Consider the following 72,089-nt stretch of genomic DNA (forward strand, 5'->3'; position numbering starts at 1 on the left):
TAACAACATTCCGGATAATGGATTTTTTCTCTATTATTTTTTTTTCAAAATTTGAGCAAAATAAATTTATATCCATGTCCACCAAACTTACTCGTATATGTAATGGTTAATTAGGAAATTTAAGTTGAATATTCTTTTTTGCCTTGTTTTAATTTACTCATTTGCTCGTGTTGCTCTTTGAAGCAGCATACCACCAGATTGATGTTGAGGTTAATGAAAAAATGTATCAAAATAAAATAATGCCAAGTGAACAAAGACATTGCCAATGGCACTTCAAATCTACGAAATTTACAATGAAATAGATTAGAATATGCACATATATAGCACCTACAACATTAGTCACGAAGAAGAAATATATATGATGAAAATACTGTATATTTATAAATTCAAACGTTTTCTATTTCAATATTTTGAATGTTGATTTCTGTCCAGTGAAAGTAAGTTTATTTATACTCGGCGTCGGAATAACCATATGTCCGAGATTATAGCATCCTTGCCGGTCCACTATGGTAGTCACATCGGGGACGTCTTTTTCAAGCAGAATCTTCCTGGTAGCCCATTCTTCGTTCGTTGGTGGTAAAGGAGACATCAATACTGTCAAGGCATCATGTTCCTGACTGACAGAAACGGTATTCGTTAGCGCCAACCCTCCAGAGTTAGTCACGACAGGTCAACCAATCACCTCTGGTACTTAAGATGATTTGACCTTTACCTGCCGTGTGCCTTTTCCACGACGTGCACGCCTCTGGAAGGATTTGGAGAAGATTATGTCAAGCCGGTGCTACATGTCATTTAAACTAAAGGTTTAACTAAGTAGTCACTTGTATTAAGAATAGTGTTGAATGTTATTTTGAGAGGCTCAGTCAGTATCTCAACTCTTTAAATGAGATATTAATCTAATAAAATGTCAAGTCCAGTGGCTTTATTTCTTTTTAACTTTTTGATAGCACTATGTATTTCCGTGTCTGATATAGGGACGTCTAATTCCTCATATATTGATTCAGTTTGAATACCTTGTGCATCAAATTGATTAAATAAAATTCCAACTCCTCATTAAAGCTATATTCATTAACTTAGTTCAAGTCACAAGAATGATCGTAGAAATTTGAATTGTTTATGCTTTCGCTATTTACACATGTATTTCTCTTAAACCTCCTAAAAATTTCTCTCGGTTCCTTCTTCCTCAATGCATGCATCTCTTTGCCTCTTTTTGCTTTATAGTTTATTTTAGTTTGTCGCACACACAATTTTTAGTCTTTTCTGCACCGTTTTCATATATTCAAAATTTTAATCATATTCATCACATTCGAATCGTTGAATTGATTGTTTAAATAAACTTTTTTCATCGCATTCAGCGTTAAAACATTGTTTATTTTCAGTTTTATCATTGTGGAAATTGATGAAAATTGATTTTGTATAATGTTTTATACTTTTCTTGAAATATATATTTGCTCTTTTTGTAGTGTAATCTGATAGTAACGTAACAGATTTATCTACACTGTTATTTTGCATGGCGTTCAACGTGAATGTATCCTTTAATGTATCTATATTGTTTTTCAAGTCATTATGAAAACTCAATTTAGCAGTATCATTCCACTTAAAGTAGTCTCTTGTTGGAAGATTGTTTACTGAATTACACGTTTCAATTTCAATATGAAACGATAATGGGGAATGGTTCGAAAACTCGTAACATTGGTGTACTTTATATCTTTAAATAGGTCAAAATTGCTATAAGAAGTCACTACATAGTCAATTAAGCTTTTGCCATTGTGTGTAAAACACGTAAAATTACCTTTATCATTAACACAATACCTGCCATTTAAGATACACATGTTTTTTGATTTTCATATATCAAGCAGGTAATCATCAAATCGATTACTGGTATAATCCATAGATAACCGTCTAGACAGTACGTCATTTAAAACGTCAAGAAAATCAATCTTGTCTAATTTTCATACATTTAACGCCATTCCGTATAGTATCTTTAATATGAATGATAATGCCGCCACTGGATCTTTTAGCAGGGCGACGCTTTACCTTCCGGCAACAGTGTATTGGGTAACTATATCCTTTTAAGTCAGTTTTTGATTTCAGATTTGTCCAAGTCTCATAGATATAAACGTAGGTGCTGATCCAGTTTATAAAATCACTGCAAGAGCGTTTTGCTTTTGCAAGTCCTTCAATGTCCCACGACAGTAGTTAAATACTGCTCCCATATAATCCCTATGCTTGCCCATGTGTTGATGGAGAGATATATTCTATACAATCAATGAAAATCTTGTTGTATTTGAAGAATGCCTTCTTTTTTGTTCTTTGCATCTTTGCAAGCTTTCATAAGCGATTTCCTTTTGTCCGCAAAGTCTTTTTCGGAAACTGTTGGCTGACACCTACCTGTTTATTCTTTTAGATTCGGATACGCCTTTCGGACAATCACATGATTTATAAATGTGTCGAATTTTACCAGTTCTTGTCTAGTTTTGCGACTGTGGAATTTTCTAAAAGGTCAAGCACTGTCTATCTTGATTTCTGTTGTCGCGCTTTCTACTTTCATCTTGTTTTGTATTATATTCAATATTGAGTCTTTGCACGTTTTCGGCGATTCTTACACGGAATCTGATACTTCAAAAAACAACAGATTGTTCTTTAACTAATCACATTAGTTTAGTCACAAATTCATTACATGTACATGTATCATGTGAAATCGGTGTACAACCAGCATGGATCCAGACCAGCCTCACCGACTATTTGACAAGTCTACGAATGAGCAGGCTGGTCTGGATCCGTGCTGGTCGCAAACGCGCTATGTTGCTTTTGTCATGATGCGGTTATATTGTTACTTAGTACTTATATATATAATATATCCAGCCACTTAAATATGCAAAATAAAATAATTCAATGTCCAATTTGCACTAGAAATATCCAAAATTCAAGTGGCGTGAGGGATATTGCACTTTTTATAATCCCTCATGTACAGACCCAATCAAACCGAGTCTTCAATCTTCGTGTTTTTTCGTTATGATTAATGCTTCCGGGGCATCATCCTGTTCCCAGATATTTTGTAACAGCAAGATAAAAAAGCTGCAACCTAGAGAGCTTTTACATTTAACATTCATCAGAAAACATCCGTGAAAAGCTACCAGGTGCAAGCTCTTATACCAATATGTCTTCCTTGTTGTATCACTATAGTGTCTTACTGTTTTTTCTTGAAACGTAACAAACCACAATGCTTTTGCATACTGATAAATTTATAAAAAGGGAACCGTTTCAAATTTTGACAAAATACGATATTTTTTAATGCAAATACCTGCCCGCATTATACAATTTTCGTTTTCTATGTTTTCAAAACCAAACTTGATTTTCCTGTAAGTAGAGAATACGTGCACATGTCTGTTAGATAATAGTAACTTTTGGCAAGGAGTAATGTTGATATGACTTGTTAATTGATACTAAGTGCCATATTTCCAAACTTATCAAGTAAAAAAATCTTAGATCAGGGACCAAGAAGGGGTATTTTTAAGGGAATTCTTACGAACTAATCCCAAACAGTGCCTCTTTTCTTTACCCGCGATAGCAAAATAATTCTGGAAAAATGTGATCCCTCGGATGAATTTATTTTGTATTCTGCACCTTCATAAATATCATCTGACACTTTTAAAGTTGGATTTTAGCGGATGAGGATCAATATTAAAGGTCAGTCTTGAAATGCAAACATCCATTTTCTTCAATGTACGTCTTTGCTTTCTTTACCACACTTTACTTCAAAATTAATCATTTTAGGCACATGATGCCTCAAGAATCAATATATTCTTTAAGTTTTCAGAAATGTCAAACATGTATTTAATTATGATCTATTAAAAGAACTTAGAGCATCTTAGAAGTTTAACAACTTAAGAAAGTAGCTCTGAATGTGCAGGAATTATTCATGTAAACAAAGTAGTATTTTGTCTTCACTTCACTAAATTAAACCAATTGCATGCAGAGCAAAATAAGCGCAGGGTAGTTCATCTATTTAGCAAATTAGTCATTTATTGGAAACTGTAACATGATACCAAAACAAAAGGTTAAATTTGTGTAATAAATATCATGCCTTATTAAATATCCTATATCTTATGTGTAATTCAAAATTTAAAATATTTTAAACTGAACATATCAAAAGTATGCGCTAAAAGAGAGCAAATGGTTAAAAGACACACGATAATGTTTATTGTATGTATTTAATCAGATATTTAAATGTTGTTTATATCCATAACCGAAACAAAGGTTTATTCTACTCTATGCATATCAGTACGTTTTGTAAAATAAAATCAGATAATGTATAGTTATTCATACCGTTTGGACCAAGAAAAATCGTATATTTTTGTTTTACAATAGCCAACAATTCACGATGCTACGACTCTAAATCGCGACAAACGATGCCAAAAGATACGATGAGACGATGATGAAATCGCGGTAAAACGATGGTGAAAACGCGATTAAATTGCATCTATATCATCGTATGATAGTGCTTTAACTATCGCAAAACACTGCTCATGGTTATCGAAAAACGATGGTGGGACGATGTAAACGCGTTTGTACGATGGTAAAAATGTGATGATACGGTCGTATGATGTTTAAGGTGCAATGGAACGGTGATATAAATGCGTCATTTTATCGCGTTTTCAATACCCTACCATCTTATCATCGCGATTTAATCATCGTGTCATCGAATTTCCGTCCTTGTTTCATTGCGTTTTTACAGTCGATGCATCATGCATCGCGTGCAAGAGTTAAATAAAAAGTCTCGATTGTCCAAACAGAAAGCTGTACATTTTCGATTAAACGAGAAGGATGTTTTAATGATCCTATCAGACGAGCATCTGACTTAAAAGACAACTATCACATTAATTCAATCCAGTTCAGGAAAGGAAATGTCTATTCGGTGACTTTTAAGTGTATACTTCCGGTTAATTACGCTAAGTTGAATTTAGCTATATAATTATAGTAATTGATAAAACAGATGCGCGGTGTATGCAATTTTTTATTGTTTACTGAATTAATTCAGTAATGTGATTTATTTAATTCATTGATAAGAAAAATGTTTCATTATATTAGATACGTAAGCATGGTGAATTGTTGTTTTATCAGTCGATGAACATTTCAAGTTCATATATGTGCTAGTAAATGAGCATACTTTAAAGTCGTGTAGTTTTAAACGATTTGTTTATTGTGGTTCCATTCCATGATTATAGACGCATGTATGAAATGGATTTAATATCAGGATGACAAATATGTGACACTCACACGCATAATGTGTTTCATGACAAAAAATGTGACGCATGCGCAGTATCAATTTTAACTGAACTGGAAAATGCATCACAAAAGTTATGGCCAGTGAGCGTAAGTAGCGCATGCGCAAAATCAATTTAAATGTTTGGTACTTGCGAATGTGAAATGTGAAATTCTTTCTTTTTGACGTATGCAAAGAGATGAAAACATGACAAAAGATGTTATCCTTTAACTGTTTATCTTCACAGGACATTTAATATGCGACCTTTAACGTTAACGCATGCGCAGAAATAATCTTAACTTCGCCAGAACACTGAGAAAGTAATTCACGTAAAGTGCCTTTTGTTCTTGTCGAGAAAGCTAAATTTATCATATGAATTAAATAATTTTTATTCAAACAGTGAAACATAGCCAAGGTTATTGCTTTCGCAGTTGTAAAATGTTTACATTATAATTTCTGGAGCACTAATGAGAACGACGCATGTGCAGCGTTAATCTTTAGGGCATACAGTCACATTGATATTTCCATAGACTTACATTATAAGAAATGGTCCATAATCCTATCTTAAAATTCAGTTTTCATGCTCAAGAAGTAATTTTTTTAGCAGAATGAAATGCCTGACACAAAGAGATGTTCCTGTTATAAAGGGGTAGCCAACCAAATTTTTTGCTAAAGGATTTCCAAGATGATTAACCGCCATTTCATTGATTTTTTTTGCTGATGACAGGACTGCCATGCACTTTTTATAAATGCAAATATCCAAGTCAAAATTATCACAGAGACTCATGAAATATTCATTTCATTCAGAAAACAATGTAGTTTTACTTTTCAAATTAGTTTTATGCTTAAAAATACCCCCACTTTCATCCAATCACCTCATGTATAAATTGATTCATACGGTTTTCCCTGCACTTTTTTCAGCCAATCGCTGGCCATGTTACACTGCGATACCTTGACCTTAAGCGCTTTGGAACGCCAGACAAAACAAGAGCGGTCATTTACCTTTTACCTTTTTTGCAACAATCATTAGAAGAAACAATTTAACAAATGCACTTCTGTATCAATAAAGATGCACTGACAAAGACATGCCATTAACGTTACAAACACCATGTATTGTATTTTGTTTCGTTGCCAAAAACTTCGTTTCATTCTCTTTGCACTTAAAAGTGCATATGTACAATGTATGTGTCTACTGCATATGGACATAACATATCTATTTATCTATATGCATGTATTCCGGCAAGACAGTGTTCTTTATCTGTGGAGAGATTTAAAAGGACTTTAATCAATTTATCAAAATGGACGTTACATATTGAGGTTGGTATAATATATGTATATGTATTTCTGGATTTCTGTGTTTATTCCATTGAGATTTTATTTTTGACATGACAGGACTGGAAATAATTTATCGAGATAAACGTTCCAGATTTGATGTAGGTTTATAGCATTGTTTGTGCAAAACTTCAGATCATTAACTCACTTTTTCAAGAATAATCATTCAAGTTGTTAAAAATGGCCTGCAATTGAATAGTGTTGCACTAATTTTTACTTAAATCGGACTAAGAATAACACACAAAATTATAGATATACTATGCTCAAGTTTGATGTTTGAAAATATTGATAACTACTACACAGCGTCATTGTAAATACAAATAAATATGATCCGGTTTCATTAAAGTAGATTTTTAGATATGTTATGTTTTTAACTCTATACACTTTAAGTGGTCACAATATGAATATATAGTGACATTAAAAAACCATAAAAGACCAACTTCACTTAACCTTTAATAGGGAATGCAGCTTTCAATACAAAATTTGAACATTTTTTTACTTTTACTCAAATTAAAATGTTCAGTAAGGATTTCAGTGATTTCAATAAATTTCTGTGATAAGAATATTTTACTAAAAGATGAGCATAGTATATATTTAATATAATTTTCAATTTATTTCAGAGTATATTTGTCAATATCTTTGAATATCTTTCTGTTTTGAGTGCTGCATCTGATGTATGTACATGATGTAAGAACTTCAAATTTTATGTGTTTGGACTTCGATGGAGTTCCTTTCAAGAAGTTATAAGTTATTATTACTTAACATAATAGCCTCTTGGTCGGTATTGTATTCTATAAAAATATTAACGGCGTATTTCCTTTAATACAATTTATAAACGGAAGTGAAACGTCAATTAGTGAAACGTCAATACGTGCGATCTATTTAAGGCCTAAAGGGGTCTTAGCTTCCATTTTAACTCTTCGATCATTTAATAATAATAATAAATATACTTAGCCAATTCCGTTGTTCATTTTTCTTCGTTTATACAAGCGATTAATAAATGATGTATATATATAAGAGAGTAAAAAAAACTAATGAAAAACGCTCTTTTTCAATTGCTCAGTCTGTTTGATAAAGTCTTTCTGCTGCTTTTTAGTAAATGTTAAAGAATATATGACGCAGAAATTCATCCTCCAGCCCCAATGCCAATGCCGATTATCTGGTGCTAGAGGGTATGTGAGATTTACACCTTTTCCATTATATCTCCTGAACAAACTCCATCAAACCAAGTCTGTGCAATTTTCATTTAATTTCGTTATTTTTATTACTACTGAGGGACTACTTTTCAAGATATTTATACTTCACAACAGCCATGTGTCATGTAGTGGCTGATAAAAAACCTGATCCGTACTTCAATCCAGTGTTCTTTTATTTCTCTGGACCTTCAGGATCATTGATTCCAGCACATTTTCGGCCGAAAATTTTATACAGTGTTATGAGTTGTTAAGGATGTTGTGCATTTCAATTGTATCATAGTTTGGAGAACTTTCTGTTGAAAATTTGTTAAATCTTATGTTAAGTCGTATACATATACATTCACAGTGCGATAACTGGAGTGCAGGTAAATTAGTTACCCGCACTCTAGAGCATGCCAATTGATTGGCTAATTTTTTCTTTGGGTTTACTTATTGTGACGGCAGTGAAAGGGAAAGCGCAGTCTGATCAGGATCCATGGTGTTCGCTATCAGTTTCTCTAATTGTAATAGGGTTGGTCAGCAAACCCATTATGTTGGTTTTGTCGTGACACGACTCATATGTAATACTGGCAGCATTATTAAAAGAATCACATATGAAATGTTAGTACGGAAGAGCATTAGTACCAGGTGTGTGTTTTTTACTTATTCGAAATTTCGAGTTACAAACTCGAAATTTCAAGTAACTTATCTCGAAATTTCTTTAATTCAAAATAACGACTAATTAACTCTAGATTTCGACTTACCTACTCGAAATTTCGACTTATTAATTCGAAATTCCGACTTAATAACCAACTATTTTTACTTGTTAATTCAAAATTTCGACTAAGTTACTCGATATTTCGGCTAAGTAAATCGAAATTTCGGCTTACATTGCACGACGTACATTAGTTGCCCTTGAAAGCAAGGATCGAATTCAAGATACTTTCTTTCATGGGTAGCTGTTACACATTGAAAGAGCACCTATAGTAGGTATCGAACAGAGATAAGATCACGCTTTAAACATTTCCGTGTTAACAGGATGTTTCTTGTGTCTATAGCACACATACAACCATCATGTGGAGACACGTACAAATCCAAAACCCACCCTTATGTAAACTGTGTAGTATTCATGTGTAAGCTAACTTTTTAGTGGCGTGTATACGCCAATTAGTCCGTCACATTTATTTATACTTATATTATTTTTGTAACATTTTTAAAAGATGTTTGTCAATATTCTATTTTCTTCTGCTTACTCAGACTTTGATTCATATTGTGTTGATAAAAAGTAGAACTCGTTGGTTGATACTTGTTGCCCATAATATAAAATCATCCGATTTTACAATAAACTGAAAATTTCTCCTATAGTCAGCCCAACAAATTTGACAAAGGCTTCAGCACTCCCTATCTTTTTTGGCCACTTCGCTGTACTTTCCTGAAATGTCCCACACGTGAAGTATATGATCGTTTTATTAACAGGGATATAAAAAATATGATGAGTGAAAAGATATGTTCGAACATGCGGGTTACAATACAACGCCTGAAGAACGCCTGAACGTACAAATTAAAAGAGTTCTTGTGTTTTCGATGTCGTTGATGTACACGCGATTGCCAAAGTTGACCACAGAAATAACTTTAAGGTTAACTTAAATAGTTTGTCCCGTCACTCCGTCGTGCACTAATATTGACTAAACTCTTGGTAACTCATAACTTATTTGGCCATTCTACTAATGTAACCTAGTCGAAACTTCGAGTAAATAAGTCGAAATCTCGGGTGAGTAAATCAAAATTTTGAGTTACGGAAGTCGAAATTTCAAGTAAGAAAGTCGAAATATCGGGATAAGTTAATAAAAACAAATATCTGGTGCAAATGCTCTTCCGTGACCATGTCATTTATAAACGTGCCATGGTGAAAAGGAAATATAAAAAGCAATGAAAAAACTTTGTTAACCGGACTTAACTGGTTAAACATTAACTTAACTAGGAAGTTTAAGCACTAGTATATCTTTCCTATTTTAGAACTACTCGTTTCATTTCGAATGTCAAGTGGGATTCCCTGATTTCAGTGTTGTCATTTTACAATGGCCAATGATAATTCTTTTAATATTCAGTTCTTCCTTGTAAATTTTACTAAAAGTTAAGCTGAGTTTAAATGTCTTTAAGCCAAAAATTAAGCCAAGTACAGAATTACATTTAAGTGTATCAACAATAGCTAAATATATATATATTTATACATTCGATATATTTAAGCACAAAGCTATAATTGTAAAAAATTGACCACACATTTATTGGCCAATAAATAGAACGTGATAATCTTAACATCCATAAACCTAATTTTTATTATAACTTTATCACTTTGATGCTCTTCAAAAATGAAAATTTTAAAAGCTTTTTCAAATTATTTTCGGAAGTGATTGGGATTCTTAATATGAAGTATTTGTTATAAAACCTAAAAAGGACTTTATGAACGCCGTATTAGTACTGAGGTATTAGGACTTAAACCTTATAATTAGAACTGAAAGTTGCTAATAACAACTAAGTGACTCTTTATTTGTAGTAAATGACTCCTAATTACGCTTTTTAAATGTCTAATCTGTAGGTTAAAAACTACCAAATATGAATGAGAAACTCCAAGGCTAATATACATCTAGATTTAGATACACACCTAATAAGGAATAAGACCTCATAAAATCCTAATTAGGACTTTATAAAATCATAATGTTAAGTTATTAAAGCCTTACTAGGACATTCATTTTACAAGCAACTCATAATTAGAACTAAATTTAATGTAGTTATTTAAAAACTATAGTTTACAAAATATAAGCCTAGTTAGGACTATATATATACTATTTCTTTCACATTTTTATGTCTATATTCTATTATTAAGGTCGTTTCGATTAGGAAAACTGCAAATTGCTAACTTTTTTGTACATGTAAAGGAGCAAGTTTATAGTGAAAATGTTATGTATATTTAACTCAAAATGCATATAATTGTTACCATTTTACATACTGTTTGAGATAGTGATTACGGAAAGAGTTTCTAAAAAAGCTTTCAAGCTTCCTACTCAATTCATACTGTTTATTATTTGTAAATTATCATGTAAATGTAATACTTATAAATAAAATATTGTTGAAACTAATTTAAAGTCTGACGATTCATTACATACTTATTTGTTCTGGGGAAAAATGCAGAATTAGACTAGCCCATAAAATATCACATTTTTGAACTCCAATGTGTAAGTTATTGTAAGAACGTAAGTAAACAGTAACCTGTGTTTCAGTGAGTGTTCTTTTTTGTTGTTTTGTTGTTGTTTTTGTAGTTGCTGGCTGCTGCTGCTGCTACTTTTGTTGTTGTTGTTGTTGTTGTTGTTGTTGTTGTTGATGGTACAAAATAATCATTACATTTAATTAATGTTATTATCATGATGATTATGTCGGTGATAACCTAATATTTATTAGTTCGTTTTTTATAAAAGATCATTTTTTTACAATCTGACATTTATTTTGCAATTACAGGTGATCCATGGCAGTAAATGACATCTTGGCAATCATTAATAAGTCTTGGCATGAGTAAGCAGAATACTGGCAATCTAAAACTGCCCTCATAACTGTGCCAACGGTCATGCATATATTGCAAATCGTTTTACAAACATAGGCATTTCTTACTGTATGTAGGCAAATTATTACACATTGGCAATACTGGAAATCAAATTCCCCGGAAAAGCCTGGTATCTGCCTCACCAATGAAGGGCTTTCAACGGACATTTTCAGATATACTGTTACTCGTGGTTTTTCTTATACTTAGTGCTTTACTGTTTACAATCTACACTAGTACTAAATCAGTTACAGTACGTCCCGTTCCGTATGACTTTGAAGACAGTTACACGGTCGAACCAGTGTTTAACAAAGTGTTTGTCAACAAGAGCCAGTTCGATCTTCGCATTATTGTAATCACTTACAACAGGGCAGCTTCACTGTTAAGGTTATTAAACTCGATAAATAATGCCGAATACTACTCAGATAAAATTAAATTAGAGGTCTGGATTGATATTTCCAAGGAAGGTAAAAAAGACAATGCGACAATAAACACCGCGTATGAATTTGAATTTAAACATGGGTCATATGACGTTCACGTGAGAGAAAAGCATGCCGGTATATATGGACAATGGCTGACTTCCTGGAAACCGGTGAAACAATCTGCAGAGATCAGCGTTATTCTTGAAGACGATTTAACAGTATCACAGTATTTCTATAAATATCTTAAACTTGTGCATAGGAAATATGACAGTCACCCAGAGATCAACGGGTACGCTTTACAAGGTGTTTCTATTAAACACCACGTACATGACATGTCCACCCTTGAGGGTCCTCCCGGAAGTTTAGTTTTTCTATATCCGGTTCTCGGCACGTGGGGATTTTCTCCAGTGACGGATAAATGGATTGGATTTTTAGACTGGTTCTATTCATTACGTAACATGAGTGACGTAAACCCGGATATACCAAACAATATTGCGTCAGAGTGGTATAATATGTTTCTCAAAGAGGGAAAGGCAGACACCATGTGGGAAATTTGGCACATATACCACGCTTGGCAAAACAATTTATACACTCTTTATTCAAACTTTCCTGGTAGGTGCTACATTTAAATTATTCTCTCATCGTAATGTAATTTTAGCTTTCTTCAGTCATTTTACACGCAAGAAGATCTTATTTCACTTTCAAATTTCATTCATTCAACTCTTTTTATGTATCTATATTATTCTTCTCTAGTTATGTTCGTTGAAGCCAATTCAATAAGCAAATTACATGTAAACTTTGATAATTTCACTAACTGATTAGTTATATGATGGAAGTGGTTTTTCTGTTTATTATTATCATTATAATTATTATTATTATTATTATTATTATTATCATTATTATTATTATTATTATTATTATTATTATTCAATAAACTATTTAAAATTATGATGATTCTGTTTGATCATAGAAAGTTTTGAAAAAATCTCTGCACTAGTTTCAATGTTCCCTTTTTGCCTAGGTAAAAATTTTAAAATTTTACTGCTCCCGTAAATGTCTATAAGTTATTTGACCAGTTGTGAAGATGGTGCAATAAATACCTATTTGAATTTGATAGTTTGCATTGAGGCATTTTCATTATTTTTTTTTTCAAATTAAACACAGAAAGGAGGTCGTTTATCGCGAGCCTTTTGTCGTGACTGAAAAACAAGGCTTTAAGTGTTTAAGTACTGATTAGAATAGAACAATCGTGAATTCATTATTGATAGCGAATCCTCAAGGTTTATTGGTGATTTTTTTACTTGACTTTATCATGAATTGTGGCAATCAAACTTCAGGAGTGAAATATTATAAGTTAGGAATATGAAAATGAAAAATGACCTTATACATTGTTTTCAAATAGCTGAAAGTCGGTCTTCTTGCATGACGCCCAGAAGTATATAATATCACCTATTAGGGCATATAACGTTACACTGCCTCTTTAAGCAGAAGAATCTCTGTAAAGGTAAAATGAATGAGTGGTTTGACTTTAAACATATTATTTATTATTTAAGCTCGATTGCCAAACAACTTCTGGAAACTCATATTTATCACTTTCGAGTCAGCTTCCTGGAACCAACCAGTACATGGTCATGGCCCAATAAGGGCTCGAACCCATGATCACTGGGTTGACAGGCAGACACCTCAACCACTAGGCCATTGCTCCCAAATGAATGGGTTTATCTGCAGGGATCTCATCACTATTATAAAATGTACCATTTTACTAACGAGTTGACGATAGACTCTATTGAATAAAAACATCTTTTTTTGTATTGGCTACAAATTTTATCTAATCAAACGCATTTTTTTTTTAGAAAAAATGCCATTTTTTGTTTTTTATTCTAGGACATGCGGGGCTTAGCAATACAGTTACAGAGAAGCGGGCCTACAGCTACGGTTCTAGCGCGGGAGCATCAAACAAACTTCTTCGAAGAGTGGAAGCGAGAATATGATTATCTACCAGACTGGCCTAAATCATTTGGACATATCTGGAAAAATTGTCATGAAAAACTCAGATGGTAGTTAGTACGTATCGTCACCTTAATGCAATAACTGATTAACTCTTTATTTAATTTAGAAGGACTTAACCTGTTACTGCACTAAGGCGACGGATGTTAAGTAAGCACAACTACCATTGTCTAGAACTGGATTTACAAATTATTACGTCTTTTTCAAGAATTTTGTTCGGTTTTCATTGACGTACGTGTATATTTTAGTTCTTAATTATTTTCGCTATTTTTTAAAAAATTTCTATCTATTATATTCGGGAAGCGTTTGTTGGATAAGATTTGTGTTGATCCTTGTCATATAGAGGATTATTATCTACCCGAGGCACGGATAGAGTTGACATGCATCTCATTTTTAGGAGTTTTAAGATAAATGATCGTAAGATAAATGCAAAGAAATAGATACCGAACATCATAACAGCAAAGCATACAGCATAAGTTTTCTTATCAATTCGGCATATTACGTTACTTTCCGTTTATTTTAAAGGAGGTAAATGTGAAGCGTATCAATTCACTTTTGTCTATACATTATCATCTTTTTTAGCATATAAGATGGTCTCAAAAAGATTCTGTCACGAATAAATTATGAATACCGAAAATAATAAAAAATGCACTGGCATTTAACACTCTTTTTAATTACGATCAACTTTCAAAAAATGGATAGATCTACAATCAAAATCCAACGCTTGGACATTCTAATTGTAAACCAGTCTAAGCCGGCAAGACGGTTATCCGTAATGAACTAGTCTAAGCTGTGATGGCGAATTTTTCGAACGGAACCAGTCTTAACTCAGAAGGTGGAATATTCGTATGGAACAGTTGAAAGTTTTGAAGCAAGCATTGAGGTATCAATGTAAAAGACATACAAATGCTACATAGTTTGGACGAAAGTCACTGTGTTATCAATAACGAGATAGTATTAATTCTCTAAAATGTAAAATGTCAATTTTTACCATATGGAACGAGGCATGCGTGACTTACATATAGATTGTTTTCGTTCATTTGTGGTGTCTGTTCCTTTTCTTTTTTTCTTCTTTTTTTTTGTTGTTGTTAACTTCTTGATTGTATATTTTTGTTTGGTATATGTATGTATTGTTTTTAATTTCTAAAAGATAAACGCATATTGACAAAACTTTCATGACAATCCTTTTGAATAATAAAAATAAATAGAATTCACACCGAGACCGTTAAGCCATTTCGTCTTAACATATTTATGAATTTAAGAGCCCTACATATGTAAATACGAAGTATCTGATTGTATGCCTTGTAGTAGTAGTTAGAAATATGCTTTTTACTATTTAGCAATCATTTAATTGTTAATAATATTTCTATAATTAATCATATGACAAAACTGTTTATGACGATATCACCGAAACTAGTCGATACTAAACCGATTCATAAGGATATATATTATCTTCTACATACGATTAACATCTGCAGCGGAATTTACTAATTAAATGCAGGGCTTTAATTTTTTGTACAATTTTCAAACGAGTTTTACAATTAAAAAAAAAACATATCAAACTTAATATAATGTTGTAGTGTAATTATGGATGTGTTTGAATATTATATTACTTATCAAAAGGCACATAACTCCCCAATGTAGGTTAGCTATTCCTTATTTATCGATATTTTTTATTTCATTTGAGTAATTAAATGAAGAGAACACAATTAATTAATGAAATTCCGTGTTTATTTCTACAGAGGATACAATAAAAATATTAATCAATTGTAAAAAAGGTTCGACAAATTAAATGTTAAATGCTGTTAGAATTGTGTATAAGTTATCTGCGCTTTAAAAGAAAATTCAAGGGCTGATAACTCGTAAATGAGGTAGGTGACCCCAAATTTTTTATTTGCCTAAATGTATTGCTGCTATAACATTCTAAGAACAATGCAAAGTTTAAATAACTTCTATAAATGTAGCTTTCAATGTGCTTATTCATTATATGTAACCCCTGCAGCTGCCTGACTCCAGATGAGCAAAAATATATCAATTAAATTAGCCTTGGAAAATGAACATGCCTTAACTTTTTAATAAAAGTTACAAAAATCCACAATCCACATTCAAGAATAATTTTGTATGTTATATGCAATGAAATAGCTGATTTTTGAAGTATTTTACATATGTATTTCCCATATTGCATAAATTACTTTTGTTGTTCAGTTGACAGTGTTTGACTTTTAAATGCATCTTTAAAAATTGATGGAAATTATCATGAATACTTTAATTATTGATAATTTGTGACTGAATTTACACTTCTTATCACCGTTACAACTATCATAAAGCTTGGCGTTGTACTTTTTATTTCGACATAATTATATATTAATTTTGTAAAAGTGTTAGTGCCTTATCTATTTTAATTACTGTACATTTTATAAATGTTTTTTTGGGAAAAAATAATTTCTAAATGTTTCATTAAAAAACAAATCTTAATAAATATTCAGAATACTGCATTTGTTTGGTTCGTCTGTTATCCACATTCTTGTAGGGAAAAAAATAAATTCATATTTACAATTTGTCTGTATGTCCCAATTTTTATGTTTTTATTTGTTTGGGTCGTCAGACCAAACAAATAATGGTAGCGAAATTTTAGACTCTGACATGCGTATTTGCAAAAACCGAAAGTAGTCCGAACTCCTCGAAGCGGTTACTTCCCTTTATAAGTACACTAACGCCGAAAAATTAAGGGGAGATCACTGCGTAAAGATTGCCAAATGACAGGCGCATTAATTTTTTAAGCCTTCTCTGGGAAAAAAATAGTTCCCGATTGGTCAAAGATTTCTCATATTGAGTAAGTCTTTACAGATATGCATGCTTATATTAAGTTCCATGATTATTTACATCAGTGTTTCACAACAGGTTTACCGTGAACAAAATATCTCGAAATTAATAAGGGTTGCAAACCCTAATTTAGAAAAATGTTGTTTTCTTCAGGCTGTTATCTTATAACTTCCCCGTGGTCCGGGGATGCATGCTCGTTAAGGAAGCAAGAGGAATGGAGTTCAAATCCCAGTTAAGGCAATCATGTGTTTTATTTTTTTTTTTTTTTTAAATTGTGTAAGCCAAATAAACATTGAATTGAATATCAGTATTGCAATTAGCCTTATAGCCAATTTACTACAGTTGTAACACTGGAAACAGCATTGATGACATTATACAAAAATAAATCGGTTTATAATCTCACAACCTTCATCTTTCTGACATTCTGAGAACCAAACAAATTCAGCGCCTTCCGTGCTTTGATTTTGTATTGTTGTGGTTGCTAATGATTTTTATTGTTGTGTTTTGTTTTTGTTTTTTTGTTTGTTTTTTTTAAGAGCCTGGTTCTTTTTTTTTTCTTTTTTTTTATTTATTTTTTATTTTTATTTTTTGGTAAATAGATCTATGTGTGATTTCATTTGTTGTTTTTGTTTTCCAGCCTTAAAAATAAATTATTTTTAAAGTTAATAAGTAAATGGATAACTATAACAGACTGATGTTTTGTTATGCTATTGTTTTTTTATGTACATAACAAAGTATTGTTTTGTTTTGTTATAAAAGAGCTACAACGTCAGTGATGAGATTATTTCAACAGAAGAAAAGATCAAAATTGAATATCTATAATACATTGTAGTAGGAAGTTGCATTTAAAGTGTTGGCTTGATTTTTAAAACAGAGACAGTTCCGAAAACAGTAATTTCGAGTAATAGTTAGGTACATTGTTGCACACGCAATGCCTCGTGTTTTTAACTGCAAAATATATTGACATATCTGGGTTTTAAATGTCCAGTGCATCGTAATACGCTCGTATTGCTTGTCTAGACTCTCTGTTCATTTGTAGCTTAAACAACACTGGGTAATTACGGACGCCAGTGATGACAGATTGCTGCAGTGTTGATAGAAATCTAAAATTTACTTATTTCTACGCCACGGATAGGTTATCAACTTGAATAATATATTTACATTACGTAAATAAGAATAATATCATTGCTTTAGACTTGTTGTACATTGACTGGAGAATCTATCAGATAGTTTTGACTGTTTCCTCCTTTTCATTTAATATTTTGAACGGCTTCGGAATCAGTGAAAATAGTTGTTTTCGTCCTACATATCTAAAGTTTGGAATACGAGTAAATAGAAGAATGCGTGTAATACACATGAACAATCATCACTTAAAGTCACATGAGGTGTGCATTTTCTTGAGAATGTTACAGGCGTCTAACTAGCCCGGTCAACGAGAAAACGCTGCTGTTATAGGCGGAAATGTATTTCCGAGGCTGCCGATGATGACAGAAACGTTCTAAAGGTGGCTAACATACTCAGCGAAAATCAAGATAACTCGCGGGTAACAGTTAATAGTGATAAAGATCATCATAAAATGATAGTAGCATTTACACAACACTGTCATATACCAATTAGCATGGCTATTTTTTATTTATTTTTTAGTTATGTGAACAAGCTAACCCCCCGTTCACACATAGACGACGCTTCCACTACGATCAAAGCGTGGCCGATCGTGGCAAATCGCAGGAGAAACGTAGTGGAGTCTACATAAGCGCAGTATGATCGCGGTAGCGTCTTCATGATCGGAAAGCTCTACGCTCTCGCCACGTTTATTTTGAACGTGCTCAAAACAAGCGTAGCGGGATCGTGGCCAACAAGAATCGGGGTAAGTCGTAAAAAGAGCGTAGTAGAAGCGCCGTAATCGTACAAGCAGCGCAGGAAGCCATCGTGGATAGTTGTTCTTCATGATCGTAGTAAAAGCGCCAGTAAAAGCATAGTACAGTCCGGGAACATTACCGAGTACGCTTCTTTCAACGTTCCCACTATGTTCTTACTACGTTCCCACTACGATCTCTCTATGTTAGGACGATCCTACGAAGACCTACCATGACCTTACGACGATCATACCACGACCTGTCAGGTAGCAGTTTGTTTTATAGCGCTGCTATTTGACCAATCATAATCTGAGGAAGTGGTGTCTTCCATTCAGAGTTCTCTCATCAGTGTATCATATTGTCTAAACTGGAGCCTCCTATCTGCAGATAGCCATGGCCGTACCAAAGTATCTTCTTGGCCACCCTTCTGCCGCTCCGACCTGTTAACAATCTGTGCAATTTCAATTGCAACCAATATTTGTTCTTGATTAGGTAAAGCCGGATGAATCAGAACAGCATTAATACGTCCGTTCATGTTTGAAGTTTGGAAGTAAATGAAAAGTAATTTTTGAAACCCAAGATATACATATCATCGCCAAAATCGTACCAGACGCGTACTACAAGCGTTATATGATCGGCACCGTCGTAGCGATATCGTTGAACAGTCTTCTAGGTCTGCGAAGCGTCGTAGTTAGGGCTTTGAATGTCGTAGCGGCAGCGTAGTATGAACGCAATAAACGCGGCCGCTGATCGGCATCGGTCAGCGTAACATCGTAGTAGAAGCGTGTCAGCAGCGCGTTTGACGTGGGAATATCGTAGTATAGTCGTAATGAAGACCAAAATTTGCCAAATTGTTCGATTTCGACGCCGATCGGCCCCGATCCAATACTTTTTCGGATCGTGGCTTGATCGGCATGATCGTCCTAAAGTCGCAGCTCTGTGTGAACGGGGGTTAAGGAAGTTTTGCAACAAATACAAATAAAAAGTTTGTCATAAAATGTGAATACTCTGTGTATATGTGGCTCAAGAACTGAACGAATGGCTGCAGTTTAAAGATTGTTACAACAACATCCAATTCGCCTATAGATGAGATATTCAATCAAAGTCCAGATAGTGTTGAATGACATAAAGAAAAAAGAGTGAAGTATGTTTATGTGCGCTTTTAAACGTCCTAGAGATCAAAAGTAACAAGCGCCTTATTAGGCTTTTAAAACACATTTTCTCTATAGAACATTAACGTTGTCATTTTATAAGAGGTTTTCGACCATCCGACCACATACATACATATTTGACATTTAGGACATATTTGAGGGAAAATGACCTTGCGACCACATAAGCGCATCACAGGATTCCCCTCCTTATACGAAAAAGGGACAAAGAGCTGTTCGTTCCTTTGTCAAAGAACATACTATAAAGATATGCCATTCCTTATTGTTATTAATAACTATTGGAGGCTTATTTTCACTTTCACAGATATGTCTTGAATTGGTATATATTCAACTTTACTAACGCAATCTTGAGTCTACAGGTTTTTTCTACTTTTCATGTTATGCATATTATAGAATTGTTTAATTTCTGCAAAACATGGACCTTTTAAAAACGTTTTATATGCATAAAATGTGGGAGATATAATATGTCACACTTTGTTTGCAAATATTATCCTGGGCGGCATTTTGACCAAATTACGCACTTGTATTCTTTTTGACATTGAATACTCGACTTATCCTACTTGTAATAAAATGTCAATGTGATGGACTGCAAGAAAAATAAAGATTAAACATGAGCAGCCGACAGTGCTGATACCAGTTGAAAAATGTACACATTTGGCCGCCTAATCCTTAATCTGCACTTTTGCGAAAATGAACTTTTTAAAGCTTTCCATTCTTGGAACTGTTTTTTCATAAAAGATAGAAAAATTTAAAAAAATTAAAGTCCAGAGACAGTACATAAAACCTGCTCAGAACTGCACGGAATGTCCAGCCTGGCTTGATTCTTATAACTGGTTAACACATTTCCCGTTTCCAGCCAAACGTGTCGGGAAGTACTTATAGTATTGCTGGGTTATGTGGATTCGGAGTCCCGTAATGGGCTAGTCGTGTCCTCCTTGAGCAAGAAGAAACTTTGAATCCCCTTGGGTTGTTTCTGTGTATAATACGAAATTTCTCCATGTGTTTCAAACTGGGGTATATTTTGATGAAAAACCTACATCATTTTTAATGATTTTTCCGAAGATGTCAATTTTAACCTGTTCAGAATAGTTTATGGAAAGTGGAAACGCATTCAGTGGAAATTTTGTCTAATGCAATGTAATTGTACTTATTTGCATTTATATAAACATACCTACCAATTTAATCGGTTTAGATTTCAGTTACCTCTGCAGCAACCTGCCACCATTGGCACCGGTAATACGGTGTGGTAAATATCAAAACATTTTTGGTAACAGTAGTAAACATTCTTGCTGCTTAATGGTTCAGGTATTTTTTATCTTTTACTATCTCAAATCCATATATACATTAAAACAACAAACTCTGATCATTATTTACACCCAAAACAAACACACATCATTCAAAAACCACAAACTATCTTTTCACGTATACGTCTTTTATTCGAAGCGATCCAAAACACCCGGCGAGCTAAAGCTTTTTACAAATTTATAATCAAACAAATAATAAAAATAAAATCGCCACAAAATAAATTATTTACTTCTCTAAGACACAGTATAAACCACAAACATTCAACCAATAAATATTAACTTCACAAAATCTAATGAGCATCACAAAACAACTTAAACCAAAACAACCAATATCTACAGATCTATATCTTCAACACTAAAACATCAACAATGAGATTCTTGACAAGGCAAAATTACTCAATACAACTCAACCAAAATAGACCAAATATGTCTTAACAAAAATATCAACAGATAAAACTGTATGTTTATTCTGACATGCAAATTTAATCTTAAAGAACGTGCATTTTCTCATGCAGTTAACTTGTCCTAATTAGATAAGGAAACGATAAATGCGTTTGAAATGCACTTGCAATGCAGATATGCACTTGTAGTGCAGATATTTGTTGACAACCATGATTGTCGAAACTAGTACATTTGGGAAAAAAATGTTTCCTAAAATGATACCACGCCACTTAAAGTTTTATTAAAAGCGTTCTTTGTAACCTGAATTGTTGACAAAATCTAATCAATATACGGAAAGTGGACGTTTTTCATGCATTTACATCTCTAGAAGCCTTAGTCGGCAGGACAAGGGATTTCATGAGTCCAAGGCCTACTGCAGATGATGATAATGTATTAGCGCTAGCTATTCGTGCATAACAATTTACGTTGAAGACGTTTTCGGGAGTTTTCATATAGACATATAGGAAAAATTAAAACTGTTCAATAGAATTCCTCTAAACTTGGCATGTTGTTAGAATATAATAACAGAAACATTTTAAGCGAAAGAAAAATTGGGGTCACCATTCTCGTTTTTGAGTTATCTGCCCTTGAATTGGACTTTTTTAATAAATTCAAGGGCAGATAATTTACAATGAAGGAAATTAATGCAATTTTTCTTTCTTATTTTCATGAAGCTAACCTTCGTTTTAGTTGATATGCAAAATTTCAAGAACAAATTTAGAGTGGGTAGTTTTTATTCCCACTTCTTCTTTTAACCTGTGCATTTTTTTCTTAAAAAATGGCCTATTTTTTAAGAATTTAAAGTACCTCCATTTCATTGAAAAAAAATAACAAAAACGATGTAAGGAAATACATATATTGTTATGTATTGCAATCAACAATAAAAAGAAAAACATAATCCAGAAGTAAAACCAAGAATTCATTTAATTATGTATAAGTTATCTGTCCTTGAAACGACCTCAATTAAGTAAATAAGTCTGATTCAGGGGCAGATAACTCAAAAACAAGAACGGTGACCCCAATTTGTTTTTCGCTTAAAATGTTTTTGTTATCATATTCTAACAACATGCCAAGTTTAAAGAAATTCTATTGAACAGTTTTAATTTTGCCTATATGTCTCTATATGAAAACTCTGTAAAATTATATGCAACATTCTAGAATGTTAAGAGTCATCATATAGCTTCTCAACAATTAACGTCGTCAATCGAGCTATGTGCATCTCTGCAATCATCCTACATTTTGCCATAAGTATGATGTTAAAATTATATCATGGCAAATAACTATGATTATTGAAAGTGTGTAAAAGTGTATGAAAAGGTTCGTAAACGCTTTTAAGATAACGGAGATCGCAGGTTTTTGATGGAAAGGTTAACCTTAACACGTTCTGCGCATTAGGTACATGGAAAATAATACTTAAACATAAGTATTCAAAAAATGTCCAACTCGTTTTTTTGTATAGATGTTGGTAAAGCGCATTGTTTTAAACTTTAACTTAATCCCGTCTTAAGAATAAGCTAGAGTGAAGCTTAAACCGTGAAAAATATCAGATGTCGTTTGATATGTGTTATTAAGACCTTTTAAAGTCGAAATACGCGAAACATATACCGTATTTTAGAATATAATATAGTATAGATATTGTAGATTCGTACACTTCCCAACCATGGCGACAACTACATAATTTTTGTTTAAATTTACGTTAGGAAATTCAAGTTATCTTAACTAATTAAAACAATTCCATGCTAGTTATTCCACTGATAATATTTCAGTTACAAAAGTCAGGCGGTGCTCCACTGCCTCCATATCTTGGGAATTGGTGCAAGTTGTATTACTAAATATTGAAAAACATGTCAGGGTCAGGTAAAACTTCTATTATTAGACTATATACATTCCGCAAACATCGATATTGTCCGTACCTAATATATTTATCGTTTTTAAAAGGCAGTCGATAAGATTTTACAGTGAAACTTTATTAGTCTGGAACGAGGCTTGATAAGTCTGAAAGTGGCGAAGAAACATCGAAGTTAAGATATTGCCTATTTATGCTCGTTGTTGTTTTGGTTTTGTCTGTTTGTTTTGTTGTTGTTGTTGTTTTTTTTTTATTTGTTTTTTTTTCGGGGGTGGAGGGTTGGAGGAGGGAGAATAATATTTCTAGTTATATACACTAATATATGTACATTATGTATATCAGAAGTGAATTGTCTATGATGGAAGGTCTATATACAATAATGCAATAAATAAGTACGTTGATAGTTCATTACAACACACCAGGAAATCAAAGCACAGAAGGCGCTGACTTTGCTTGAGTCTCAGAATGTCAGAAAGGTGAAGGTTGTGAGATTATAAACCAATTTGCTTGTAAATTGTCACCAAATTCTGTTTCCAGTGTTATAACTATAGTAAACTGGCTATAAGACTGATTGCAACACTGATATTCAATTCAATATTTATTTGGCTTAATCAATTTAAAAAAACATGAGTTGCCTGAACTGGGATTTGAACTCCGGACCTCTCGCTTCTACAGGGAGCGTTTAAACCCCTCGACCACGGGGAGTTATAAGATAACAGGCTGAAGAATACCATATAATTCTTAATTAGAGTTTGTAATCCTTGGTAATTTCGATATATTTTGTTCACGGTAAACCTGTTGTTTCATACTGAAGTAAATAATCATGGAGCTGAATATAAGCATGTATATCTATAAGAATAACACAAAATTAGAAATCTTCGACCAATCGGGAACTATTTTTTTCGTTACGAAAATTAATGCGCCTGTCATTTGACAATCTTTACGTAGTGATCTCCCCTTAATTTTTCGGCGTTAATGTACATATGAAGGGAAGTAACCTCTTCGAGGAGTTTGGACTGTTTTCGGCATTTGCAAATAAGAACATCAGGGTCTGAAATTTCGCTACCATTATTTGTTTGGTCTGACGACCCAAACAAATAAAACTCATAAATGAGCAATCTTGGCAGTTTTGTAACACGCGATCTGATTGTACGAGCTGATTCATTTTTTTTATGCTTGGCGCCTATCGTGCAATAAGATCGCGTGTAACAGCGCATGTATGAGACTCCAAAAGGGCTGTGACAAGTCAAAAATACCATTAAAAAAACGTTAAAAAAACGATAAACACTTATACCAGAGACTTTTATTACATTTATATATAGCTCTGTGCTTAAACTGCCAACTGTGGTTTGGGATACTCGTACAAGATCCGATAAAACATAAATTTATATAGCTGATAATTAATTGTTCCAGAACAAAATTTTATTATATTGATTATTCAGCATATAATTGTTCATACTAAATCGCTAAGAACTTTATCAACATTTATTCAATCTATAAGAATATCCAAATGAAATATTTCGGGATTTTGGTCTTCAATATTTGTATTATTCATAGACAATATACCTATGTAGACCAATACAGTTAATTTAAAGACACATTTTGCCTAGGAAACAAATATTTTTTCATTCTTTACAAAGGGCAAAATATGATTTTTATAACAGTTTAGAGCATGTTAGATACTTATGATTATCACCTGATGACAGAAGCGCTGAACCCTATTAACGTAACAAAATGTAAACAAGGTAATATTTTGATATTCATACAAAATACTTCATCACTTTAACCGTAATAATTGTCAATACAATTAGCAACAGATGGTGGTTGTGTAATTTGCATTTAAAATAAAGACCTTTGGGGAAATAAGAATCAAAGCATTTCTGAGGAATATTGGTCCTTTAAACACTTTTGGTTGCGTCCTTGACCTTTCAGTACAGTGCCGATACGATAATATGATGAAAGCCGTTTCTCCAGAAGGTCTCAAACCAACGATTCATCAACTGAATAGTACATTACAGCGCATTCTTAGTTTTCAACCTTCCGGTTCTATTTATAAAGAAAGTGGATCAAAAACCAATATCTGATCGTCCTTTAAATATGTAACATTTTTATTAATAAATATAATCATTGAAATAAAAAAAACAAATGTACATAAACAAATGAAGTAAATTACAATGTTGGAAAATATTCGCTCCAAAACTAAATGAAGATAAAGGCACATGACGTTATAGAATGCCGTTATGTTAAACGAAATATGTATAATTATTATGCATGTAAGGTGATCTGTGTAATTTCACAACGAGTATGTTCGTCAGTGTTTATTTATTATTTTGTTCTGTAATACTGAATGTTTATGACTGCCATAGCCCATGCTTTAATTTGTATTATGAGTACGTCGTTCTCAATTTGCAACTGTTTCTGCAAAGTTGCTATGAAACCTAATAATCTAGCTTACATTTAAATGAAAACAAAATGGAAAAAATAAATTTGAAATTAAATTGCACTGCGTTTCTTACGGTCGTCTGAGGCTGAACTGTCTGTACTTTCACTAGATACTGAACTGTCTGCATTCATGGAACCGCTGTCATCAGAGTCGGAGGAGGTTCCCGCACTGCGTTTCTTACGGTCGTCCGAGTCTGAACTGTCTGTATTTTCACTAGATACTGAACTGTCTGCATTTACGGAACCGCTGTCATCAGAGTCGGAGGAGGTACCAGCACTGCGTTTCTTACGGTTGTCTGAGGCTGAACTGTCTGCACTTTCACTAGATACTGAACTGTCTGCATTCAGGGAACCGCTGTCATCAGAGTCGGTGGAGGTACCTGCATTGCGTTTCTTACGGTCTTCTGTGGCTGAAGTGTCTGCACTTTCACTAGATACTGAACTGTCTGCATTCACGGAACCGCTGTCATCAGAGTCGGGGGAGGTACCCGCACTGCGTTTCTTACGGTCGTCTGAGGCTGAACTGTCTGCACTTTTACTAGATACTGATCTATCTGCATTCACGGAACCGCTGTCACCAGAGTCGGAAGAGGTACCCGCACTGCGTTTCTTACGGTTGTCTGAGGCTGAAGTGTCTGCACTTTCACTAGATACTGAACTGTCTGCATTCACGGAACCGTTGTCATCAGAGTCGGAGGAGGTACCCGCACTGCGTTTCTTACGGTCGTCTGAGTCTGAACTGTCTGCATTTTCACTAGATACTGAACTGTCTGCATTGACGGAACCGCTGTCATCAGAGTCGGAGGAGGTACCAGCACTGCGTTTCTTACGGTCGTCTGAGGCTGAACTGTCTGCACTTTCACTAGATACTGAACTGTCTGCATTCACGGAACCGCTGTCATCGGAGTCGGAGGAGGTACCAGCACTGCGTTTCCTTACGGTCGTCTGAGGCTGAACTGTCTGCACTTTCACTAGATACTGAACTGTCTGCATTCACGGAATCGCTGTCATCAGAGTCGGAGGAGGTACCCGCACTGCGTTTCTTACGGTCGTCTGAGGCTGAACTGTCTGCACTTTTACTAGATACTGAACTGTCTGCATTCAGGGAACCGCTGTCATCAGAGTCGGAGGAGGTACCCGCACTGCGTTTCTTACGGTCGTCTGAGGCTGAACTGTCTGCACTTTCACTAGATACTGAACTGTCTGCATTCACGGAACTGCTGTCATCAGAGTCGGAGGAGGTACCCGCACTTCGTTTCTTACGGTCGTCTGAGGCTGAACTGTCTGCACTTTCACTAGATACTGAACTGTCTGCATTCACGGAACCGCTGTCATTAGAGTCGGAGGGGGTTCCCGCACTGCGTTTCTTACGGTCGTTTGAGACTGAACTGTCTGCACTTTCACTAGATTCTGAGCTGTCTGTATTCACGGAACCGCTGTCATCAGAGTCGGAGGAGGCACCCGAACTGCGTTTGATACGACTGTCCAAAATGGCTGCTTTATAGTCGTCGGAAGTTGGTAACAGTTTTACTGAAAATGTGCACACAACTTTTATTTTCTCTCTTTAGTGTAAGAAAATGTATATTTATTATATGACAAACAGCATTATGGTATATGTATTCTTGCATTACTGACCTAGTTAAAAACTATGATTTATGCAATGTCTTAAGTTGCCTTCATAATTTCATAACGTTGTTTATTGCATCAAATTGGCGAATTTTTAAGCCGGCATAACTTGTCCAAATGGAAGAAATTCCTCGAATTTCATACGAGATACTTGACATCTTTCCGTAAATGTTCACGTTAGTTTAATTTAGTCTGAAGGTTAGATACCGCTTTTATAATTATATGACAATCATTATTATTATTTTCATAATTGTTATTTCATTATCATCTTTATTGTTATCATAATCATCATGATCATCATCATCATCACCATCATCATCATCATCAATATCATCATAATCATCATCATCAATATCATCATAATCATCATCATCATCATCATCATCATCTCTATCATCAGTATCATGATCTTCATCATCAAAATCATCATGATCTTTATTATCATCATTATCATCATCATTATCATCATTTATTTCAATAGGATCATCACCATGATTATCATCATCATCAGCATCGTTTTTATCATAATTATCATCATCTTTATTATTTCTTATTATTATATTATTATTATAACTATATTTTTATCATTTATTATTTCTAATAGTTTACTTACTTTCATTTTCATTAACATTATCATCATCATAATTATGTAACATCATTATGATCATTTCTACTTCTTACATTCATTATCATAAAAATTATCATCATCATTAGTATTATCAACATCTTTATTATCATTTGTACTATTAACATTATTATCATTAGCAGCATCATACCTGTTTCCTCGATAATTGACTCAGCATCAGTATGTGCATGGTTCGAAATACCTGAAAATAAACCAAAATTTTCATTATATCAAGGTCCGTTTTTCTTTCTCGTTTTCATGCAACATCACCAGTAAATATAAATATCTAGTTATTCTGAAAACTTGGTATTGAATAGACTTATATCGAAACTTAACACTATCATTATCATTATCATTATTATTATTGTTGTTGTTGTTGTCGTCGTCGTCGTCGTCGTCGTCGCTGTTGTTGTCGTCGTTGTTGTTGTCGTTGTCGTTGTTGTTGTTATATGTTATCATTGTTGTTTGATTACTTTTCTATTTGTCGCACGTATTTTATTATTATTATTATTATTATTATTATTATTATTATTATTATTATTCTTTCCATTATTATTATTTTAAGAAATAATGTTAATTCTTTTCAACGAAAAATAGTAATCTCGATAATGATTGATAATCAGACCATATCGAATGTCATATTTAATCTAGTGCAAAGCGAATCGTCTATTCATTTTTCTTAAAAAAAGTTATAAAATATTCACAATTAAAATGATATTTTTATAGATTATGCAAAATATGACGAAAGTTTGATATAATGTTTATAGCTATATTTTACACCGTTACTATGAAGTAAGAGTTGTTTTATATCTTTGACATTTAATAGGTATTCTGAAACTTAAAATATATGTATATACAACATAAAGCTATTAATCACATTTTATATACGCCTTTCATCATTATACCAGGAAGAAACTTCTTAAAACCCCTTTTTAAACTTTCATAAAATATTAAAGAATCGCAGATTTGTTGTTTTCAATTCATTTCATCATTTACCCTTGGGAAATTCAACCCTAGCATTCAACTAGTGTCAAAAAAGACTAGCCGGGCAAAGCTGGACGATCTAATCATGGTCAGCACTGACCGCTGTTCAGCCTGTCAATACTTTGAATTTTCAATGGTTTATTCTAATTATACAAAATGAGAAGCGTTGTAATTGTAAAGTATTGCACAAAAGTATGAGTTTCAATTTATTTCCGAGTATATTCCTTTTATGGTGTTTGCATATCTTCCTTTTAAAGTGTCCCAGCTGCCAGCTGATTATTGTAAGAAATACATTTTTTATGATATTTTTTTTTTTTTTTTTTTTTTTTTTAAGTCTCATTAGAGTTCCTTTAATTAAGATGCACGTACATAGCGTAATAATAGTAAATGTCAGTATACTTTACTGTTTACAGACATACCTAAAAATACAACGTTTTGCTTAACAAGAACAAGTCTACATCTTATTCAGTATAATATAATTGTCTGTATATTTTATAAGATTAAATCAATTTTGTGAATTGCATTTAAATTAAAGCTGTCATAATAATAAAACTTGTAGCCGATACCTAAAATACAATCGTACTTACTTTTACTTATTGTCAAAGTCACGCAAGCGCAGAGCATGATAAGGAATCCGCAAAGCCTAACGTCCATCATTACTTCAAAAAGGAACTTGCTTAGTTCAAAGACAGCTTTTGCTTCATTTATATTCGCGCAGGGTTTATATACGGTTTCGTGACTTGAAAACACGTCAACATTTTATCTTGAACCCGGTTAAAACAACAAATATGTTTACTGTCATTAACGAATTTAACAATGCCGATGGCGGAATATATCAAAGATTATCGGACACGAAAAATCAGAACTGCGGAAAAAATAGTAACCACAAGATTGAACTATGGTTTCATATACGGATATGAAATATATTGTTTACCTTTCTTCCAATGTGACGTAAATTTCCTAATAGTAGAATACTTTTTATTTGCAAAACAAACCGTTTTTCGATTAAGGTGAACAAGAGATTAAAAGGGCAATATACAATAGCATATCTTACATGAAAATAATTATGTTACAGTGGTAAACAGCAGAAATAGAAAAAGAAATCAGCGCATGAATATATGTTATTAAAAACCTTCTTTTTTTCTTCTTTTTTTCAATTCTAAAATCGATTTCTGCAAAATATATTCAAAAATGTTCTGTTAAGTGGCACAAAGAACACACATGCTGATTTTAAACTGACATATAATTAAAAAAATCATGCCGCGTTAGATGTGTATTTAAAACAAAAATAGAAAAAAACGCACCAAAATATACATTATACGAGAACGATATATACATAAAAACTAATAAATAACAATGTAAAAAAGACTACTTTGTCAATGTCACCCTTGAAAACAATGTTTATTTTGAGTTTATGTCAAATATTGATCAATAAAACACTATATTCAAAGATTTGTTAACATTCGGATTCAATGAAGTTGTAGATGTGTTGCAGCAATGAACGGCTGGACAGAAATGTTTTCAGTGTGATCAGCTGTTTGCTTTTGGTGGTTTTAGCTTGATAAAACCCCCTAATACATCCCCAAGTCCGTCCCCCAACCCCAGTCTTAGAACCGAAGTACTTCATGATACTGTTCGTTATTTAGCATGTTTTTGTCTTCATGTGCTTTAAAGTGTATTTGAATAATATAAAATGTCTACTATCTAACAATAGATGTCAGTACTATAATGTGATACATTGTTGAATACAATAGACGAGTGCACAGCTGTCAAACCTATATTGGACGAGGCGCTATACGAGTCATGTACAGGTTTTACAGCTGTGTACGAGTCCAGTAGAATCAATATTGTATGAATTCTTTATTTAACTCAGTTGATTATTGAGGAGAATCAATGATTGAATGAAAGAAAAGCAGCACTGTTTTCGTATTAAAGATACATGTCTTCTTCTACAAGATGGATTTAATGTACGGAAAATTAGGCTAGAGAGAGAACAATTTAGATTTGATATGGACTATACGAGGCCATACGTGGAATTATATGCATTTCATAATGAATTTTTATAATCTGGAAACGAATAAATTGATAGGATTTGGTCCGATAATGATATCTTTTGGAACATAACGTCGTTCAAATTCTGAAAAATCATTGGTTATATTTTACACATTGTCAGATAATCTACTTTATTAACCCTTTTCTGTATTTTACTGTAATGATCTGCAGTACAATATATGATTTATTTGAGCCAACTGTTCTCCCCCAAGCGAGCGGACACTTTTGTTATGAAAACAACCGAATTAAAACCACAATTATGCTTGGTTGATTAAAAATTTATTGTTAACATTGTCCAAATATCTAGTCCAATAACTAAAATGGTGACTATGATTAAACTGTCACGAGCGTAGGCGTCTTTGAGGTTAAATATAGTTTAAAATACGTGATTTTGTCCTATATCGTCCATCATCTGTATCATAAAAAAGCCTTAAGCTCGGGTAGATTCTTCACAGATTAGAGCGCTACGTGACTTTATTATTCACAATGAATGTGATGTTTAAATTAACATAGCATTATTATTATCATTGACGTATATTAATGTTCAAGTTTAAAAGTCATCCAAAAATCGAGCAAATGACTCTGTATCAAATTTTAGATTAGGTTAATGACCGTTTCAACACTTATGTATCAATTGGTCCCATTCGATTGATTAGGAATAGTAGAAATATTGTTTTAATATGTCGCTTTAGCTATCCTGAAACTTTAAGAGAAAACATTTTATACTTCGATATACATTACCTCTCGATATGTCAATACTGATATTGAAATATAGTCTTTTATTTAGCCCCATTATATTCTTTATTTTTTTTTAAATTTCATAATTAATTCTTATTAAATTTTATTTATAAACCGTTAAAGCAAAGGAGCAGTTGTTCATATTACGAAAACTTTATAATTGCTTCAAAGCACATCATAAGATGCAAATTATTCATCTATTCTATAATCCCAATTTTAATTGTTAAATGTTTGGTGTGTCCGAATCCCCTGCATACACGTTTAACAATTTGGATCATGTAAAAGAAAAGAAAATGAGAGAATCTCTGCACTCACCGACCTACACATTATGTGCTTGAAGTGCGGAGACAGTATTAATGGATCCAGTTATCAAATGAACTCATTTTCATATATTACAACATGTAACTTTAAGTATATGGGCCGCGCCATGACAAAACCAACATAGTGAGTTTGCGACCAGCATGGATCCTGACCAGCCTGCACATCCGCGCACTCTGATCAGGATCCATGCTGTTTGCTATCAGTTTCTCTACTTGTACTAGGGTTTGTAAGCGAACAGCATGGGTCCTGATCAGATTGTGCGGATGCACAGGCTGGCCTGGATCCATGCTAGTCGCAAACGCACTATGTTGGTTTTGTCATGGCGCGGCTGATATGTGCGCAAGACGAACCTGCCACCTAGAAATTACCGACTTCCTGGTAGTTATGAGAGAAGCATTGTTTTACATGTATTTTTCAGAGTCATTCAAGAAAGCGCAGAAATGTTCAATTAACCTGTCCTTTGTTAAATCAATGCCTTGTCTGCAGGCAAATTCACATTTAAAGTACGTCAAAGACAATTCGATAGTATTACGTTGTTTACTTTTTGGACCTGCTTAGTGTCAGAGTAGCTCTTATTTGTTTACTTTATAACTTCATGAAATAACAAACGTACGTAATTTGAATGACAATAACTGCGTCTAAATGCATTATTCATCTGACTTGACGTCGTCTAGACGCATGGGCAACAAAATTTGTATCTTTGCAACGCACGAAACATAGTTTGTGTATTTGATTTGGTTTCCATAAGAACTATTTCTGAAAGGTCACCGAAAACAGTTGGCGAAAAATTGGCGAAATACAAATTTATCTTACATCAATTGTATCAGTACTTAACTTAATGTGCACAAGAGTGCCATAATGCGCCTATATCACTCAAATGATTTCCTTTATGCAAAAGAGAATGCATGTACATGTAATTATTCAATCATCTGGTCACTAGGGCGGGGCCATTTTGAACTCCAGTTCTTGTCATGAAGGATTGATATGTAACTTTTGGTGAGTACCATCAGATTATTCAACATGCTACATATCTGTAAATGTAGTTTCTGTAGCGCCTTTGACCTATGTACGTAGACTTGAACAATGTATATTTTTTTCTGAACAGCCGCTGGTTAATTGTAAATCGGTATGTATTTTTAACAATATTTCTTACTTATAACATTGACACATTCTTTTTTAAAAAATGGTACCTGTACATCTTATCTACTAACGGAAGGGACTTAATGTCGTATCAAATAATGTATAAGCATTTCGAAATAACCTCCCTTGTCATGAAAGAATTAAGTCGTAACGCAATATTGTCCAGCCTTTACGACTTAACAAAGGCGAGATCGAATACCAACCCATGTGAAAGGATTCAGGCATTAAGTCCAACGAACAAGAATATAAATGCCCTGAACATTTAACATTTAACGAAAACTAATTAGTCTCATTCCAAAAAAAAAACGTCGCACATAGCGAAACGTACTCAGTAATTTCACATAGTGAGTAAATATTAGTAATGTTCGCGTAGTTAAAAGTGCCCAGTTTCTAATGTTCATGATGTGAAAATTACTCAGTGATTGATGATTTCCGCGTGTGGAAAGCGGCTTCTGTGGTGCATTATGTTTATTGAGTGAGTAGTGTTATGTGTGTTACGAGGATACATTTTGGCCATGTGCATCAAAGGCAGATTCGTTAGAAATCGCCGTAAGACATTATTATGCAAGATGGTTGTGGTGCTGATGTTGGCAGTTTTCACACAGGATCACAGCAGTAAGTCACATTTAATTTACCAGAGCACGGTTCAGCCACGGCATTGTTCCTTGGGCAGGCTGTCAATCAGTTTACCAGTACAAGTTGCCTTCACTTTCGCAAGGAACTAATTACGTCTGAACATGCAAGAGCAAAGGTACAGTGGGAATGAAAGTAGGAGTTCGTGATCCATTCCACGAAAGCAAGAATCACGATTACATCCTTTTATTAAGGGGGACGAATGAAGCCATCCCATCAGCCCCTTTTTATTTACGGTCTATAAAATATGACGATGCCATTTTTCATTGCTTATTATCTATAAGAACACATAGGTGTTCACACTTTTATTCATGGATAATAATAATTCTAATAGAATTCTAAACTGAATATAAACAACCATATGAATTTCACATTCCGGGTGACTATCTGCATGTGCTACTAATAAGCATCTAATATGCTCTAGAACCGTTAAAACTCATGTTTGCTATTTCTACAGAATAAATATTTGAATTCACAATTTGACATCATTTGCTCACTCGTTTTTTTGTTTTCAGAATAATCACTTCAAACGTTCAAGAAGACTGTAAAATGAAAACCAAATATACACGATTATAACTAAAATCTGGCTTAGAATAGCACAAATTATATTTACGATTTTTTCAATTTAATTATATGTTTATTAACCATACTTTTTTCCGTTTTAAGTACCCAAATTCAATTGATATATTTTATTTTTTATTTTTGGAGCTTTTAGACTTCTGTGGAACTCCTTTAACTTTAAGATGAAGTTGTCATTATGACAAGTAGTGCATGTATTCCTTGTTACTGAGCAGCATGTATTAATGAGAGATATTCCCGCCAAAACTATACTTATCATACAATCGGAATATCTCGGACGACTTCTTTACATAAAACATTAAAAAGGTGAAAGGCTCAAGATTAAGTATTTGTCCGACCAGTACAGGCGTGGTCTGCAATGTCGCTACTCATCAGTACTTATCACAATTATTTATGATTATGTCCAACATGAAAGATAGGCAACTTGTCACAAACCATTATAAGATTTTAATCGTGATAATGACTAACAAATACATTTACAATACTAGTTATAAAGCTATATATTTAGCTATATATATGTACATGTACTTGATAAAATATATATTTGTAGAAACATATATATAAAAGTTAGACCTTAACTATATTGAAAGAAGAATGTTTGTTATAATAAAATTTCTAATATAGCGACTGATGCATGCGCTGTATCATTGTTATTTTGTTTTTATACATGAGTGGAACAATTTTGTGGGGACACGTTTGATGTTATGTCTTTTTATATGCATTAAATAGTTAAAAAACGTCCAGCTAAAACTGTCTCCATGTTTAACAGTAAGAATATGAACGCAACAATATTTCACAGCCTCTCTTTTTTTCCCTGTTGTATATTACCCAAGTAACAGCTTAAAACCATTTTAAAACGTGGGGACATATGTTTAGAAATTCATATATACGTTAAAGGACGTATGTAGAACAATACCGTTATCGATTAGTCCGTTACGTTGAAATTTTCATACAATTAAAGTGTAAGGAAAAGGCCGATTGATATCCAATCTGTTACAAGAATAGCGTTTTTTTTACTTTATTGAACCTTGTTAATGACTTTAAAAAATCCATCTGTATATCAAACATTATTAGATTCGAATCTATAAACACCGCATTTGCTTTTCCGAAAGAAAAATCATTGTTTTATTTTCTATTTAGATGTATAAAACTTTTCTCTTGCTACGATATTGTGATAATAAAAAAATTTGTGTTATCGTTGAAAATCGTGTGTATAACCTTAATGAAGAATATGAAAAGCGATTTATTGTTATAAAGGTATAAACTACATTGTATATAATTCAATACTAAAAAAGGATTAGCAAAAACTAAGAAATAATGTTGGATACGTCGTTCAATAGAAGTGGCTGGACATTCAAACGTATGCGATTAAAAACAAAGGTAATTAGCATACTTTCTCTAATTTTTTCAATGTTAGTTTTGAACACTTATCCTGCTGTGACCGAACGTGGTAAGCTTTTGCCATACGGGCCAACACATCCGTGCAGGCTCCAGTCTGTTAGCTGACCAGTTTTACATTTTACTCACGATATACCTAAAATTGATAACGGGCAGTTCTAAAAATAGAAAAGCTGGAAAAGTCAATTTAAAACGAAATCGGCAGGTTAAAGGTTAAACCATTCTAAATCTTCATGAAAGTCTTCATAGTCAGTGTGACAGCAAACAAAACCAGTTTTCTTATGAGTCTGCATCAGAAAACTTTATTTTTGCATTTGGTTAAGTAATTACCGCATTCAATACTTTACTTTAGATAGTTTTCATGACCCAGATATGAAGACATACAAAGTGATTCAAATAGTCAATACCAGTAGGAATGCTTTATTTAATGCAACTTGATACGACTTGAAAAAGATGCAAAAGATCAGTCGCAAGGAAAATGCTGTTTTATAATTACATGTATAGATCTTTAAATATGTTACAACACGCAGTAAATCAATAAAGCATGAACAGCCGTTAAATAAACAACTCGGCCACTTTACAGTAGGTCAGTTAAGAAAAAATGTGCCATGCTATGTGTTTTTTTTTTGTTATTGGTAATATACAATTTTAAAACAATTTTTGAATAGCAAAATGTGTTTCACTGACCTTTGAGATATTTGTTCCGGGTTTCGGCTTTTTCATTGGTCAGTGCAATTATGTGCCGGTTCCGAATTGTGACCAATCAAATGTCTGTGATTTGCTCCCTGATCTTACACTTCTATGACATTACTAGCATTATCCTGTTTTGAACATTCGAATGTTTGCTACTCTTCACAATGTTCTGTGGTGAAATTGCATGAATAAATGCATGCATCGAGACTTCAGTTGAACATTTTCAAAGATATATGCTGCAACCGTAGTTCGAACTTTATTACCGGTATATAACATTTTCCACTATTGCTCTACACAAGGGGGGTAAACATAGCCTATCGTTAACATATTCTTATATTATACAATATTTTTCTTTTCTTTGCTACAGTGGGCAGTTGAAATCGCACGGCAAAAAGTATTTGGCACCCGCCCTATTCGACCCATTAAAGTCATAGAGCCAACTGAAGACATAACAGGAGTTAGGGTTCTTCCTGTGAGAAAAGCTGCTGTAAAAGCGAAAGAGCGACTCAAGGAAATGTGTATGCAAGATCAAGATAAATGCAATGAATCTAATGATGATCCAACTCCGCTCAAGAGTAAAAAGTCAGGAAAAGGACCTGAAAAATATCATTTGTCTAAATTAGATTCCAAGAATTCTAATGGGAGTAGTAATAATATTGGATGTAAACGAGGAAATAAGAATTTGAAGCAACGTCACATTAAAGTTGGTAAAAATAAGGCAAGAAAACTAACTAGAAAGGAAAAGGGACTGTTAAAACATTTTAAGATTAAACCATGCATTGTTTGTATCCCGATGCTTACAGATAAACCTTTAACCGTGCATAAGTCGGTAGAAAATATTTCGCCGCTAGATTCCGTCCCAGCGCTAGATCCGATCCAGACAGAACACCCATTTGGGGAACAAATTTCTGAAAATGTAAATACTGAGCCGACATGTGTTAATAAAAGGAAGAGAAAGAAGCCATTAAGAATCATAAAGAAGATAGGAGAGAGCGGCTGGAATCCAATTGTTGTAAGTGACGAAGATTCAGACATTGAAAATGTGGAACCAAATTTAACACCATTGACTGAACATTTGTACTCTCCATTACTTCTAAATGATGATTCCGATGATGCTGATGATGACAAAGCTGATGATGATGACGACGATGATGATTTGATAAGCATTGCAGACGTTAATGATTTTACTAATGACGACAATGACCCTAATGATGCCGATACGGAAGAGGATGAATTTGATTTTATAGACAATATTAATGATTCTTTTGACGAAAACAGTGACATATTCACAGACATGGACGGTGACAGAGATGATAGTATTAATGGTGATGAAAATGATAGTTATAGTGATGATGATGAGGAGGAGGAGGAGGAAGAAGAAGAAGTAGAAGAAGACGGATACGCTTTTGACGATGACGACGAAGCACTTACATTTTCTAAAGCTCAAAGTCCTAAGACATACAGCAGTATTAGAGGCAAAACTCTGATAGCACCAGCAACTTTTCAGCCAACAAAATTCAAAGTTTCTCCTCCAAAATTTACTTTGCCTCCAACATTACGAGCCGGAGCCTTTTAAGATTGTGTGCGGGACGTCCGTGACTGGGTTGATAAGGTCGTTGACTTCAAACCACGTGTCCATCATCACTGTGGGTTCAAATCTCGACAAGGACTTTGGATTCTTTAATGTGAGGAAGTTATCCAGCTAGCTTACGGAACGTCGGTGTTCTATACCCAGGTACCCGTTAGGGCCTGAAAAAGAGCACAGGCGGTTACCTGAGGTCTTCCCCCACCAGTAAAGCTGTAAAGTCGCCACATGACTTATACTGTGTTGGTACGATTCTACTCAATCAATCAATCAATCAATCAATCAATCAAACAAACAATTTTATATGAACGCGGATGCTACAAAAATAAAAAAAGTCTATTTATTGACTTAAAATGCTGAATAACAAGAAGATGGACGTTTATTAAATTATTTAAAGACTGTCTATTGTCAATCTTGGAGATGTGTTAAGATATAAATGTGATGTTAGCCTGGTCTGACCACACGAATATGCCGGCTGGCCTGGCTCTATATTGGTTGCAAAGGCTGTATAACTTTTTCCAGCAAGGGAAGTTAGTGGGGGAAGATTTACGTTGAAATATTTTCATTTGGGGCAAGATTAAGTGTTTGGGAGTAAGATGGTGGTTTTACTTGGGGCAACATGTTCGGGTTCTTACTTCTCTGGTTTAACGTAAAACAATGCGGGTCAATTTCTAAATCATGTTGATTAATATGTCATTCCATTTTTAGATATAAATGCTATTTTTAAATGCCATCTTGCATGATTGTTTCCATTGAACCAAAGTACAACTTCTATTTTTAAGGTCATTTTTTATTAGATTATCATTATTATTATTTATCGGCATTTTTCATATGTTACTTATCAATCAAAAATTATATATGTGATGATTGTATTTAGATATTGAATGTATGGAAAAGAAGCTCAATTTTATATAATAAATAAAACAAATAATCTCATTGTTATTAATTATGCTAGAGTAGAACTCGTATGTCAGACAATGCCTTTTTAAGGCGAACAAAAGAATGAGATCTGTCTTTAGAAGCAACTTTCTTCTGCATGGCTCAGTTGTGATGATGGTTAAAGAGACTAAACAGTACTGGTGTCATATAACGGAACACTGTTGTAACTTTACCAAAAGGTTCTAGCCCATTACCTTTGCCACTTTATCATTTCTCCCATGTGTATTAATAAATGAAATTATTTTCGTTGCGAGGATACGTATGTAGTTGAAGATATCTGTTATATTTATAGCAAATATTTATGAGTTTAAGTTATATAATTCGATTTACTCTATTACACAATCAATTTTGTAATTTTGAGTGAGTACGGTATATCTCTTCTGTTACACAAAATACAAATACCTGTAATAACAATGCGAACAAGATCTTTGCAACACCTTGCTTAGTACTGGTTGGTTCCAGGACGGTTTCGAGTGTTTCAATAAGCTTATAGCTTCATACACAACTGACGTTTAATAAATTTGTATAAACTAAAAAAATAGAATTTCATATAAAGAATACCTGAGGATGATTATATATACGTGTAACATCATGTATATTCCCCTAACAGCTGCTACAAATGTTGTTTTTTTTATTATTTAAAAATCGATTGAAAATGTATAAAATAAAGGCGCGATGTAGACATAAAAATATTCTAAATGCATGCATATAGTTTAATTCTACTTAGTCCCGGCGTGTTTGTTCGTGTGGTGATCGTTCTATCAACGGAATAGGTACCCGTAAATTCCGACGATGAGTTTTACATGTACAGATAATATTTTAGCTTTGAAGCTACGTACCTGTTATTAAGGAAACGTCTTCGGAATATGTTTCAAATTGAAATAAAAACTCATTGTTTGTATCTTCGGTTTCCTAATTTAAGGAAATAAAACCAGGCATATAATCGCCAATTGAATAAGTGTATGATTCCAACTTGCTGCCAACGTCATTAGAAAAACATGACATTAGATATGGCAGAACATGTACGAGTATATGTGTAATAAAAGGTACTCCATATCGTTTATATAATAGATTTGCATTTGCGATCAATATCAATGTAATTATAATGTACTTTATGCGAACTCATTATCAGTCGGACACATTAATTTAGTGTTGCTAAAAAAATAATGAAAACATAGATAAAAATCATAGTTTCGAAGATAATTTTTACATTACAAAAATGGCAGCTTTCGTAAACAAATATATCAACAAGCAATTTTCACTATTTGTACCATAATTATGTGTTCATTCTCTTTGTATAATTTAGAAAAACGCCTTTTCTAACGTTTTAACCTGGGTCATCATGTACATACTGCTTTGTGGTCGCTGGGGTCTAGGAGAACGAAAATAGAGATCCAAAAATATTTCGGCGGCACTAAGTCCGTATGCCATGAGTAACACTCTCTCAAAGTCATGCATACATCTGTAATAACCGATTCCTAATAGAGTCAAATATTTCTCCACGAAACGCATAGCGTTATTTCTAAACCGGAAATAGAAACTTAGTCTGTCTACTAAATTTAATGCACTGTAAACCAGTCCAAGTCCAGAATCCCACACTCTCCCGCGAAAAACGAGATCTTCCTCTTTTCCGAAGAAACTATCAATTGTCAAATAAATCCTTGGTGAACCGTCATATTCGTGATTACACGAAATTTCAAGTACGAAAAAGTTTGAGTCTGAAGCTCGTAAAACAATGACATTCCCGTGGTCATGGATATCACGTGATAGTGTATAAAGATAGAATCGGTGAATTTCGGTCATATTCGGTAAAATCCGTGAAGCCTCTAATTCAAGGGTAGCCTCAACCAGCGGCATTATGAAGTTCTTGTTGTACTTCATTCCTTCGGCAAATTTCGGCCCTCTAGGAGGAGCATCTTCATGTATGAAGATCATCGATTGCTGAAAATTGACAAAAGTTGGAATGTTATAATGACAGTACAACACCAAGAATACATAGCAAAGTTAAACTATATACTATATTTCGAGTGAAATACAGATTGATATATACATAACTAATTACTTTGTACTTATCGCGTGATATGTGGATACAACAAATATAGCCTTATAATATTCATCTGGTATTTATATCATATTTGTCCCGCATTTTTGTATTAATATTCTTGCCAGAACTATTTATTAGTACTACATATTTTCTAGTTTCTTTATCATATATCTTTATTTTTTGGTATTTTAGATATTTTATTTGATTTATATTGATTTGTTCATTATTTTTATCATATTTACATATTGAACATATTGTATCTGTACCACATTTTTATCATAAAGTCCATCTTCCCGGCGCTTTTTTTACATTTTATTAGGTTGAAGCAATCAGCATGCGGCTCGGACGTATTCTTTATTGCTCACAGTCCATACCAAGAGTTAATGAAAAATGGTTGTTTTCTTTCCCGAAGACTCTACTTTCCTTTTTGGGAAAGATCCTCGGCTGGTATTTACCTACTACATTGCATGTACATGTATTTATATACTATTTGTATTATCTTTAACTTAAATACATTAAGCAAACGGTGTTGACAAAAAGTATTATTTGTATTTAGCAACATGCCTCCAGATTCATGAGAAATTTGAAAATGGATTTGAAAGTTTCATATTATGACGTGAAAACCGAAATTGACACAGTAAAGATATGGTGATAAATACTGCAATATTAGTGATTAATCGCATATAACATGTAAATTATCATTTGAATCCTTTTACTTTTCTTAATATCTTTATTTTCTCAAGTTTGATTTTCTTGAAATATTTTGGCTCATGTGTAATTAACTAACTTAATGTATCGCATTTGAATGCGCATTGATTTATCCAGAAAACACCAACAACTTATCAGAGTTTTTCAATTATTAGTTCTTGTCAAATATGAGTAACATAAATAAAAATGCATGTCACGTGTAATACAAATAGCGCCTTAAGGGTTGGTTATTTAACAAAGTGAGAATGCATGCGTCATCCGACGGGGGAATACCGCTTTAATATTCCTTGATATGTTCCTTAATTTCAATGAAATATTATGTACAAATATCTCATGAGAAAGTTTATCGTCTCCTTTATTTTCCTTTAAATTTTACATTATTTTGTATTTTTAATTCCGTAAAGGTTAGAAGGTCAATGTTGAATGACTAATACATATTGCTCGGGTATTTAAACCATAAGGTAACTTTTCATTTCTTTTGTTCAGTATTAAATCTCATAATACAGTTTATTTGGTAACTATAGTTCGTAAAAAAAATACAAATAAGCTTAAGAAGTGCAGATATTTGTAATGATGGCTTCTTTTTGGGTGTACTCATAATATTTGCATTTTTGTGACGTTTTAAAATCGTTTGATTTCTATGTCTTACATATTTCAAAAGCATATTACGAAATATATTTCATATATTGTAGTGCTAATTGAAATATATAAAATGAAAGCGTGTAATTATATAAGTTACTTTTTGACACAATATAAAAAAAAGTCGTTTGCTTTGATTAACTATGAAGAATATTTCGTAAAACAGACACATACATGCACACGCACGTCATGCGCAAACTCAATATACCTGGACATGGTACTACTCATTTTTATTCGTATTAAAGACCAAATGGTCAGTGTGTATATAAATGTACACGTGTATGTCATACAATAAATATAAATATATTTTCTTACTGTGAACCTCACCTAACCTTACCTAACTTTACTTAACCTTATCTTACCCAACCATATCTAACCTAACTTAACGTTATTCTAAATTTACCTAATCTAACCTAACTTAACTGAACCTAACCTAACTTTACTTAACCTTACCTAACGTTACCTAACTTACATGTAACATAATCTAACCTAACCTAATCTAACATAACCTGACATAACTTAACATAACCTCACCTAACTTAACTTAACCTAATCTAAATAAAATTAACCTAACCTATCCTAATCTAACCTAACTTAACTTAACCGAACCTTACGTGACCAAACCTAGCCTAACGTTACCTTACCTAATTTAACAAAACCTAACTTAACTTAACCAAACTTAACTTAACTTAACCTAACGTAACCTTACCCAACCTAACCTAACCTTACCTAACTGAAATTAACCTAATATAACCTAACTTAATCTAACCTAATCCAACCTAACCTTACACAACTAGACCTCACCTAACCTAACTTAACCTAACCAAATTTAACTAAACTTAACATATCCTAATCTAACCTAAGTTTACTTAACCGAACCTTACGTAACCAAACCTAACCTAACAAAACTTAGCCCTACCTAACTTAACCTAATCAAACCTAACTTAACTTAACTTAACCTAACCTAACCTAACTTAACCTAATCTAACCTAACCCAACTACCTAATCTTACCTATATAACTAAACTTAGCCTAACCTAACCTTATCTTTGCTTATCTAATCTCATCTTAACCTACCTTATTGGTATTTGCCTTTTCACTTTCATGTCATGTAATTGTTTCATCTAAATGCGTGTACATCTTAATCTTAATTTAACAGATCAATTTTCAATAACAGAATATGTACTTGAACGTATATATATTCTTCGTAAAAACATGCGCCTGATTTTGTTTTAGAAATATTCTTATTTCTATTGAAAGTTTGAAAAGAAAATGATTATTGACACACATGCTCATTTTTACATTTTACTTTCAATTGAAATACAATACAGGTATTTTCACCAAATTAATAAGTTAAATAAACATATTAAAAACTTTTCTCTTAATTTCATTTATTTATTTATTTTACTTATTTATTTTACTTATTTATTCATTTATTTATTCATTCATTCATTTATTCATTCAATAATTGATTAATTAATTAATTAATTCATTAATTAATTAATTAATTAATTAATTAATTAATTAATTAATTAATTAATTAATTAATTCATTCATTCATTCATTCATTCATTCATTCATTCATTCATTCATTCATTCATTCATTCATTCATTCATCCATTCATTCATTTATTTGGTAATCAATTTATTTATCTTATTTATTATTCATTTTGAAAATCATAAGATTACATAAAACATTTCAAATATACCCTGTCACAAAGATTTAATTAAAAAGTAATTAAAGTGTTACCTTTAAAGAAACGAAACTGTTATTCCAACCAGCTAGATTCACCAAAGAAGAAAGTGACCTAGATCGCTAATGCAATGACCATCATAAAAGTTACATGATTAAGTAAAGTTGTAAAAACTTGGTGTCGAAATTCTCAAAATTCTTAATATATTGACTCGCGCATTTAAGGCCAAGTGAAGTATGTTAAATTTGGTTCTCGTGCCGCCTAAGGCTATATAGTTAATAAATTTTATGTCTGATATCATTGATGAGCTAATCTTTGTATTTGTATATAAAAAAGTTCAAAGAAAATGTGATTATATAACGCGATGATATCAATGTGCCCATACCACGTGACTTTCGCGTCATTTTGTTTTTGTAATACGGCAAGCAGAACTATTAAATAAATCGCTCGGTTCAAATGTTGTTGTTGTAGTTTTTCTTCCTTTTTTCTTTATCAAATACGACCAAATAAATCGGCGGCTAAGGGAAAAGTTTTTTATTATAAGTGTATGGTATTTTTATATTTTCACTTTGGATAGATGAACAGTTTTGGTTCGAAAACGGGAAAACTGTGTTTGCACGTGAAAGTCACGTGATATGGGCATGCTGGATATTTACTTCATTGTTCAAAAAGCTTATACTATCTTTTATAGTTTTGTTTATATATACTTTGTAAGAAACCGCCTGCGTATTGTATAATTGTTAGCAGTTATCAATGGATTGCAAGGTAAAATATGTGTTGTCAGCCATAAGTTATTAAAGTGGAAAGGTCTACAATGGGCACAATTTCAATAAGTATTTCATATATTGATACGATTTCACAGATATTTGTCCATTGCAAATTCCGTGATATAAACGGCTCCTTATTTTTATCTAAAATTAATCATTTACCATAAAGTGCATGCTGTCATAAAGTCGAACCATGAAACAAATGTAAATATTTGGCCTTAACCTTACATCTATATAAATAATCAATTACCTATGTGACATGTTAATTAGGTAGATCATTGACTCGATTTTAGCGTCTCAAGTTTGACAGATGTAACAATTTATAAAGTCAATATTTGAATAAATTGTACTTGTCTCGAGATTAAATATATGTAAAGAGACTTATTGCATAAAACAAAACTTAAGTACTTCGAGAAATTAAATAGATACACTTTTTTAAAAGACGAGTGTATTTTAGCGAGAACAATTTCCACAGAAATTACGCGTTAAACAGACTGGCGATCCCTAGTCGGTCATTTGATATTAAAGGCACATTATTCCTCATCAGAAATCCATATTAGACATGTCAAACATGTTTTAATAATGTTTTAATAATTGATTAAGGGTATGTTAGGTGTTTCACAGCTGAAGAAAGTAGCGCTGATTGAGCAGTAATGTGTCGTTAATGTAGCAAAATGTTGTATTTTTACTTCCATGCCGAACACGTATTCACTGTAATTATACCAATTGCCAACAAAGCAAAAGGAGCAAAGACACTTCATCTATATGGCAAATAAGTCATTTTTTTTGAAACTGTAACGAAATAAAAAAAAATTGAGAAATAAAAATTATAGCATTTTTGAGGCATAATGGGCCTTTAAAGATACCAACTGTTTTATTGTTTATCATGTTGTTTAACTGAGTGAACGGCTATCGGTTATGGACAAGTGTTCTCATTTTTTTCTTTCGATAAATTATTAATTGATCGTTTGATTATCGTTGCCCCATCGGTGATATCGGGTGAAGACAGGTTGTCAATCGTTTCTTTTTTTTGTAAAATATTTTCACCGGTCGAGAATTTTAACATGTTTTAAACAAGGGTGCCATAGTCACAAAATACGCCCGTTTACGAAAGCTTTAGATGGAGATGGGGGCATTATGGATAAGTGTTATCTAGCAAGCAAGTTTTTATTCTTGGCACTGTGTTGTTAAATGAACCTTAAAACAAATTAGTAGGGAAGATATGCGCAGGATGTGTGACCTTGACCTTGGTCGCAGGGACCTGAATTTTATGCACGGCACTCAGCCTCACAATGATGAACATTTGTGCCAAATTATATTGAAATCCCTCTATGCATGTAGAAGTTTTGCTCCAGACAAGCGTTTTTCTATGAGCTCTAACTGTGACCTTCACCTTTGACCTAGAGACTTGGTTCATGTGCAGGGCACTACGTCTCATGGTGGTGAACAATTCTATAAAGTAACATTAAAATTCCTCCATGCATGTAGAAAAAATGCTCCGGACAACATCTGGATATTAAATCATCTCCAGTGACCTTGACCTTGCAAATATTAACCTAGCTTAAATGTGTCACACCTGTAGTCATGATAGTTACCATTTGTGCTACAATCCATCAATAAATGATGACTAAATGGTCCCTATACACATCTTCAAATTTTTATCTGAACTTTGACCTCTATGTGTAACCTTGACTTTGGTCGCAGGGACCTGAATTTTGCGTGCGACACTAAGCCTCACAATGGTGAACATTTGTGCCAAGTTATATTGAAATCCCCCTATGAATGTAGAAGTTTTGCTCCGGACAAGCGTTTTTCAATGAGCTCTAAGTGTGGCCTTGACCTTTGACCTGGATCATGCATGGAGCAATACATATCATGGTGGTGAACATTTCCATAAAGTATTATAAAAATTCTTCCATACATGTAGGAGATATGCTCCAGACAAAATCTGGATATGTCACCATCTTTAGTGACCTTGACCTTGCATATATTGACCTAAAGTACATGTGTCACAGCCATAGTCATGATAATGACCATTTGTGTTACAATCCCTCAATAAATGATGATTAAATCGTCCCTATACACATCTTCATATTTTTATCTAAACTCTGACCTGTGTGACCTTGACCTTGGCTGCAGGGACCTGAATTTTGTGCGCGACACTCCGCCTCACAATGGTGAAAATTTTTGCCAAGTTATATTGAAATCCCTCTATGCATGTGGAAGTTTTTGCTCCGGACAAGCGTTTTTCAATGAGCTCTAAGTGTGACCTTGACCTTTGACCAAGAGACCTAGTTCATGTGCGTGACATGGCTTCTCATAATGGTGAACATTTCTATGAAATTTCATTAAAATCCCTCCATGCGTGTAGGAGATATGCTCCGGACAAAATCTGGATATTTCATCATCTTTAGTGACCTTGTATATATTGACCTAAATTATATGTATCACAGCCATAGTCTTGATAATGACCATTTGTGTTACAATCCCTCAATAAATGATGACTAAATGGTCAATATACACATCTTCATATTTTTATCTGAACTTTGACCTCTATGTGTGACCTTGACCTTGGCCGCAAGGACCTGTGAATCTTGCGCGCGACACTCCACCTCACAATGTTGAACATTTGTGCCAAGTAATATTGAAATCCCTCTATACATGTGGAAGTTTTGCTCCGGACAAGCATTTTTCAATGAGCTCTAAGTGTGACCTTCACCTTTGACCTAGAGACCTGGTTTATGTGCGCGACACTGCTCCTCATAGTGGTGAACATTTCTATGAAGTTTCATTAAAATCCCTCCATACATGTAGGATATATGCTTCGGACAAAATTGGACGCCGCCCGCCCGCCCGCCCGGGGCGTTCCAATAATACGTCCCGTTTTTCAAACGGGCGTATAAAAAGTCCTAATAGGTAATTTTTACCGATAAAACTAGTTTCCGCAATAGTAGCTGATAGGTAGACAATGGGTGACCATTATGAGAGATGTATGTTGAATATGGTACCATAGGCTCCGTCTGGTGCCCATGTTCACTCCATGACCGAAACAAACAACATGGAAATTTAACACACCAAATTATCTAAGAAAGAAATCAATCATATTGCATACATTTGCTAATATTATTATAAAGAAAGCTACTTTTTAACATTCATGAGAATGACGACGCTTCCGTATTTGCGACGACTTTTTGCGTTCGTCGCTTTGAATAAGTACACTAAAGCACAAAAACCTTATTGGTTTGATTTTAGTACCAGACATTCACCGAACTATTAGTGTCATGAGTGAATATAGGAAAGAGTTACAGATAGACGGACGAACTGATAGCCCTAGTAACTGATTCCTTCTGTCAATATGCCGGATATTTGGTAAGTTAGATGTACCGATTTAATATATCTAATTTGACAAAACATTAAAATAATTTCAATATAAATACTGCTGCACCATTGTCTTATACAAGTAGCTTGTCTAAGGAAAATGGTGGACTTCGCAGGAATCTTAGCGTGAAACTGATAACGATCGCAGATTGGCTGATCTGGAAGACTCTTGCCAGCTAAGATTGACAGGCGGCGTAATGACAATTCCTATAAAATAAATCCCATCTTCTTTTCAGAGCTGAAAATCAGACGAAAACAAAAGCAATATCTTATTCAAAATTTTATTTCAATTTACAATGTACAAGTGAATACCCTATTATTTTCTTTCATACAAACATTATGTGTTTATATTTTTGGATTATTAAATATATTGAGATATGTGTGTCCATATAATTATAACATGATGATAAACATTTGAGCCGAGTCACGACAAAACCAACATAATGGGTTTGCGACCAGCATGGATCCAGACCAGCCTGCGCATCCGCGCAGTCTGGTCAGAATCCATGCTGTTCGCTTACCATCCCTATTACAAGTACAGAAACTGATAGCAAACAGCATGGATCCTGATCAGACTGCCCGGATGCGCAGGCTGGTCTGGATCCATGCTGGTCGCAAACGCACTATGTTGGTTTTGTCGTGACGCGGCTCAAATTTTAAATCACAAATATTACAACAAGTACTAGTAGCAAAACCAACAATAAAAAGTTTAAATTCATGCCATAGTCTTCAGTTACAAAGAAAGTCAACGTCTTACTATGTTGATTTTGTGGACACATCGTCCGACCGTTACACGGTATGTTAACATTATACTTTGGTATACATTTTATATTCATTAAAAAAGATTAAAACACATTTTATCAAAAAGGAAAAACATGAAAATAAATAATTCTAAGTAGTGGATCATGTAACTAATTTAACAAGTCAAACTAACTGTATACATACATTTCTTCTCTTATAAAATATCTAAAAGTGTTAATTGAACAATAATTTATAAATAGATTTAAAAAAAATCTTTTTCTGATTGTCATTGACTGTGTAGTGACGCAAAGGATAGAGACAAACATTGAACATGTAGTGGTATATCTATGTTAAAAGAGGGTCAATCCAATTCAAATTTCAAGGCCTGTCTATTCACATATTTCAACTTGCAACCAAGTGCATAATTAATTTTAACATGCTGATTTTTTAACTTTTATTTGGATTTGTCAGTCCATCAAAAGTTCAAGGGATTTCAATATCAAAATACAAAAGTTTTCATCTAACACCAGTAAAGAGCCTGGTCAGACAACATAGAAGTACAGGCTGGCCCGGCTATGTACTGGTGGCATAGACTAATTTCACTTTCTGTTCTGACTGGTTTAGAGTAAGCGCAGCTCTTTTATCAATTATTTTTGAATCACCCTCACATAAGGTAAAGAGTTAAAAGCTATTGGACAATCATGCATAATGCATCCTAAATGGTGAAAAAATGTGTTTTCAGTCTTTTCACCAAAACAATATCCCAAAAAAGAAAATCTAATAAAAAGCTATGTGCAAGAATTGTGATCATTGCTTTCAGCACTTTTAAGTGTTGAGAACTGAGTACCGCTCCAGCTGGTGGTAGGGGGCGTGAGGGATGTGGTACTGCTACATTATCCCTTATGTAAACGCTCAAACCGAGTCTGCAATTTTCAAGTACTTTTGCTGTTTTTAGTGCTTCTGAGGGATCACTTTTTTCCAGATATCTGTAAGACGTTCAGAAAGTGTTTTTTCTCCAAATTGTAACAACAAGCAAGCAATTTAACATGCATCATAAATGTGAACTGTCTAAATAGGGCTCTCAATAAATCAGAACAAAACAGTAAACTCTAAAAAGTTCAGCTCTTCCACTCAACCAACCGAAGTACATACATGTGCACAATTAAAGAACAGTGTTGTGAAAACAAGCTATAAAATATTTATAAAATTATATTTGTGCAAAAATATGGAGTCTAGGATTTGCAGGTTAGAAAGACCAAAAAGGCTTATCACTTCTGGTTCGACCAGGATAAGACTAGGGCCATACATAAGACAGCATATACTTGAGAGTCAGAGCTCGACGGTAAGAAAAGGGGCATAACTCTATAAGAAGAAAGGTAACTCAGGGTTATGGGCCCTATGCCTGTCATGTGAGATAGTCACAGAGAACATGTGTGTGAAGTTTCATTCCATTTCCTTCAGTAGGATAGGAAATAAGAACTTGCATCATTGCAAAATCTAAATTAAAGAGCGATGGCCAGGCCTGTGTGAGTACAATAGCTTTTCTTTGAATAGTCAAGCTCAAAATAATCTAGTAACAAAAATTGTAAAAAAAAAAAAATGTTACAAATACTATCTCAAAATTAAAGCAAGCTGACAGCATTCTTTGCCCAGCAAATGTTTACAATTATGTACAAAGTTGACAAGTAAAGTAATTCCTTTGGTACGGGTAGAGCTATATATGATAAAAAAAATTAAAAACTCGGATAATAAATCAACAATGTAAATAAAATTCAAATGCAGCACACCTCCAGATTCGAAAACTTGAAAAATATGTAATGTGTAATGAATTGAAATGCTGTCAACTGTACAAATCAAGTTATTAATAAGTAGCCCAAAGCAATTTCTGTCCATAACTTCTCAAAATATACAGGCATTTTTCTTACATATTTTTCACTTATTTTTCAGAGTTACATTGATGATTCACAATTCCCATTGTAAAATATTCATGCATATATTAAAATATAATTTAAAATTTCTTAAGTTTCTTATTTTTAACACTTATTTGACTCGCTCGTCTGGAGGCATGCTACTTTTAAAGTTTATGAACCATTTTATAAACATTAATAAATTGAAACAACACCATCTTATGGCAGTAATAATAATAAAACAATTAATTGTTTATAAAATTTTTCAAAAAGTGATACTTGAAATATTAAAATTTCATTGTTTTTAAACAATAATAATCATTCTTTGAAAGAAGATAAAGAAAATATAATAAAAAAAATAAGAAATACTATACAGTATGTACAGAACACAGCATTGGATTAAGAAAACCATGAACAAATGACTTTGTCTTTTTATCTTAAATTATTACCTCCCTTTATTCAATTTCAGATTGCTAAATTGCTTAAGTCCCCCTCAAAAAAGTACATTATACCTAATTTTTATAATAACTAATATTCTCACATAATTTTTATAATAACAGAATATTCTCACATTTAGCTGTAACAGTTGTTTCATTTTTTTTTTATTTTAAGAAATGCCTGAAGAACAATAATTAATCAATGCCTTCCCATGTACTAAATAATACAATAATTAAACAATACTATTCAATAGTTTGAAACAATAACAATCATTCTTTGAAAGAAAATTATGCAACAACATAGATTATTATACATGTTATACTTGAACAGTTTGTAAAGAACACAGCATTGGAACATAACATATGAAATTTGACATTGTCAAATATTACCTCCCTTTATTCAAATTAAGAGTGCTAGATTTCAGTCCCTTCTTCGTAAATAAAATTACAGTTATACAATCATTTTCTTTTAAAGCACTTTTAATTTTCGTATTTAGTTGTCATTTCCATATATTTTGAATAAATTACTTAGTCAATTATTACCTCCCTTTATTCAAATGCAGATTGCTAGATTTCAGTCCCCTTCTTCATAAACGATCATTATACATCATTCTCCTATAAAGCACTTATCATTTTCATATTATAAATAAGTTTTTATTTCCACATATTTTGAATAAATGAAAAAGCTATACCAATAGGAACTACAGTACAACCTCTGCTAGGCAATGATTTAGGTTGCTTTAGAGAGGTTAAATTTATTATAAAGTCGGACTTTTACTTTTGGAAAAATTGAAATGGTTGTTTAAACAGGTTATTGCTCTACAAAGGTGGTCATGCTGCCGAGATGGTACTGTAATAAATATTTAATGTCAATGTGTAAAAGTTTTGCTGAGGTGATACTGAAAAAAAACAAGAGGGCCATGATGGCCCTGAGGTCGCTCACCTGTATATAGGCCCCCCCCCCACCCCCAGGCCAATTTTTACCCAAGGGCTTTTATTTGTTTATTTGAACAGACTTGGTAGACACCCATAAGAAGATGTTTCATGCTAAACATCTAAGTTCTAGCTCATTGGGTTTTTTAAAAGAAGATTTTTAAAGTTTTTACTATACACATATAGTTAAAAACAATGACACCCCTGGGGCAGGGCCAGTTTTGACCCCCGGGCTTTTATTTGAACAAACTTTGTAGATATTTACTTAAAGATGTTTCATGCTTAATATCTTAACTCTAGCTATTTGGGTTTTTTAAAAGAAGATTTTTAAGTTTTTGCTATACACATATAAGGAAAATCAATGACCCCCCCCCGGGCGGGGCCAGTTTTGACCCCAGGGCTTTTATTTGAACATACTGGGTAGACACCTATTGGAACATGTTTCATGCTAAATATCTTAGCTCTAGCTCTTTGAGTTCTTTAAAAGAAGATTTTTTAAGTTTTTACTATATGCATATAGGGAAAATCTATGACCCCCTGGGGCGGGGTCAATTTTGACCTCAGGGCTTTTATTTGAACAAACTTGGTAGACATTCACTAGAACACGTTTCATGCCAAATATCTAAGCTCTAGCTCTTATGGTTCTTTAAAAGAAGATTTTTTAAGTTTTTACTATATGCATATAGGGAAAATCAATGACCCCCTGGGGCGAGGCCAATTTTGACCCAAGGGCTTTAATTTGAATAAACTTGGTAGACACTCACTAGAAGATGTTTCATGCTTAATATCTTAGCTCTAGCTCTTTGGGTTCTTTAAAAGAAGACTTTTTAAGTTTTTACTATATGCATATAGGGAAAATCAATGACCCCCTGGGGCGGGGCCAATTTTGACCCCAGGGCTTTTATTTGAACAAACTTGGTAGACACTCACTAGAAGATGTTTCATGCCAAATATCTAAGCTCTAGCTCTTAGGGTTGTTTAAAAGAAGATATTTAAAGATTTTTCTTTCGGTTGCCATGGCAACCAGAGTTCTGCATGGAATTAAATTCTTTGAACAATTTTTAAAGGTGACCACCAAAGGAACATTCCTGTGAAGTTTGGATGAAATTGGCTCAGTGGTTTATGAGATGTCATTTAAAGCAAAAGTTTACGGACGGACGACGGACGCCGGACGGACGGACTGACGCCGGACGAAAAGCGATCACAAAAGCTCACCCTGTCACTTTGTGACAGGTGAGCTAAAAAATGTCGTAAATGTCATTGTGTAAACGCTTCATTCTTATGCTTTCACCATTATGCAACGTTAATCAAAATAACGGGAAACTATGTTATAACAAAACACACGTTTAACACGCTCGAACAGTATCATTTGATACAGTTGGTTTATAATCTTAATTAATTAAATCTATATCATTATATACATATATACAATAAAATCACAAGGTGTACATAATTATACAACATATTTTTATAATGTTTATTATGACATTATTTCTAATTATTATACTATAATTATTATAATATTTGCAATTGAAGAACCACAAAAAAAAGCTTGATATTTATATATTTTTTTTATTTATTTACTTATTATAGACAATTGCACATAAGCTTTTAATTTTCAGTTGTAAAATTTTTCAAACACATTTTTGAGACACTGACTGCCATACAAAGTTAATGGTTCTAATCACAAACACCTCAAATTCAAATGTGCATGTTGCATATAAAATGTATCAAAATCACAATATATTTGCAAAATATAACAATATTGCAATACATTTGCCATGGTTTAAATGGATATATATTTTAAAACAGTTACTGAGGGATTGCATATCTCGTTGAATTCAATCAAGAATATTAAATGAGCCACGTCACGACAAAACCAACATACTGGGTTTGCGACCAGCATGGATCCAGACCAGCCTGCGCATCCGCGCAGTCTGATCAGGATCCATGCTGTTCGCTTACAAACCCTATTACAAGTAGAGAAACTGATAGCGAACAGCATGGATCCTGATCAGACTGCGCGGATGTGCAGGCTGGTCTTGATCCATGCTGGTCGCAAACCCACTATGTTGGTTTTGTCGTGACTCGACTCAAATTCTTAATTTAAAATCATACATATCTTCTTTAACGTATATAACACAGCGGTCTTCCAATCACTTCCTGTAATTTATGGAAACATTAAAGCAGAACGCCTCCAGATTTATGCTATTTATCATGAAAATTATAAAAATGTATTAAAGAGTAGAACATAGACAGTGATTTACAGATTACAAAAGGCACTTAAAATTGACTTAAAATTACAAAAAATAGGTCAGAATATGCAAAATAGTCCATTTAGTCACACAGTAGAAATATATAATATAAAATCAAAAATACTACAAAATTAGTCACTCATGGCATATAACATGAAAATTATTTCTTAAATCGTGAATGATTTTATTTTTATTACTTTTATTTTTACTTTAATTTTACTAGTGGTTGATTTTCTTGAAATATTTTGGCTCATCTGGAGGCATGCAGCTTTAAAGAATTTATCTGCAATCATTTCTTTAACTTGAAAGAGAAAGGTTTATTTCTTAATAAAAACCATTTGTATGATAATGTATAAATGAGCTGCGTCACAACAAAAGTGCGTTTGCGACCAGCATGGATCCAGACCAGCCTGCACATCCGCTCAGTCTGATCAGGATCCATGCTGTTCGCTATCAGTTTCTCTACTTGTTATAGAGTTGGTAATTGAACAGCATGAATCCTGATCAGACTGCGCGGATGCACAGGCTGGTCTGGATCCATGCTGGTCGCAAATGCACTATGTTGGTTTTGTCGTGACACGGCTTAAATAAGTTAAACACATAAGACATATATTGATGAATTCTTCCTACCTTGTTTTTTTTCTTTATGGTTAACACTAACAAAACATAACAAGAAAAAATAACCAATTTGATCAACTATACAGTTTTTGTATCACATTAAATGAAACTTTAGGTATTTTGTACAAAGGACAAACACAATAAATCTTTAACATTACTCAATATGTACATTTTTTTGTAATTAACTATTTATTATAACAATATATAAACAGATTGGTACTTAATATTTTCTTTACAAAAGTTAACATACATGATGTTTAACTCAACACCACTATTTACATGTGTCTTCTACAAAAATTAACACAAGTCCTAAATATTGTAAAACAACAACAACAACATTCTCTGTGTACTTAGTACACTCTTAGTAAAATGTTTAAATGATTTATAACAATTCAAATAATCTATATCAAATAAATTTAAACAGTGGTCTAAAAGTAAACAAGAGGGCCATAATTGCCCTAGATTGCTCACCTTACCCATCAAACTCCTAGACAAGCATTCTGGCCAAGTTTCATGACAGATGGGTCAAAAATGTGACCACTAGAGTTTTAACAAGGATTATCCATATTTGAGCAGTGTGACCTAATTTTTTACCCAGATGACCCATATTTGAACTTTACCAAGAAATCATCAAAACAAACTTTCAGACCATTTTCCAGATACTTGGATCAAAATAGTAGCCACTATAGTGTTAACAAGATTCTTCTATTTTTAGCTCCTGTGACCTAGTTTTTTATCCCAGATGACCCATGTTCGAACTCATCCGAGCAATGATCTAGACAAGCATCCTGACCAAGTTTGATGATAATTGAGTCAAAAATGTGACCACTAGAATGTTAACAAGGTTTTTTCATATTTGGGCAGTGTGACCTAGTTTTTGACCCCAGGTGACCCATATTTGAACCTTACCTAGAAATTATCAGAACAAACTTTCAGACCAATTTACAGGATATTTAGACCAAAACAGTAGCCACTAGAGTGTTAAAAAGATTTTTCTATTTTTAGCTCCTGTGACCTAGTTTTTCATCTAAGATGACCCATGTTCAATTTCATCCGAGCAATGACCTAGACAAGCATCCTGACCAAGTCTGATGACAATTGAGTCAAAAATGTGACCACTAGAGTGTTAAAAAGGTTTTCTTTTTTTAACTCCGGTGACCTAGTTTTTCATCGAGATGACCCATGTTCGAACTCATCCAAGCTACCAACTAGATAAGCATCCTGACAAAGTTTGATGATGATTGAGGCAAAAATGTGACTGCTAGAGTGTTAATTACAAGTGTGGATGGATGATGGACGACAGACAACGGAAGACGTACATTCAACGATCCTAAAAGCTCACCCTGAGCTAGCTCATCCTGAGCTAGCTCAGGTGAGCTTAAAAAAACCCAAAGGAAATACAAATGAATTATATGTTGGAACAAAAATAGAAAATAACACTTTAAATAGAGTTTCAACAACTAAACAATCATGACTGTTTAAATGTACAGTTACTGCATATTGCTGTCCCAAATGTCACAAGGCATAAAGGATATAGTTTTTAAAAATAAACAAAAGCAGAAAAAATACATGGTAAAGATTAAAGAATGGTGAAAAGTGTTTAATCACATGCAAACAAACTCTCGCAAACAATTTTGTCATTTATGTCTTAAACATAACATTTCTGTTATTTAACTGTTTTATATAGTTACAAGAATTATATTTCACTATTAAACATTCATTCATAAACTTGAAGAAAAAACATGCTTTCTATTTTAATATTTTTACAGGGATTTCTCTTAATATTAAGAATTCTGCATTTCACAATTTTTTTTCAAACTTATGACCAATAACTGTTATAACTTAACTGATGTAAAATATTAAGCATACTTCTATAGCGAATTTCCATTATAAAATACAGTTAAACCTGGAGCATAATCACATGGTAATATCTCAACTCTCTCACTGTAATGGTATCATTAAGGTGGCCATTATGTACAGACTTGGCACCATGGTTGCAAAAATATTTCTTGTTCTAGAACACCAGTTTTAACTTTGATTCTTAGTTTAAATAAAATTAAATTTGTATGTAAAATGGACTCAATTGAAATTATGCATCAAACAATATTTCAAATTTCAAGAGCTTCAAAAATAGAAATAACACAATAAATGTGTCTCATATTTCACTGTTTTGTAAGTGCACAGATAAACAAGCTGAACAGACAAAGTCAAATATTTAAATACTCCAGGAAATATAGGTGGAGAATAAATTTTCTTTTAAAGGCACCAGCTTTACAGAATTTCTAGAAATTTATTTGGCACTGGGAGCTACATTGTATATATTAGATATGGCAGTGAAGGAGTAAATTGAGAACATATATAACAGAACTGTAAGACATTAAGAGCCCGCTTTAATATAATCAGTGCTTGACAATAAAAAAATGGTATTGCGGAACATTTTTTTTGTTCTATAAAGGGAAAAAATACCACTAAAAAAAAATTTCAATTAAATAAATTAACAAGCAATTATCATAGTATTGCAAGCAATCCATAAGTCCTCTACCAGTTAGAACCCCATCAACATTCTGAAGGGCCATTGGCCATTCTCTAATGTTTCAATTTTTCTCTATTTTAAGTAAACTTATTGGAAAAGTTCTTTAAAAGTAATCACAGGAAACAATTTTTATGAACAGACAGACAGACGGACTGAAGGACACTCTAAAGTTAATATTTGAAACATCCCTGTTACCAAAATATAACATTTTAAAAGCAGAATTCTTAAAGAGGAGATAACTCTTGAATTAAAGATGCAATTTCATAAAAATTTTCAGCTCTTTTTGACTAATCACAAATATTGTTATATTTGCCATGTTTTAAGCCTATTTGTTGCCAAGGCAACTGATATTTTTTCAAAATAGGAAGAACAGATAAGACATGCATAATCTCAACACTGCTATCTACCCATATGTCAAGTTTCATAAAAATATTTCCAGTACTTTTTGAGTTATCACTGGATTCAGTTTATGTGTAAAATTTGCCATATTTTCAGTCTATGTGTTGCCATAGCAACCAGAATTTTCAACATAGGAAGAAAAGAAAAAGACGTGCATAATCTCAAGACTGCCATCTACCCATATGTCAAGTTTCATAAAAATATTTCCAGTTCTTTTTGCTTTATCACTGGATCCAGTTTATGTGTAAATTTTGCCATATTTTCAGCCTATTTGTTGTCATAGCAACCAGAATTTTCAACATAGGAAGAAAAGAAAAAAACGTGCATAATTTCAAGACTGCCATCTACCCATATGTCAAGTTTCATAAAATTATTTTCAGTACTTTTTGCTTTATCACTGGATCCAGTTTATGTGTAAAATTTGCCATATTTTCAGCCTATTTGTTGCCATAGCAACCAGAATTTTCAACATAGGAAGAAAAGAAAAAGACGTGCATAATTCCAAGACCGCCATCTACCCATATGTCAAGTTTCATAAAAATATTTCCAGTACTTTTTGAGTTATCACTGGATCCAGTTTATGTGTAAAATTTGCCATATTTTTAGCCTATTTGTTGCCATAGCAACCAGAATTTTCAACATAGGAAGAAAAGAAAAAGACGTGCATAATCTCCATACTGCCATCTATCAATATACCAAGTTTCATAAAAATATTTTCAGTACTTTTCAAGTTATCGCGGGATCCAGTTTTGTGGACTGACGGACTGACAGACAGACGGACGGACGGACGGACAGACGGACGGAGGGTAAACCTAAAGTCCCCTCCGGTAAACCGGTAGGGGACTAATAATGCTTGCTTGAATTGCTTAGTCTTGAAGAACATTTTGCATTTTTTTCATACTGCAGTAGCCCATGTCAGCTCGAATAACGTAAAAACATGTTCATTTAACAAATTGAGTTTTTTTTTTCAATGCTCAGGAATATTTAAAAAAAATCAGGAAAGCCATATGGCATTGTTTTCTCTCACTAACAAATGTTGCATTTTTAAAACCATTAAGATCTTGTCAAATGCTGTATGTAATGTCACTTTAGAAAAAAAAATCTGTTACCCTGTGACAGTTCTTGTGAACCATGCCTCACTCAATAGGTCACGTCTTGGAGAAAAAACACATGACACCTAAAATCCAATTAAATTCAAAGAGGAAAATCTATACAATATTTACAGCTACACCATGAAAATGCTGGCATTTTTTCAGATTAAGCTTCTAAAAAAAACAACAACAATAACAACAACAAAAATTTATCCAAAACCTTTTCAGCAAAAAATGAAACCCTGTACAATTCCCGATGCTAATTTATTTTCACTAATTGGTTTTACTCTGCCCCAACAATTCCCCTCTTGTTTTTTTCCCCTTTTAAATTTTAAAATGTTTGTTCTGTTGAATTTAAGTCATAACAACACTGTAATGATGATATGGCAAGTTTCAAGCTTCAGTTCCAGGAAAACCTCAGGTGCCCCTTTGGACAAAATCCCCTTCGCATACCCGGACAAAATCCCCTCCATGGGTGGACATTATAAATCCCCTTCATGTCTTTGCAAGACTGGACAAAATCCCCTTACCTACCCAGACAAAATCCCCCTGACTTTCATAGGTTTCTTATGTATTATTATGCTCCATAAAAATTGATGAATAATGTTAATGTATTATTAAGCTCCATAAAATTGATGAATAATGAACTTTTGTGTTTTGATTTATAATTATGTATCATGTTAATTCATATAATTGTATAAGCTTGATAAGACATTTTTTTTATTTGTTCAGTTCAATTATCAACCAAATTATCATTAAAAACAATTTCATTAGTTTAGCAGTGTTCATTATAATTGTGGTAAATTATCAACTGCAAAACAAATATATTTAATTAGACAATTTCTTTAATTGTTTTAAATTGATTAGTATGAAAAACATTTTAATTAGTTTAACAGTGTACATTTTAATTGTTTAGGGGGATTTTGCCCTTAGGTAGCAATTTTATTGAGGAGATTTCCAAATTTCACACATGAAGGGAATTATGTCCACCCATGGAGGGGATTATGTCCAGATATACAAAAATATATGAAGGGGATTTTTTCCGAAGGGGATTTTGTCTGACATTCGCCCCTTCCTGCATTATTTCAGGATTCAAACCTGCTGTTTAAGGGCAAATGTTTTGAAATTAACCACTAAGCCACAGAGAGCCCTCTAGTAAAATCTAAAGCCTGGAAGAATACTAAAGTTTATTTCTTTATGTTAAAGGTATATGTCAGTATTAATGCACAAGCATTAATACAAATTTTAAATCTAAAAGGCAAGTTACAAGTTATTGAATGTAGCACAAAAAAACATAATTGAGCCGCGTCATGACAAAACCAACATAATGGGTTTGCCACCAGCATGGATCCAGACCAGCCTGCACATCCGTGCAGTCTGATCAGGATCCATGCTGTTCACTTACAAACCCTATTACAAGTAGAGAAACTGATAGGGAACAGCATGGATCCTGATCAGACTGCGCGAATGCCCAGGCTGGTCTTGATCCATGCTGTCGTGACGCGGCTCATATTTTGAAAGAATTTTACGTAACTCCAGCAGAATAAATTGCATATGGTATGGAATGCCTCAAACATAAAACATTGAAAAAACTATAAAAGTGTACAGAATTTTTTTAACTCATAATTTAAATTTGTACATAGTTATACTATACATTTTGTATTTTCTAAATACAATTGAATTTAAAATACCTTATTTTATACATATTGATTTGATACTTGTGTCATTTTTTTTTATACATTTTTTCTTAAACCTGAATAAAATCAAATTAAATCAGCATTTGAATCAGAATTTAAGTTTTAAATTAAACAACAATTTTACGATTTTCCATCCTAACTGGTAGCAGCCAAGTGCAAAGTTATTGACAAACAACAGATTTAAATATAAGCTGTCGACTGTTTAGTAAATGGGTGTTTTATTAACTCTATAAACAGCCTTATGTGACATCTGTATACATAGTTAGGTTAAAGATTATTGGGATTAACAATTCTTGGCATTTTAACAGGCAGTCTGGTGCAAGATACAATATGCTATCAACCCATCAAATTCTCTTAAAAACAACATTAAAATGTTATCAATAAACAGAAGGGTAGTGTCTACAAACACTTTTAACTTGTATTCAAAAAGACAGCATATGGGATCATGTGTTTAAAGGTCATTATATTTACATTAACAACAACAACATCACCATCACTTATCTTAACAAAGTCACAAAAAAAACACCAAAAAAACAAAAACAACCAAACAAACAAATACAACAAAAATGGTATAGTTATGTATTAAATAGGCAAAATAAATCTGTTTCAAATATTCAAATTGAAAAATCTGTATCTTATTTCATTTACTTTAATTATATTTTATTTCTCAAATCCACCTAATTTTCTTTATCATATTGTGTTTTTGACGGTTTGGGTTCTTTGTTCTTGGTAGTTTTCTTATTGCTTTAACTTTGGAATAAGCCACACTAAAAATATAAAGGTCAGATTATGACTTTATCTATCTAACTTTATTTACTCACTTCAGGTGTTGAAACACTTTGAGTGCCCCTCTTTCATTAGTTCAGGGACACACTGTCATTTGTATGCCACTGACATGGCAACTTCCAGCTTGATAGATTCCATACATAAAATTATCTTAACTCATTGGCATGATTGGTACCTACAGCAGTTAGGGGTGGGAACTTGAAAGTCAGGAACCAGAACTATATACATTTTCTTTTTAATTTTTACCTTAAAACTGTACAATGGACTTATCCTGCTATTGAAATGAAATTTTCCATTCTATATGTAAGGTATTTGGATTTCAAAATGTTTATATTGACCTTTACCATTTCATGTAGCCAGCTTTTTATTTAAATTGACCTTTGGCTAATGCTTTCAATACATATATATTAGCGCAACTTGAACTTTCATTTCTTTAAACTTCAATTTTATACATAGACATCAAGAAAGTAGCAATATAATAAAGAGGAAAAATAATTTTTTCTGCAAAAACCTTTTTCAAAATATTTCTAGATATGAAACATAACAAAAATGACCAAATATATATACAAATTGGCAAAGGATGAACATTATTATCTAAGTTACAAACTCTTTAACAAGTTGGTGGTTAGTAGTAACCGGCCACACTTCAAACATCTCCTGGATGATCTGCGTGTCCCAGGCCGCAAGATGACGGATCTTGAACAGTGTCGCCATGACGCTCTGGACTGTAATCAGTTTACTTGGTGGCCGATTGGCCAACAGAAACAGAAAACAGGCAATCAGTCTGTTATGTAAATATTCCACTTTCTCTGGTTCCTTTAGCTCGCAACGATCTAAAGAAATGTACCAAATAGTAAAAGATAAGTGATATCACAATTAGATAGTATCTACTATTTTTACATCATAAATAAAGTTAATAGCTATTTTTAAGTCTTTAATATAATAATAATATAGCATTGCTATAATTCACTGATAATTCCTTTACAATTAAATCATTTCAAGTATCAACTAGAAATGTGCCTGTAGGACACAAATGTCTCCACATTCCCGTTTTGTCAATCTAAGGATGGAAAATGGTCAGCAGGACAGACAGACAAGGGCACATCTATATGACTCCCCAACCCCTCTCCCCTTCATGGAGGCATAACAAAAAGTTTTTAAAAAGATACGCACTGCTGTTAAATTCTTAAAAAATCAAATCAAAATGGTAATGTCACATTCAGAATATTTACTTTTACATGAAAGGACATACAAAATCCCCATGTGCTGGATATTAACCTGTAGCCTTTTGGGCAGCAACTTTTTCCACCCATAAAACTGGTGTAGAGAAAATCAGATGGCAAGAATCATGAATTTCATTGTTTGCTATAATTCAGTCAGTATTTATTATGATAACTTCCCTAAAAATGAGGAATAGTTTTGTCAAGATAGAATTAGATGGAAAAGTCCATTAAATATCTGTAGCCTTAGGTATTAGAAGGTTAAGCTACATTACATGTATGATATGAGACAGATGGATAACATAAAGTAGCTGGATTATTCCAAAGAAATATATATATACCAAATATTCTAAGTAACATCAATTTATACAGTTGATCACTACAAATTGGGAATGATCTGACCTTGATGAAACATAAATTATTCCTTTAACCCTGATCACACTCTATATCAGTTCTATAATGGATTTGCCCATATTTATATCTGGACAAAACCATTTATTATTTTAGGGAACATTTCTAAACTTACTTACGATATAAAGAACATTGCAGACCATGATCAGATAGCATGGATAATGCTGTTAGCAGTGACAAAGTTAACCTTTTCATTAATTTAAATCAATGTCAGTTATAATGCTGACCCTTTCATATTGCAATCTATATGCAAAGACATTAAACACAAAGTAACAAAACAAATGATTTTAAGGGGAGTGGTGGTGGCCTAGTGGTTAAGGTGTATGTCTCTCAACCCAGGGATCATGGGTTTGAGCCCTAATTGGGTTAGACCATGTTTCTTCATGTGACACCAGTACTGGTTGGTTCCAGGAAAAAAAAACAAAAAAAAAACAACAACACAAAAACATTCCCTAAAATCAGCTGCATGTTAAACTGATCACATGATCTACCGTGGGAGTAAATTGTAACAGCTGCTCTTCTTTGTAGACACATGTTTCATCAACATACAATAATAATGACACGAAACAAAGATCGATTAAACTCATTTGCAGTATTCAATTAATTATTGAATTATTATAGAATCAATATAAATTTAAACTATTACACTGTCATTTAGAAAGATTTTGAATTTGTTGATGAAGATTGGATTATATAAAATATACTGCAACATTTTTTCTGTAACATTAGTTTGCATCATTCAATCACATTTAAAGCATACACATTATTCACTGAATTATGGGCTGTAGAAACCGAACAACACGACTGGGTAAAGGGTGTCTGTAATAAGGCTGCTTAAAATTGGGAGCTTAATGACTTGTTTACATTGTGATAAAATACTTACAATACAAAATACATTATCATGAATCCTATCAAATTGATATGAAATGAAGGGGGCTTTTTAACTTTTATGAAATTTCAATTTCCATTGCACTAAAGCAAAGCTAAGATTAAGTAGCACAAGAATATTCTAACATTGTATTCTGTTTAGTTCTGAGATAAGAAATTTAGTTAAAACAAGCCAATTTTTTTAGACAATAATTATAGGGTTGAAATTGTTTATCAATGTATATTTTGAAAGCAATTCAATATATACTCTTCAATAAATTGTTTTCGTAATTTAAAATTATTTCGAACAATTTTTTTAAAGATGCACACCTCCAGATGAGCCAAAATATTTCAAAAAATTTAATCTTTAGAAAAATGTATTAATATCTTAAGAAAAGTAAATTAAAAGATTCAGTATTTTATGAATTATTTACACAATATGTGGGATTAATGACTGATTTTGCAGTATCAATCGCTTCAATTCTTCTGCGTTACTAACGCAGTAAGAGGTATTTATGTATATTTTGACCTCTTTTTGGTAATTTACGTGGATTGTAAGTGCCGTTTGCAATGTGTAGATTACTTTCTTTGTTCACTTCAAAATATTTTACTTTTAAATACATTTTCAAAATTTTCATAAAAAATAAGTATGAATCTGGAGGCATGCTGATTTAAAATATCTCTCATATCATAATTTGCTATATATTTTTAAAGTTTGCCTCTTCGCCATATTTCAAATAGATCATATGATGGTGAAATTATGTCCAAGGACATGAGACTCTTGGAAACTACAAATTGTCAAATAAATGTTATAATTATATATTTTTTGTTGGGTTATATGCAACACCAAAACTTAGTAAAGGTAATTATGGTGACTTTGTAGCTTCAGTGGTGGAGGAAGACCTGTCAGGTGCCCTTCTGTGAATTATATTAGGCATGAGCTGGCACCTGATTAACAACTGAACATCTGCAAGCTAGCTGGATAGCTTCCTCACTTGGAAGAATCTAAAGTCTTAAATGGGATGGGGCAAGTGTTAATAATGACAACTTAGCTACAATGGCCGCCAAAATCTTTGATAAAAAAGATGGCTTGAAATAATCTCTAGGTAAAAAGCTACATTAGACATGCATCTTAAAAGCAGGTTTGATTAGATGACAGTGAAAGGGAGAATAGGCGGGGCCAACATGCTCATTTGCATAAAGCGGAGAATAAAACAGGAAACAGGATTATTATATCACAGTAACTGTGGTTTGTTAATTATTAATGATTCATATTTTATCATAAGAGAGTTTAGCATGCTAGATCTCAAGTACAATAATAATTATTATAATAAAAGTTAAATTTAGTTTATCAATTGTTAACATGATTCATTAAGTAGTGCAAAAATAATGTGCTCTTTATTTGCACCACTTGAAAATTAATGATGGTTTAAAAAAAAACAATCTTAATTTCTCACGTGACTTTAAACTTCCTTAAATGTATCTTAGGTACAAAGTACTGTGTTGAAATAATTCAGATTAAACTTCAAGTACTTTAACTGAAGATAAATTTAAAGGAAACAAAGTTTTTTAAATGCCCAGCTGATTTAATTTTTGTAAGATTATTCCAGAACCACAAACAAAGCAAAGAAAACATCAGTGCAGATTAAGCTATTATTTACAACTACATCAAACTACCAAACACTTGATACCTCGGTTGAGAAGAAAACACATTAACCAACAGGCCATGACACGCCTGTTTCTAATTAAATGTCTTCTTGTTAAGCATCACAAGAAATTGAAAAACATTCAGGAGTAAGATATTACCATTATTACGATAATTTAAGGGTGTAAATTAATCTCCTTTTTTACCAGTAACTCATGGCGGGAGTCTACGATACACATTCCATATAATAACTATATTTAATACTGATATGGTAAATAGTCTCGGTTAAACGATGTTATAAGTACTGTAATTTTTTTCTTAAGAAAATGATTTAGTAGACGAAAAGGGTTCAACTTATTATGTGAATTACCCACCTGGGAAAGTCATAATCAGGGCTTTAAACATTATCGTTTCTTCAAAGCTTAGCCCAAGCTGCGTCACTTCAAACAAGGTCTGGATCTTGGTGGTACAATAATTTCGGGGGAATATTTTACTTATTTCATCAAAGTGATATTCTTTATCCCATGGCAGCGTTGCAATTTTCAGAGAAGATTTGACACATTTTCCTATTTTCCCGAACTGTATATTATCTGCTTCAAACCTTGATGCTGAAACGAAATATTACTAACCCTGTATATCAATTCACAATACCCGCGGGTGAAAAATGCCCCCTTTGATTGGCTGAAAATGTAATCTACTGGTACATGTAACTGAAAACATTGGAAGGCAATTCCAACCCAACAAAAATCTTAAATAAAAGAATCTAGCTCCTGGTGGCACTGAAAACTATTTTGTCCCATGAGGAAACTGGGCTGTAGTGAACAGACATTTACTGAAGGTTTCTTTATTTTGCCTAAATTGTTTCTTTGTATATATGTTTTTGCATGGGCTGGAGGCCTTAAAAGGGAAATATTAAAGTATTGAATTGTATTTCCAGTCTACTGAAAATTGCTTTTGATTCTCTGGTGATGTTTAACAACCTTTTTTTATTACATCAAATTATAATTTTTTTTTGCTACTTAAAGTTCATCAATTCAGACACATCCACTTTAATAAATTAATTAAAATCAAAATGTACAAACCTGAAATAAAAAAAAATCAGTAAAACTTTGAAATGAAAATATTTTTTCAACATTATAGACAGTTGTAACCTCTATAATCTGATGCAAGTCATTTTTTTCAATATATAAAAGATAACAAGAGCTGTCAATAAGACTAATGTACTCAACTAGTGTAATGCTATCAAAAGGTATGTCAGACACATGGGACCAGTGCCCACCATGTTATATAATCTCAGAGAACAATTCAGTGTGTGTGAAGTATCATTACCCATTTCCATCAGTAATTTTAGCTAAAAATAGTAAAGCAACTAATATTAAAAGAGTAAAGCAAGAAACAGATTAGTTACATTAGCAGTTAAAGTTGATATAATTGTGTTAGTAGTAATTTTTCAGTCCAACTATGTTAAGTTGAATAGCTTGACCTAGTGTTAGTTTCAAAAACTTCATTTTAATTGAACTATTTGAACTTACTAATATTTTATGTGTATCAAGTTTAAATTTATTCATTGTTTTGATTTTTTTTTTCTTTTTCCAGCTGAACAAGTCAGTCTGAAATCCAAGAAATTCTGATTTTCCCCCCAAAGTTTGTGTGAATTATTGAGTCAAAATGAGTCAAAATTCAATATTTTAGCTATAATGATCAATTCTTTCATTTTTCCATATTAACTAAATTTTACAAATGCTTTTCCCAAAGTCCCCAAAAGATGAAATAATGAATAATTTTAAAAACAGAAAGAACACATGTTATAGAAAAAAAACTTATTACTCAAACTAAGCACCTGACATAGATGGACTGTAGGAAGAAGTACTATGTGAACATGAAAATAAATCAAACCATGCATCATTAAGAGTAAAAGGAAACGAGCGAATTTAAGGTGTTGCATAGGTGGCCTATGAGAAAATTGCACCAGGCGTGGGGTTCTAGGGTGGATGGGGAGTGAAACCTTATCTTCAGTGTCAAATGCAGACATGCATTATGAAATGGACAAAAAAACAACATCATATATGATCATTTTTCCTACAGAATTCCTCTTTCTAAATGACAGTGTAATGTTTTATGGTAACAAAATCATTTTTCCTACTAAAATAACAAACCTGGAAATGTGAGAATAATGGCTTTTATTAATATGGTTTCCTCTGCTGACAACTTAATGTCTTGAAATTCATTCATTATGGAAACCTTTCGGTCTAAGTATTCAAGCGGGTAAAGTTTGCCTAATTCGTCTATGTGGTATTCTTTATTCCATGGGGCCGTGGCAACTTGGTATCCGGATTTCCGGCAGCCCCTGCTACCTGGCATAATAATCACCCAGAATTCAAATCTTCCCGCTGCAAAACATTACCATATTTTATTACTTATTTTACTACTTTATTACTACAACATACCACACCATTCAAAATCATTCTTATTTTACATTTTCCTTTCATGACTCTTCAGTTTTATGTTGTTTTTGTTTCTAACGAATGCTGTAAAGGTCAAAAAGTAAGTCTGTAGCTTATGTGGTGAAGTTAGACTTCTGTTTCCCCCGTGGTCATTACTTCAGATATGAGTTGGCACTAAGCAAAGTAAATAAGAAGCCGTCCGGTTAGCTCAATGGGTAGAATGTTGGACTTTGTCGGTGACCTCGGTTTGATTCCCGGACAGTGCATTTATTATGATTGATCATGAAATCTTTCTACGGTCATTTGCACTGTACCTCTGCTCTAACATGCACAAAAGTTCCTTGTGAATGTGAAGGCAACTTGTACTGGTCAACTGTTTGACAGACTGCCCAGGAACGATGCGGCGAGCTTGATTGGCTCGCGGCTTACTGTCCTTATCCGGAGTGAAAACTACCAACACCGACATAAGTAAATAAGTAAAACCACTGACAATCCTAAAGCTAGCTGTGTAGCTGAATCTATGCCAATATAAGAATAGAATCTTAATTTTCAAACTCACCGGAGTAAGATAATATATCTATTACCTATACTTGAACAATAACTTTTCATAAATAACTATATACATTAAACAATATATGAATGATATATTAATAAGACTTAAAACTATTATGTAAGGAGTTAAATAGAAAAATAAAGGACAGAAATAAGGAGTTGGGTATGTATGTAAAGAAAGAATGTTAACAAAACCTTCCAAGAAATAAGTCCAAAATAAAAAACAAAGAACAATGAAACCCTTATATTATATATATAATAACATATGTATACATCATTTTCACGGTGATAGCGCATTTACCACAACTTTTCCGCGCAACATCAAAATATCATACTTCTGACCGTGACACTGTATATTTCTGGATAAAATATTAATGGCGGGATAACCAAATTGCAGGCAATAGCTTACACAATATCTTACTACTGGACGTTGCAAAATTATTCCAATTGTTTAAGTACTCAATCAAATTTTTGAAACAATTTATCGTTAATCAAGCACAGCAAAATTCACAAATAATTACATACTTCGAAGAAATAGTGTTTACAAAAGATCGTGTCTACCTCAACATGACTCGTACTTGTCACAAAAACAAAAACGACGATGTATTTGTTCTATGACCTTACGAGCTCGTGTATACATTATGGTTAGGCATAAATTCAAGTTCCATACAAAATTGTGTGTTTCTATTGTTAATTTTAGGGAATATAATATTATGTTGAAAAAAGGCCTATTGACTTGAATATTGGAGCACCGTACAACACTAAATTTAAACACCGCATTCTTTTTCTGTTTGACCAATAAATACTGGAACCGTTTTCATTTGCACCATACTTTATAAGTAACTGTTAATTGACCTGTTGTTATGTTATGTTGCTGTTATCATATGTTATTTTATGGAAAACTTCTGAAGGTCTGGTCTATGTAAATAATTCTAGTTAGATAAGTGCAATGGTATCCATATAGATAAGTAAGTCGATATCTTTTCTTTTTTCGAACTTATTCAAACAAACTTATGCATCAGTTCACCACCTTGTACATGTATATGTAACTATTAAACTGAATCATATTTTTTAATTCATTCACTTTGCTTTATCTCTTGCATCACAGTAAAGTGATTTTATTATGTTTTTTTTTTCTGATTGGTTATCCGAAACTCATGATGTCCAGTAACGACCATGGAGATGTATCGTAACATTTTTTCTTCACGGAAACAATTTTATCTATGCTTGGTAACCTCATCAAAGAATGATCTTTCCATGTGGGGTTTATCCTTATGAATAAGTTCGAAAAATATCTATGTAGATATAATTGCACTTACCTAACTGGGATTATTTACAGAGACAAGATCTTCAGAAGTTTTCCATAAAATAACATATGATTATAACAGCAACATAACATAACAGCAGGTCAATTAACAGTTACTTATAAAGTATGGTGCAAATGAAAATGGTTCCAGTATTTATTGGTCAAATGGAAAAAGAATGCGGTGTTTGAATTCAGTGTGGTACGGTGCTCCAATATTCGAGTCAATAGGCCTTTTTTCAACATATATTCCCTAAAATTTACAATAGAAACACACAATTTTGTATGGAACTTGAATTCATGCCTAACCATAATGTATACACGAGCTTGTCAGGTCACAGAACAAATACATCGTCGTTTTAACACATGTTTTTGTGACAAGTACAAGTCATGTTGAGGTAGACACGATCTTTTGTAAACACTATTTCTTCGAAGTATGTAATTTTTTGTGAATTGTGTTGTGCTAGATTAACGATAAATTGTTTCAAAAATTCGATGGAGTACTTAAACAATTGGAATAATTTTGCAATGTCCAGCAGTAAGATGTTTTGTAAGCTATTACCTGCAATTTGGTTATCCCGCCATTAATATTTTGTCCAGTAAGATAAGGTGTCACGGTCAGAAGTATGATATTTTGACGTTGCGCGGAAAAGTTGTGGTAAACGCCCTATCACCGTGATTTCAGAAAAATTAAATATTATTCCAAGTGTTGCACTGTAAAGATAATCAATATTGCTATTATGAACAAACAAGAGCACTGGCTGTGGTGTTAACACCAGTGTCTGTTAAAATAACCACTTTTGACATAACTGCATCTTATCAAGATAAGCAATTATTCCAAGTTTCATTAAGGGGTTGTTTCATGACAATGCAATGCTATCATTATAGCTGAACTTTCTCTTCCAAACAGACGTCAGATAGAAAGGTACTTTAAAGGTGATCAGTTTTTCTTAGCATATTATGTATAAAAATGTCTTTGTCACACTTTTATGAATATAAATGTATACTGAATAAAACAAATATTTATTTATAAAACTGCCCTTACAGCTAATGAACCTTACTTGTATGTATAATTCATGTTCTTTAAAATAAATCTTTCAATATCCAATCATTTTGATAAGATACAGTCTATACTTTTCCCTATAAACTCTCTTGTTACCTTTTACAAGATTGACCTGGTCATCAATATCGAGCTCAGAAAAACCTGGGATGGCTTTGGCGAATTTAACGAGTTTACCGATCGATTCTTCCATGTATTTCAACGCTTCAATGAGAATTTCCTGTCTATTGTCTATGTCGATGCCAGTCTGCTTGTAAAATTCAAGATATTCTTCCTTCGAGATATTCGACATGTTGCCAAATACTTGCATCTTGGTAACATATTGTTCCTGTAACAAACAAAATATGATGGAAATTTAAGTCACCCCATGCACATACTTGAAACCTTTGCATGATTTGCAAATAAATTAACCCCCATTTGATTGTACAACTTATTTCTTTAAACTAATGTAGCCTATGGTTGTTTTTATCACCTTGCCAGTTGAGGTCAGGGCAAGCAAGCTTTTGGGTCAGGGCAAGTAATTTTCAGAAGCACTTGCCCGACAGGACAACCAAATGAAAAAGTTAATGTCAAGGCCGGTTAACTTAACTGTGTACATATGTAGCAGCTTTTAATTGAATGCTTTAGTTCAACTACATGTTATTATGGAAAAAAGCCTTTATGGATTTACTTATTCATAAATGGGACTGCTTCTATTTTTTTGAATATGATAATTCTATTTTGATAAATGTAATTGAAATCATTTATTTTCATTTACGTTTTTCATACTACAGTTCAACTTCATGCTTTCATGCTTACATGTATTTTTCTTTCATTTTGTTTAGCTAAGAGACTTTGGTCTCTCTCTGTTTTGAGGAAACAACTGTTCCTGTAGAACACAGAATTTAATATTTTTTTGTTCGAAGTGGGAATTAAATGCAACTTTTGCTGACTCTAAAGTTAGAGACAAATGCACCCTAAAGGTAAGCATTAA

General features: G+C 33.0%; 6 protein-coding genes across 7 annotated transcripts in view; 2 read left to right on the forward strand and 4 right to left on the reverse strand.

The window, feature by feature from the left end:
- Positions 1-5,018: 5,018 nt before the first annotated feature.
- Positions 5,019-13,778, forward strand: LOC132742617 (uncharacterized). Its single transcript, XM_060731072.1, has 3 exons — positions 5,019-5,376; positions 11,287-12,399; positions 13,672-13,778. The coding sequence occupies exons 2-3, from the start codon at positions 11,514-11,516 to the stop codon at positions 13,776-13,778; spliced, it is 993 nt and encodes a 330-aa protein (XP_060587055.1). The 5' UTR covers positions 5,019-5,376; positions 11,287-11,513.
- An 11,542-nt stretch (positions 13,779-25,320) lies between these two features.
- Positions 25,321-26,815, reverse strand: LOC132742615 (dentin sialophosphoprotein-like). Its single transcript, XM_060731069.1, has one exon. The coding sequence runs from the start codon at positions 26,666-26,668 to the stop codon at positions 25,727-25,729; it is 942 nt and encodes a 313-aa protein (XP_060587052.1). The 5' UTR covers positions 26,669-26,815; the 3' UTR covers positions 25,321-25,726.
- LOC132742618 (dentin sialophosphoprotein-like) lies at positions 26,669-34,054 on the reverse strand. Its single transcript, XM_060731073.1, has 4 exons — positions 34,030-34,054; positions 28,078-28,128; positions 26,723-27,205; positions 26,669-26,679 (listed from the first exon to the last, which is right to left on the reverse strand). Exons 1-4 carry the CDS (start codon positions 34,052-34,054, stop codon positions 26,669-26,671), a joined length of 570 nt encoding a protein of 189 aa, XP_060587056.1.
- A 1,385-nt stretch (positions 34,055-35,439) lies between these two features.
- LOC132742608 (transcription initiation factor TFIID subunit 11-like) lies at positions 35,440-38,847 on the forward strand. Its single transcript, XM_060731057.1, has 2 exons — positions 35,440-35,753; positions 36,832-38,847. Exons 1-2 carry the CDS (start codon positions 35,691-35,693, stop codon positions 38,038-38,040), a joined length of 1,272 nt encoding a protein of 423 aa, XP_060587040.1. The 5' UTR covers positions 35,440-35,690; the 3' UTR covers positions 38,041-38,847.
- Positions 38,848-40,120: 1,273 nt separating this feature from the next.
- On the reverse strand, positions 40,121-44,265 carry LOC132742609 (uncharacterized). Its single transcript, XM_060731058.1, has 2 exons — positions 44,129-44,265; positions 40,121-40,929 (listed from the first exon to the last, which is right to left on the reverse strand). The coding sequence occupies exon 2, from the start codon at positions 40,921-40,923 to the stop codon at positions 40,291-40,293; it is 633 nt and encodes a 210-aa protein (XP_060587041.1). The 5' UTR covers positions 40,924-40,929; positions 44,129-44,265; the 3' UTR covers positions 40,121-40,290.
- Positions 44,266-62,135: 17,870 nt separating this feature from the next.
- LOC132742616 (uncharacterized) overlaps positions 62,136-72,089 on the reverse strand; it is a 19,340-nt gene continuing 9,386 nt past the window's right edge. The window contains exons 7-9 of one of the 2 annotated variants that reach the window (XM_060731071.1): positions 71,216-71,444; positions 66,132-66,365; positions 62,136-62,447 (exon numbers count right to left, since the gene is read on the reverse strand). In XM_060731071.1, coding sequence (XP_060587054.1) covers positions 62,209-62,447; positions 66,132-66,365; positions 71,216-71,444 — 702 coding nt within the window. In that variant the 3' untranslated portion in view covers positions 62,136-62,208. Of the gene's footprint in view, positions 62,448-66,131; positions 66,366-67,913; positions 68,148-71,215; positions 71,445-72,089 lie in introns of both variants that reach the window. The other variant, XM_060731070.1, reaches the window with a different exon arrangement.

The sequence above is a fragment of the Ruditapes philippinarum genome, unplaced genomic scaffold (genome assembly GCF_026571515.1).
Source record: "Ruditapes philippinarum isolate M1 unplaced genomic scaffold, ASM2657151v2 ctg4250_1_1_1_1, whole genome shotgun sequence".
In the NCBI taxonomy this organism is placed as follows: domain Eukaryota; kingdom Metazoa; phylum Mollusca; class Bivalvia; order Venerida; family Veneridae; genus Ruditapes; species Ruditapes philippinarum.

Coding starts and splice junctions, on each gene's coding strand:
- LOC132742617 (XM_060731072.1), top strand. CDS start 11,514: ATGAAGGGCTTTCAACGGACATTTTCAGATATACTGTTACTCGTGGTT. Junction 12,400..13,671: donor TCTTTATTCAAACTTTCCTG/GTAGGTGCTACA, acceptor TTTTTATTCTAG/GACATGCGGGGCTTAGCAAT.
- LOC132742618 (XM_060731073.1), bottom strand. CDS start 34,054: ATGGCATCGTCATATTTTATAGACC. Junction 28,129..34,029: donor ATCGTCATATTTTATAGACC/GTAAATAAAAAG, acceptor GTTTATTTTCAG/GTATTTCGAACCATGCACAT. Junction 27,206..28,077: donor GTCAATTATCGAGGAAACAG/GTATGATGCTGC, acceptor GCACATTTTCAG/TAAAACTGTTACCAACTTCC.
- LOC132742608 (XM_060731057.1), top strand. CDS start 35,691: ATGTTGGATACGTCGTTCAATAGAAGTGGCTGGACATTCAAACGTATG. Junction 35,754..36,831: donor GTATGCGATTAAAAACAAAG/GTAATTAGCATA, acceptor TCTTTGCTACAG/TGGGCAGTTGAAATCGCACG.
- LOC132742615 (XM_060731069.1), bottom strand. CDS start 26,668: ATGCAGACAGTTCAGTATCTAGTGAAAGTGCAGACAGTTCAGCCTCAG.
- LOC132742609 (XM_060731058.1), bottom strand. CDS start 40,923: ATGATCTTCATACATGAAGATGCTCCTCCTAGAGGGCCGAAATTTGCC.